The sequence below is a fragment of the Denticeps clupeoides genome, chromosome 5, assembly GCF_900700375.1.
Source record: "Denticeps clupeoides chromosome 5, fDenClu1.1, whole genome shotgun sequence".
Taxonomy (NCBI): domain Eukaryota; kingdom Metazoa; phylum Chordata; class Actinopteri; order Clupeiformes; family Denticipitidae; genus Denticeps; species Denticeps clupeoides.
The window spans coordinates 14,692,515-14,764,603 of record NC_041711.1 but is presented as its reverse complement, the minus strand read 5'-3'; the positions used below and the strand labels follow the sequence as shown (position 1 = coordinate 14,764,603).

At 43.6% G+C, this 72,089-nt stretch overlaps 2 protein-coding genes across 3 annotated transcripts; both read right to left on the bottom strand.

Moving 5' to 3' along the window:
* Positions 1-15,669: 15,669 nt before the first annotated feature.
* On the bottom strand, positions 15,670-18,961 carry LOC114791101 (uncharacterized). Its single transcript, XM_028981638.1, has 6 exons — positions 18,772-18,961; positions 17,958-18,053; positions 17,737-17,864; positions 17,258-17,419; positions 16,728-16,954; positions 15,670-16,090 (listed from the first exon to the last, which is right to left on the bottom strand). The coding sequence occupies exons 1-6, from the start codon at positions 18,836-18,838 to the stop codon at positions 15,985-15,987; spliced, it is 786 nt and encodes a 261-aa protein (XP_028837471.1). The 5' UTR covers positions 18,839-18,961; the 3' UTR covers positions 15,670-15,984.
* An 816-nt stretch (positions 18,962-19,777) lies between these two features.
* On the bottom strand, positions 19,778-69,747 carry filip1l (filamin A interacting protein 1-like). Of its 2 annotated transcripts, XM_028980602.1 has the most exons (6): positions 69,546-69,747; positions 54,960-55,284; positions 53,659-53,832; positions 53,164-53,342; positions 25,014-27,819; positions 19,778-20,482 (listed from the first exon to the last, which is right to left on the bottom strand). In XM_028980602.1, exons 2-6 carry the CDS (start codon positions 55,272-55,274, stop codon positions 20,306-20,308), a joined length of 3,651 nt encoding a protein of 1,216 aa, XP_028836435.1. In that variant the 5' UTR covers positions 55,275-55,284; positions 69,546-69,747; the 3' UTR covers positions 19,778-20,305. The 2 variants fall into 2 exon arrangements, with proteins under 2 accessions (XP_028836435.1, XP_028836436.1); XM_028980603.1 differs by lacking the exon at positions 19,778-20,482 and having other exon boundaries at positions 24,562-27,819.
* Between the last annotated feature and the right edge of the window lie 2,342 nt (positions 69,748-72,089).

Below are 72,089 nucleotides of genomic sequence, written 5' to 3'. Positions count from 1 at the left end.
TGATGGGTCTACATGTCACAGTCTGCCATTACCAGCTACCGCCGTCATTTACAACAAGACACAAGCCCCTGCCGTACACCCTGCACACCCCAGACACGGTAGAGCCACACCTCATTTACAACTAACCTGGAGAGATGGGGCCAGGACAACCATCTCCAGCTGAACGAGAGATGGTGGTGGACTTCAGCAAGAAACAGCAGTGCCCCAACTCCCCTCTCTCCATATGAGATGCTCCAGTGGACTACATCTCAACTAGACATGGGCCCGTGGACCATGCCGACCCCTGTCCACCATCTGAAGCTCCTACAATCAGACCTTGACCATGGAGCAATGACAATGGCCTACTGTGATGGCTACTTTTTCTTTCTTATCATGTGGACTGCTGGGCGTACGCATTGTTTATCAGGGGACGAGATGGCGGCGGGAGGCACTAAGAAGAAAAAGGCTTAGAGCATCCTGGCATCTCAAGAGAGGCCTCAAGAGATCAGAGCTGTTTTGGTGGCACAAGGCAAACATAACATAATAGGTGTAGGTGGTATTAAGGTTGTGGTTGCATAATAATGCAGAGACATAAAAGGTCTAAGAAGGCGGCACATCAAAACAACTATTCAGCAAAGTGCTCAAATGCACTACAAAACAGCAGCATAAATGAGCCTCAGACCATCTTCTAAAGAGAGAGAAAAAAATATTAAGTGTTATGGTGGTGCATGTTACAGTATTATGTATGTATTACAAACTCAACTGATTTGACTACAGAACAACAAAAAAGAAAATTGCTTAATGTATAGACAGTGTAGCTACATTTAAAATAATGTGCCCATTCTGTTCCATATTATCCCATTCGAGGTGAATGAACACTCAGTAAACACAAACGTCGAGTCGTTTTAGGGAACATTTTCTATTGGAAAAGCTTTTCTCTCGCTTCAGGCAAGACGAATGTTTTTCTTTGACCAGAAGGATTATCTGGAGAGGCCACAAAGAAACCTCACTGGATTCATTTCCTGGAACGAGAATACCTAGCCTCCTATCTTCTGACGGTCAACAATGCCAGGGAGAGAGAGAGTCCTGACAGATCAACAGGAGAAAAAAAAGATTTCATTTTGTCCTTCTGCTATCAATATGTACAGCTGGTCAGAAAAAAAGAAGAGGGGGGGGGGCATTAACTGCAGCATTAAAGAATTAAAGAAAAGTGCAAACGCTGCAATCGTCAGCTCTTCCTGTACTTATTTAGTCTAAAAAATCTGTATGGATGGTTGCCTCCATGCCATCATATTCAAATTCTTTGTTTGACAGTCATCTGAAAAATATGATTCATAAATGACGAGAAAAAAAAATTATGCAATATAATTATTAAGGTAGTTCTTCTTCCTTATTCATACAGAGAGCAGGACATGGTGAAATGCCACTGGCCATTTATTGAACTGAAATGAAAGGTCAGAGGTTAATCCGGGCAGCAGTGGGGATAAAGATTGCCGCAGCGCCGCGATGGGGGTCACCAGGAGGACGCAGCTCGTCGGCTTTAACAGGCGCAACTCGTCCATGTCACCGGGCCACTAATGACAGCCTCCCGTTTAGGGCAGATTAGGTTCAGCAGGTAAACACTGCGCAACATGCGGGGTGTTTAGACGTTTCTGACAAGCGTCTGTCCGCGTTTGTTAGGCTTGGTGCGGGCCTGTGGAGACCTTGCTCTACAGACTGCTACAATAACTTCTACATTTTGCCGGCTGCTTTTTTGGTCCACCTTTGCTCTGTTAGTTAAAGTGAATTCTTCATGGGAGAAGATTAAAGAAATAAAAGCGTGCTATACCTTGGCCCTCACTGGCCCCACAAGAGGGGTGGATGTACGAAGACGGGTGTGCAATAAAAGCCATATTTAACATCAACATATTAACAGTGACAGAAACGACTACGCAAATTAATAACACAACATTCCACAGCACCAAATGGCAAAAAAAATGGATTAAATGCAAGGGCAAGAGCTTTTCTATGACATGAAACACCATGGCTCTTCCTAGTCCCGGTTTACGACCCTCTATACAGAAAAACGACGTTTACCTTTTTTACATTGACAGCAGCCTTGTACAAGTCATTTACTATCACCTCGCTTCACCTCGTCTCTGTGCTGTTTCGTGATTGGTTTTGTTGTGTAAAGAATTGAAAGCTTGAAAACTATTTATCATTGCACAGCTGATATGTCAGATGGAGCGCACGTGTCATGATCCGGTCCGGCAGGGGTGACTCCGGGTTTGTCTCGTGTAATGTTCCCTGATCGTGTTCACCTGTTGTATAATTATAGAATTGTATAAAGCTATCCTGTTTGTGTCGGTTAGCTGTCGGGTAATTGTGTGGTGATGTTTAAACTGGGAGCGTCTAGGCATGACTGACATGATTGTTTTGCCGTCCTCTTTATTGAGATATGCAGAAACTAATTAGAAATTAATATTTTTCAAAAATTGCCCTTTCAAAAAATGCTTACATGCCTTTAGCACGTGCAGAAAATTCTGTCATCTTGACCTAGACATCATGACATTACATTTTTGAATGTTTACTTGAAAGAACTGACAGCTCCTCCGGCTGCCATTGCAGGCCAGGCACAGCTCGCTTCTGCTGTCTGAAGCTCTCCGTTTGGGAGGAAGTGCTGGAGAATGGTGTGTGCCTGTGGGGAGGAGGCGTCTTCGAGTGCTCAGATGGTAAAAGTGTTTACCCTCCTGCTTTCTGACAGGCACAGCAAAAGAATGGGTCATCTTCATGTTAGCTCAACAGCACTTCAGTTTGGAAGCCATATGGAGGTACTGGTGCAGAAGAAGTGCATCTTTGAAGATAAAATCCCATTTTATCTGAAGGATCCTGGGAAAAATGAGGAGCAATGGTGGTTTCTCAAATGACAGACAATATTTTCCAGTAGTGCTGGGGATGTGTTCACTACAGTTACAGTCACTACTTCACAAATGCAGAAATTGCATTTGTGCTGTGTAGAGAACGAAGGGAAACGAAGGAGAAAGGAATGAGATGGACGCTGCGCTACACCTGGGAGTGTGATGTATGGACAGGAGGGGGTTTATATCGTCCACAATGAGGAAGTAGTGTGTATGTGAGAGCTGTCAATCATGCCTACATGCTGCTTGCACCTTTTAAACCAATTTTAGAAACACTATTACTCTTCCTCTTCTGGGTGTTTAGAGATGGCCAGTCCCTCTGAACTTGATTATTTCATTGATGTTAATTGATTATTATTCTTGAGGCTCCTCTCATCAAAAAAGGAAGACGTGCATCCTTTTCAGTCCTGGCTCCTAAGTGGTGGATCCAACTTCCTGTTACAACGTCCCATTCCATATTCCATCAATGACTAAAAACACACCCATTTAATGAGTATTTTCAACAAAAAAAAATATTTCTCCACTGAACTTTTGTTTTTTAATATAAAGTTCTTTGCACTGTAATCGGGCTTTGGTGGAATGTAACTCAGCTATATGTAAAACGGCAGTTGTTGATTTAAGTTCAGCTATACAGGTACACTAAAGAAAAGTGAAAAACACTGCAAATTCTATTAAATAAAATAATTACTTTATAGAAATCTAACACCCTACATTTTACTATTGAAGTTTACAGCAGGTTTGATTACATTACATCAATGCTAAAATAGTAGGTGTGACAGATTACGTGCTTTTTTTACTTTTACAATGTATGAAGATCAGACATGGACTGCAACAGCACTGATGTACATCACTCTAAATGAGAGCATTTGCATTTTTTCAGCATTTATCAAACGCCCATAGCCAGAGCGACTTACAATCAGCATTTACAGGGACAGTCCCGCTGCAGACACTCACAGTTAAGTGTCCTGCTCAGGGACACAATGGTATTAAGTGGGGTTTGTGGTCTTCTGGTTCATAGGCGAGAGTGTGAAGACGCTAAATGCTTAAGGGATGGTAGCAGCCATCCCTAAATGCCGTAAATGTTAATTACACACTTACGCAAAAGGCCGGGTGTGCCGTTTGCCCCCCCCCTCTGAGGTACAGATCATTTGTTTAAATATAGTAATATATTGTAATTGTCTTATTTACTGTATGAATGTATGAATAAGATATGATGACATGCAGTCATGGTTAGCCCTGCTGAACTGTTTTTAAATTGGTCCCTAGTTAAAAAGCATAGTATGTGTGTTTCTGGCAAGCCCTCTCGGTCCATCTGCGGCTAGGGGAAATGTGGTGGCACTCGTGTCCTCGTCGGCCTGTCAGAGAGACCACTCCTGGGGAGGAGAGCGCATGTGCGCGTTGACCCCATCGCTGAAATCTTCATCGCACGGACTCCGTCGAGACGCGGCGTTCCATCTCGTCCGCTCGTTAGCTCTGACACGTTACGACTCAGCGTCTTGCGGCATAGCCTCATCAGCCCCGTCTCCAATCTGTCCCTCCGTCTCGGGCCGCCCTGTCCTGACACGCGCTGTCCAACCTCCTCGTGTCCCCTGAGTCATTATTTCACATGCCAGCGCCTGCACCGATGCTGCCTCGCCACTGACAGGGGAGGCTTGGCGTCGGCCCGCTGCTGTTTAGCTGCCAGAGAATCGCCCTACTTCTGCTTTTATAATCAGATGCCTGGCCTGGTTATAAATCTCTGGTGAAGAGAAGGTGATGATGGCGCAGAGTGCAGCACGTGCCTCTTCAATGTGAGTCTTGTTTATGCAGAGGCTCAGGGCTTTTTCCTCCGCTGCGTTCTCCTGTATTATTCAAATTCTCTCTGCCACCATGCAAATGAATCATTGCACTTCATCAAATTAGAGCTATGCTGAGAAAAAAAAAGATGAAATAGGCTAATAAACAACGCTGATTATCATTACAACAACCTCACGAGGAGAACGTACCCCGAAACAGCGAGACCTCTACAACATTTCATCACACATCACACGGGCGACGAATAATTAAGACGCGTGTCACCGTGCGACGGGCCGCCCAGCCATGGTGGGTCACATGTGCTGCGCTGTCAGGAGCGCGTTGTCTTAAGTGCTGCCTCCTCACGATCTGACTGGCTCACTGTAGCGGGAAAATGACAGCTGCCTTGCCGCCGAGCGCGCGGAGAACTGCCGCCCTTATGGAGATAAGTAAACTCGCAATATGTTTCTGACACCTGGGGGGTGGGGGTGGGGGGGCAGCTGAAGTCGAAGTGTTGCTGAGACTCCAACTAAACGCAAACAGCCCACGAATATGGGAGACGTGAAAAGCTCACAGTTTGCCGTCTTAGGTAACCATTTTGTTTTCCTTGTGTTCCATCTTTTGTTGTTGGGGGGGGGGAGGCGAAGTGCGCGTTTTCAACGATTAGAAAAAGACAAATGTGTTCTGAGCCTCGTAGCGAGAAATAAAACTGTGAGCCACACATAGTAAGTACAGATGTGAATGTTTAAAACGATTTATCATTACACAGCTGAGCATTAAGGGCCATCTCTTCCCTCTGCTATATAAGTTGTAGCACATGGGGGATGTTCATCAATGTCACATCACTTGCTTACTGATCTTACAGAAGTTTATTTGCACAAAGTTTAAACTGCGAGGAATTTATAGGCATGACTGACAGATTGACAGTTCCTCATTCTGGACGATTTAAATACTGTCCTGTCCATACGTCACACATCCAAGGTGTGGTGCAGCGGCCTTCTCCTCCCTTTCTCCTCCGTCTCCCTCCGTTCTCTACACTCCTAATTCCCCTTCTACGCAGGGTGTGTCACATACGTGACCAAGCCAGCTACAGCAACATGCAGATTATCAGCACTTTAATGCAAGAGGTCTGATGGGTGAACAAGTGATAGTGAGATTAGCAAACATACCCCGCAAAAAAAACGATTTTACAAAGGATTTTTCTAGCAAGGTTTTAATTTCTCATGAATGAATATTATCTGGTCCTAAATACATGTTTTTTTTATCTTCTTCGCAAACTTCCTTGGGCTCTGTCAAGATGAATGACTGACCATCGATGAGTAGCTTCCAAGTTCTTGCCACAAAATCAATATTGGACTGTGATCCAGGCTTTGATGAGGCAGATCAATGGCCTTTTATTTTGAGGGCCGTTCATTGTGGCTTTCACAGTCATTTTTAAATAATTGTCCCCCAGAAAAACATTAATCTTCCACAATGTTGCAGGTCTCTTACAGTAAAAGTGTTCTACTCATTAATTTTCCTCACAATGCTCAGTGCACTCTATTATTCTGGAGACACAGTGACAATTAACAGAGGCACTTTGCACAGCAAAGTCAGGTACACCTGAATGTGATATTATGGAATATAAAGTTATATGGCAAACAAATGTTATTTAAAAACTTGTTTGTTGTGAGATGAATTTTTAAGGGACCAAAAGTAATGGGACAATTGGATGCTCAGCTGTTCCATGGCTAGGTGAGTGTTATTTGGCTCAATAAAGTTAAAAAGATTAGAATTGTGGCAATCTGCCAATATTTATGGACCTGGTTGTAATTTGGCGTGAATCAATAGAAGGTGAGATTGAAATGTTTAAAGGGGTTGGCGTTACTCCGAAAATATCCTAATCAGACCTTTCAGTACCATATGGAAGCTCACAGAGGAAAAAGAATTCTGTTTGCTCTTTAATCACTGCTGGTGCTACACGACTTTTCCAGATTAGAAATAATCTTGACCCCTGCTTATTGCTTTTTATTTACATTTACATTTAAGGCATTTGGCTGACGCCCTTATCCAGAGCGACTTACAATGTGCTTTCATGTTACCATCGATGAAGTGATCAGTTCTGGTTCTTTAGGACCCCCAACTATGAATACAATCTTTTCATTCACTCTGTTTCTATACATAAATCAGACAATAAGAAGTTACAAGTTAATCTAAATATTCTCTAAAGAGGAAGTTCTTGAGCTGCCGTTTGAAAGTGCTCAGTGACTGAGCTGTTTTGACCTCGAGGGGAAGTTCATTCCACCACCGAGGGGCCAAGACAGAGAAGGGTCTAGATGAGTGTCTTCCTTTTACCTTCAGAGATGGAGGGACCAGGCGAGCAGTACTGGAGGTGCTTGAAGACATATTCAAGCTCTTGTTTTCATAGACATGCTGTACATTCCATTTAGTCACAGAATGTGATTATTGTGGCATGCATTTGCCACCTCCCATAATAAAGAAGTAATTGTGAGAATAAAATAATGCATGCAGCTTTCTGGCATGAGTCTGTGTGGCGTCTCCATTACTGCATTTGGCCCACACGCAGACGAGGCAGTAATGCTGCAGTGGGCTGCAGGAGATCGATAATGAGCGCGGACCCGAATGCGATGGCAGTTCGTCTGACAGTGGTGGCTGCCACCGGCGCCCCGACTACTACTACTCTGCCACGCTTGCGCAGTCATTGCGATTGCCAACACGTCCGCTGTTTTTGTTGGCCCGCGCCGCTCTCTCTGAGCTGCAGCGGGGTTCGGATTCCTGTTCTCCGTGCTGTGCTTGGTGTGTGTCAGCTGACTGTGTGATGTCTGATCAAGGCCTCCAAGTGCCAGCACGGTCCCCACACTGTTAAAACAGCACGTCTCGGGAGACGCTGCTATTTTTTGGGGGGATACCGAGACAATGTGGCAACAACTTTGCTATGGAAAGTTCATTTTGGAAACCAGAAGCACTGGATATCGAACATTGTGAGATGAAGAATGAAGCTGCAGAGCTGGCAAGAAATAGGCGCCCAATTTTTTGCTGGGGAAACAAAGTCCCAGTAAAGACATATTGAAACAGATGCAGAAATCACAAGTAATAAAAATGAAAAATAAAGTAAATTATGTATACATGTGAAAAACATGTCAAGTAAGCGAGCTGCAAGAAGTGATTTAATTTTAATTCAGCCTCTTTTGTCAGGGGTCACCAATCCTAGTCCTGGAGGGTCCTGGACATTTTTATGTTTACCTTCATTTAGAAGACCTGATTCTATCACCAAGTTCTTGAGTAGAATGAGGTGTGGTGGAACATGGAAAGATCTGAGCTGTGCAGGACTGGTGCCCTCCAAGACCAGGCTTGGTGACCCCTGCATTAGATGAGAGCTGTCTTCATCACAATTTATTCCCCAATGGCCACTGAAGTTAATCACCAAATATTTCAGACAAACACACAATTTTCTATGCCAAATGTAAGAGGCAAAATTGCTCACTAAGGCTATTATTTACGTAATAATTTCTGTATCATCTGAATCAGCCCTTAGGTGAACATTTTTTAAATAAAAAGTTGCCTGACTGAAAAATAACATTTAATTGAAGTAATTTGCATAACATTTTACTTACTGTTAGAGTCTGCAGGGTGTTTCATTTAAACAAAAGACCCCATTCCTGCCCCTTTAGTCTTAAAAACGAATCACTCGACTAATTGATTTTTATATATAGGACTGTCTGTCCTATTGCATGTATACATAACCAAGCTTATTTCAATATTTTATTGATCATTTGGGGTTAGACACGACTGACATGAGTTGCCGAACAAGAAGCCGTTAATTAACAACTAATTCCACTCTTGGCACACGTAGTTTTCAGTTTTCAGCCGCACCACGGACATAGATCACCAGGGGAACATTAGGAACGGCACCACCACCCCCACTCAGTGCATGGCTGACGCTAGCCACTGATGAAGAAAAAAAAAAAAAAGAGAAGGAAACTGCAGCAAATCACGGATGGATCGGGATGTCTCTGCGGTGTCCTCCCAGTGCCACTGACACAGATGGAATATCATCTGCCAGCGTCCCTCTTGACTCTTTTTTTTTTTTTGCTCCCTTTCCCTCTTTCCTTCTCTCCCTCCCTTTTGCCAACGAGCAGGCGCCCCTCTGCCAGAGGAATGTACCTCGCTGTGTTTATCTGACAGTTTATCCTTTTCCTCTGGGTGCTGCCTTCCATCTGCGGAGGCGACAGCTAGCCACCAAGGGGAGGTCCCACTCAGTGTCGCGATTCCGAAACCAGGCCTCGCCAAGAAAAACCCCCTCCGCCCACCAAATTTCTCACACCAAAACTTCACCTCCCACCTCCCGCAGCAACCCAGAAGAGCATTCTACTCATCATATAGCAACAGGAAAATGGCAGGGAAGGAACATCATTACTCCTCTGGGGAGAAGGAAGTAATGGAATCTCCTCACAAGAGCAATGTTGATGGATCTTTCATTTGGCGGAGAGAGTAAATAAGTGCGCCAGGCATTCGGTGTGGCAGGTACGATGGTAGTGTTGAGTGGCGAGGAGAAGGAAGGAAGGGGGTTTCAAAGAAAAGAGAGAAATAGAGAAAATAAACAAACCTTAAGAGTGCTGGAAAGAGCCGAGAAGATGCATCTCCTGGGGTGATCTCTCATCCGTACATGTCAGCCTGGCTTTATCTTTTTTTATCGCCATAGGACTCCCTGTGGCATCACAAAAGCTGCAAGAACTTCATAGTACAGATACATGGAAACACAAAAAAGCCGATTACAACGATTACCTCTTCTCAGGGACTCAGGTATATATATATATATATATATACACACACACACACACACACACACACGCGTTCCTGTGTGCAACACCTCAGGGATGATGGAGAATGGAGAGATGAACATTTGAAAATGGAGATGCCAGCTGAAAATCTACAATAACAGGCAGGTATAGTACAGGCCAAAAGTTTGTGTTTTCTTGTGTTTTCTTTATTTTCATGACCATTTTCATTGGTAAATGTGTTTATTCATAGTTTTGATGCCTTCAGAGAGAATCTACCAATGTAAATGGTCATGAAAATAAAGAAAACACATTGAATGAGAAGGTGTGTAAAACTTTTGGCCTGTACTGTATGTGCAACCAGGCAAATGTGGTGCAGCCAATTACAATTAGGTTCCCAATCTAAAGGTGACGGGCTCATATTTCCTCAGGGTGCAGTTGCGGGGTATCCGTGGAGACGGCCTGGCTGGTTAATGTGCCAATGCTGCCGATGTGTTAAACGACCATCTGTGTAGGGGTGAGATCTCCTCTGAAGACTGAAATGGCCAGAAGAAGACTGGTAGCATGTAGAGAAGAAGGAGTTCTGCACAGTCACTGTAAGACTGAACAATATTGGGCAGACGGATGAAGAATTAAAACATTAAAACCAACGTAGTGACTTAAAATAATGTAATTGCTCAGCATAGATTTTATAGTCTCCTGGACACAATTCTTCCAAAAAGATAATCCATTTGATGTCCTGACATCTGCCCAATGTGTCCCATAAGGGTTCAGCTGGTCTGAGAGCTAATGAATGAACCTCATACTCAATTACTCGTCATTTTCATACATTAAGCATTTATTGAGGCTTGAGGCCTGTGGATGGGAACATTATTCAGACACCACCCCCCTCAGGACAGAAATGTTTCATCACTGGAGAAAAGTGAGTGACCTGCGATTTGACATGATACAATGACTGTCTGATCACGATAATTCTGTCAATTCAGTATACAAAAGGACATCTGTGTATGACAATGTGTCCCATCCCACAAGCTTAGAAGTGTCATCATTCATTATCCAGTCATTAAGGAACATCTGAGCCCTACTGAGGTATGGATAGACTAAAAGTGATTTGGAATCAGGAGCACGGTTGTGACAGTTAAATATCTGTGTACTCACTAAGGCACTAGTCCTGTCACTCAGTGACACTGGGTGCAAGGCAGGCTCACCAAAGGGCATATATACACACCTACGGTCAGCTAGAGTCGCCAATCCACCAAGTGGATGACGAGGAAGCTGGAGTGTAATGCTTGATGCTTACACATCTTTACACTTCTTTGTTTTCGGTCCATTTACAATATAAGCTCACGACAGGATCTCCATCACAAGAATGGCCCTCAAGGGGAATTCACATTGCAATTTGCTTTTAATTCCATTAATCATGACCCCAGAAACTGAAAGTTCCCTCTGCCTCAGTTATTTCGGCCAGAGTCACTGGCATGCTGATAGAACACATTGCACACAAATGCAATCGTTTGTCAGCATTAAACCCATTAGAGTTAAAGGTTATGGCCTGTTTGTCACACATCTAAAGACCTAAATATCAACCTTAACCTGAACCAAGACCTGAACAAGGTCATATACAGAAGGTGCCACTCCCCATAACCACATGTTCCCCCAGTCTTGAGTGCAATTGCTCTTCAAGATGACAAAATCGGAGACTGCTGTTCAGGCGATAGCCTCATCAGCACTTTCTGGTTCAGTTTTTGTTCTGGTTCTCAAGGGTAATCTACCTTACCCTAATACAAATCAGACCCTTAATTCCCCTTTTCAATACTGAAGCTTGATTCAAATTAAGATCGGGATAGCAGAATTCAATTTGGGCATAACGTTTTGGTTCTGTTTTTCATGATGCCATTCCTACAGCGTGCTTGTAGCTGTTAAACTATCAAATGAGAGACTACTCAACTATTTCACCCACTGAATAATAGATTTGAGCGTCTCACAAAGAATCCAAGGTACGACTCCGCTGGGCTGAGGGGGAAAGGGGGTGCGGGGGTAAACATATTGTAGGCCTGGGGGAAATCACAAGCGTGTGTGCGTTCACTTTGCAAATGCCTTCTGAGAGGAATCGCTGCAGCACCTGACACTGCAACTGGCAGCTGGCTGGGGAAAGTTTCTGGAGAGCTTTTAAAAAGTTTGGCTGGTTTTAGCTGGGGATAAAAACGAGTTTCTCTTTAGTCAACTAAACGTGTCTAAAATTATCCATACTATGCACATCCCTGTTTTTCACTATGAGTCGCACAAGTTCACAATAACAACACTAATAATAACATGTATTCAATGCATTATTGACTATGTTTGCATTACTAGTGCTTACATTATACATTTAAGGGTAAAAACTGAGTTAGAAAATTGAGATAATCGTCTCAGTCAGCATTATTAATTGCCAAAATGAGCTGAATAAAATTGTGAATTATGGTTATTGGGGGAAATATACTATTCATGTCCTGTTAACACCTAATAAAATCTAAATAAAATCAGCCACAAGTAAGTACAGTAATAATACCATTATTCATCAATATTAACTAACACAGTGCATTACAGATGCAAATTCTGATTATGGTCTGTAATTAGCCTACTCATGCAAAAGGACCTTTGGTGGTACGACTGTTGCTGCCCCAATGAATTGTGGGATGGCATTGTCTTATTTCTCCAAGAAAGTGAAGTGAAAGTGAAGTGATTGTCACATGTGATACACAGTGAAATTTGTCCTCTGCATTTAACCCATCACCCTGAGTGAGCAGTGGGCAGCCATGACAGGCGCCCGGGGAGCAGTGTGTGGGGACGGTGCTTTGCTCAGTGGCACCTCAGTGGTACCTTGGCAGATCGGGATTCGAACCAGCAACCTTCTGATTACGGGGCCGCTTCCTTAACCGCTAGGCCACCACTGGCTGTGACCCCCAGTTGCAGGACAGCGGTATCAAAGAACTGTGACCTTGCCTGTGATGCTGCAGGCCAGAGTTGTTTTGCCAACTGAATACTGACACAGGTTTCATAATAGTATAATAATTTTCATACATTTCTTCGAGATCCTGGACTCAGCCAGACTTTGGTTCTTGATTAAAAGCAAATTCCCCTGGGCTCCACGCATGTTGTGAGGTGGCACCAGCATGCACCAATCGTGTTGAGGGTTTGCTCCTAACATGATCCCTGTGTGAAAACGTTTCATCTCTTGTGAGGGAGACGGGGGAACAGAGCGTGCGAGTGAGGACAACATTGTTTCTAAGATGGCTATTCTCTCAGCGAGAGGCAAATTGAGGACATGTATTCGCCACAAGCGCTCAGCAGTCAGGCATGAAAACAGCATCAGTGTTCCTGCTGCTAAGCTGCCCGGGAGCCAGTGCTGGAATGAGACGGTCTAATGACACAATATCCTGAGAGGCGTAGGTTGGCCCGGACGCAGACCCCAATTCCCCAATACCACTGGACATGGAGGCATCCCAAACGCGCGGTGCAGGACGAAACATTACAAAAAGACCTGGCCACTTTCTGCACATTTAACGTTTCATTTAGATTGTAGTACAACAAAAATTCTAAATTCATCAGATTCAAAAGCATCAGAATACCGCTTTGCCAAAAGCTTGCAGGGTATATAGGATCTGTTTCTGAATGCTGCTTCAGAGTGTGACATTTCTTGGGGAAAAAATCTAAGGCATCTGTATTGTTGCAAAATACGTTTTAATACGTTTTATTTGTACCGCACTTGGTACGTTTGGTACAAAGTGTTACAGAATATTACAGAATTAAAAGTCATGCAAGATGAAATAGTTACTTTGAAATGTTAAAAGCAAGTAAATCTAAAAGAAAATTAAGAATAAGTTCTCTGGAAATTAGCCATTTTTAGTCCTGTTATAAAACCATAAGAGGACTGTGTTTTCCTCAGACTTTGAGGGAAGGTGTTTCACAGAAAAGGAACAAAAACGCCCTGTCACCCATAAGCTCGGTCCGAGACGGTGGGAACAGGTTTGGGATTTATGGAACGGAGGGAAAACGTGTATTTAGAAATACTTTTTTTATCGCACAAAACTTCAGAATCCTTCCCATTCCTGCAGGAAGTAAACAGGAAATAAACTGTCGAGAAAAAAAAAAACCATACTGTGTGGCACAATAAGACAAATGAAAAAAACAAAAAAAACACGGCAGGCCTGAACTCTCATTTATTTTCCTATCTGGCCACCGGCACCACCGGTGTCACGCTGGCCATGCTGTTTTTATTTAACCCCTCCGAGCTGTGGCTTCAGCAGATGGTATATCAATGGCCCTCCACTCGCCAACTCTCCCTCTGCGGCCGTGATTTCAGCTAATGGACGAAGACAATAGTTTGATTCGGAAACACAACTCTTCCTCGGCCTGCTCCGTGGGTCAGGGAAGCCAGGTGCTCATGAATAAAGAGGGAATTAAAGATGCGTGAAGTTATTAATTAGAAGTTTTGAAAAGCTTACAAGGTTACAGAGTGTTTTGTTTTCGCGGCTGTCACCGCGTCCCCGTCTTGCTCTCCCCTCCGCAGGTGGCCGAGGCCAACTTTTCCTGTCCCCTGGCGTGGGCCAACGTTCACGAAATTCTAAGTGAATTTGGAGGTGAAAACGACAAACAAAAGCAAAGAGAACCCGGTTCATAGCCAGTCGCCTTTTCAAGAACGTTTTGGAATTTATCTTTGAAGAGCGGCAACACCATCTTTACGCCATTTTTACTTGCCGCTCATTTCACCGGTTCAGTGCTGTCTGTCTTAGTTGTCTACATGTTCTGCTCATATTAGATGTTGTTCTGGCGCTGCCCGTGTCCCAGCTTGTCCATGTCAGTCCCCGTAACTTCGTCTTCATTTTGCATCCACAGAACTGTATCAGTCTAAGGAAAGTCGGACAGCGAGGCAAAACTAAGCCGGAGAATAAGTTTTGTGGTCGCTGTCCAGAATGAAACGTTTCTGCTTTAAAGAAAGACGTCCAGTTGCCGTGACTCAACTTTCAGACAGAATGTCGTGTCGTTTCACTGTGTATGTACACCTGTATGTAGCGGAAATGACAATAAATCTCACCTGAACTTGTACAGGAACGTGTGATATTCACGCGTGGTGTAGAAGAGATGGGAAATATCTGTGTGTCCCCCTCCCCGTTTCATCGTTGTTGGCACCTGCCAAAAGGGGCGCCATGGCGCTGAGCGTCAGAGGGCGCTCTGCCAGATAATGAGCACTAAAGAAATGACAGCCTTCATGTCGCGGTAGAAGTTGCCAGGCTTCGATAACAACGCGCAGCGCTGTCGGCTCCAGACCACCCTCCGCCCGAGGAGCACTTAGCGGACAAGAGCCTGTTCACAGCCTTTAATGACTTTTATCATCTACTTCTGCGGCTATGTGTCGCTCATCTGCGAGCAGCGAAGGCGCAGCACATGCGCGTCAACAAGAGCGAAACGACTTTTTAAAAAAGAATAGTGGCAATTAGCATCGTTATTACACGTTTATTGTTAATGAAGCTGAGGGCTGTACACGCTGCACATCAGATCGTCGCTGATTTAGGCATCGCGATTAAACGCGACAGATTCTGGCGGCGGCTTCACCACAGTGACATCGCGACGCGGTCGGGGCCTAATGACGCGCTTACCACGATCCTTTTTTTTTTTTTTTTAACAGCCTAAATGGGGCACTGATTGCTAAGACGTTATTTGTCTTAGACATTTATTTTTTATAATACAAAATGAACTTCATTACAGTCGATAAAGTTCTCAAAACAACACACTAGTCACGTACCAAAGCATTTACAATTAAGAGCAGAAAACAGAAATGCCAAAGGCTTGGAATGGCGTAGCTTTAATTGACGTTGATTGCATTTCATTAAACCGTAATCTTCCAAGAGTGACGAGCAGATGCCATCACGTCGGGTTACGGGCTGTGAGCTCCACCTGGTGGCGGCTTCTGGAACACCACCGACAGAGCGCAAGGCATCCCGGGAAATCGCAGACAAGTCGAGGAAGCCCGTGCGTGACTACAACATGCTATAATACATTTACCATATAGTCAGTTTAAGCCGCATAAGCACTTGTAATAACACACAAACAGCTAAATATGGCTAATGTTACTGCTTTAATTAGGCCATGTCAAGTATTCAAGGTACAAAAAACAAAAAGTGCATAAACAAGACAAGACATACAAATATATATACATACACGCACACAGGACATTTTCTTCAAGTAAGGTGGAGGCTATCCTACAGATTCACACTTTTTAATGAAATCCACTGCTCATAAAACATATATATAAATATAGCATTCCTCTCAAAAGGAAGCACATTTTAAGATATTCATTTAAACACAATGGATGCATCGCTTTGCATTTCATATGCTGCTTCAGGCGTGCGCTTGCGTCACTTCATTTTGAGTTCATCCACATGGCTAAATGCAACTGAAGGCACCACAGGGCTTCACGCTGCATAGAAAGCACTACTCCAAGGGCCCTGCGTTCCCTTTCCACTGACATCAGGCTGCATTTGGTCATTCAGTACTAATTGTGGTGCCCTGCCCCAACATCAAACGGAGTCGTTCGGCGTGCAAGGCTTCACGTCCATGAGCAGCTGCTCCAGCTCTTCAATGCGGCGTGAAACGAGCAGACTCTGGCGCGGTGTCGTTTTTAACCTGTAGAGAAATGGAGAAAGTCTGATTAAACCACGCTCATAACCACAGTTTATGCTTCTATGTAATGTGCCGTGGTGATCTAAGCCGGCAGAGGCACTTTAGTGGTCACAGCCCCTGAACGCAGGATTTATATGCTAGACGAGTTTACAGCCTCACAAGTTGTGTCACTGGGTAGTTCAGTCCTGAATTCTAATGTACACGACCTATACAGTACTGTGCTAAAGTTTTAGGCAGTAGTGAAACTAATCAACACATTAAAAGTGTCCAGGAAGGGACTATCTAAAGGTGTAAAACACACAAATAATAACTTTATTATCTAGAAATCTGTCATGAACTGGGGATGGTCTCCAAACTAATGAATTATCCTCCTTCAAGCAAAAGTCTACAGGATGAGAACAAAAGGAAAAAAAGTCTCTTTCTCTATCCACATAACGTCAGTTTCATGAACTCTAATCACTTATTACCATTGTGTCCCTGAGGAAGAAACTTAAATCTGAGTGCGTCCAGGGGGACTGTCCCTGTATCTACTGATCACCCTGTAGCTGTGGATAAGGGAGTCTCTGTTAAACGTTAGATTAGCCAAGATGGAAGCAGTATTGCTTTGTGCATTTCGTATGGCTGCGAGTCAGTGTCCTACCTCTTCAGCAGCTCTTTGGCCCTGCTGGTTGTAGGTCTGTGATGTCTGATGGCGGAAGTGCAGTGTTTGGCCAGCGTGTGGAAGCAGTGCTCCCTGATTGCGTTGTGGCTGCTCGTCTCCCACTGGGGCAGCTCGCTGGCGTACCTCCACCCGACCAGCGTGTACTCCACCGCCGCTGCCCACTGCCCGCTCTCCAAAAGCAGCTGGCCGGCCTCCTGGCAGGAACGCTGGAGGGAACATAATCAAACGCTCAGCCGCAAACATTAGCATCTGCGTGAAGGGCAGCCACCGGCCGCGTTACAGACGGATCAGGTACGATGCACTCTCAGCGTTCAAGACACCGAGCAAACGCACTCGGAATCATCTGGAGCAAAACAAGCTTATAAAAGAGCAATTTATTTCATGCGCACACCTCACCGAGTAATGCAGAAGGTTACGTAAAGCAGGAACTGCGTGCACTAGCAACACTTTAAAAGAAAAGGAAGAGCGCGATGAGTCCTCTTTTCTGGAACGCAAGGCATTGCACTCACTTTAAAAGCTCGGAGGTGCGGGTAGGCCTTCCTGTAGCAGTGAGCATCTCTGTTGGAGCCGAGGCGGGAGTAAGGGATGGACCTGTAGACGTTGGCCTTCTTCTGAACCAAGTCCTCCAGCAAGACTTTCAAATTGGAGGCGGGACCTGCACGATCCTGCTTCTGCAATGGAAAGATGAGCAACACACCTGAAGCTATCGCTTTCAAAAGCACAGTGGTGCAGTGGCTGGCCTAGCAGGTTCGAATCTCAAACCGCCAAGGTCCCCTTGATCAAGGTGGCTGATGGGTTAAAAGCAGTGTTTCACGATGACAATCATTTTCACTTCATTTTCATTCACAAATATATTTTATGCATATACTGATATTTTTAACTAACATCCACTTTTTTCCCAGACTATTTATTTGTATATTGAACTTTTTAAATGATACAGTCTGCATATTCTCTATGCTATTATTATTTTGTACTGAGACATGCTCACCTGCTTCAGTAAAATGAGGGTGCTGAGGAGCTGCACGAGCTGCTGATTAGACAGGGACCTTTGGGATTTCTCCACCTCCTCGCCTCGCGAATCGCTTTCTTCCTCCCACTGCCTCCGAGCTGAAGGGACTGCAAATAATAATAATAAAAAAAAAAAGCCCAATGAGGGAAATTGGTTAAAAGCTGAAGCTCCGAGGTGAGGCGGTCCAGGGACACACTTACCGGATCTACTTGCCCGTCTGGATACGGGGCTTGGGCTGTATGTAGACGGTCCCGCACGAGGACTCAGAATGTCCAAGTAGGACCTCCTCACGTGACCTGAGAAACCGGAAGTGCATGTGAATGAGAAGTGATGGGGAAACACTGCAGCACAGCACATGGTGACACAACGAAATGTGTCCCCAGCCAACTTTTTTAGTGAAAAAAAAAATAATCATGTACGCTGGCATATTGTATGAAATGCAAAGGTATTAAAACGCATATATATCATTACAAGGAGAAATTTAGACACGTAAAGCATAAACTGCAACAATAAAAACAAAAGCTAAAATAGGTTTAGGAGGATCAGCGCGGAGAACTTAAATACCACAGATACTGGCATAAGCCGATACATTTCGGGACAAGCTTAGCAATTTCAGCTCAAACAATGGTCCGAGCTGCGGGTTACTGGCGGCCTGTAAAACCGCTCCGTCGGACGTTGATAAGAAAATAAAAAGCGAGTCTGCACAATCTCGCCAGGAGCCCTCACTGGCAATTAAACCGGTTTAAAGGGGCACGTCAGGCACTTAGTGGATTCTGGATGGTTTTAAAGGGGGTGAACTAGTGGCTAGCTGGCTAACGGTGGAGTTCGTCCAGCAGCACCCAGATACCAGCAAATCTTACCCAAACCAACTTAATCCTGGCAATTCTCCGACACTTGCTGCAAGTATTCGCCCCAGACCCCACGCGACAGACGGGTTCGCTCTCGACAGGGCGACCCGGGTGGAGGACGGGAAGGTTTTCTCCGCAGATGGAGGGAAACGCCGCAGCTGCTCACCTGCGATCTTCGGTTGCGGTTCGGGGATTTCGACCAGCACACGCCTGCCGTGACACGCGTCCGCCATCGTCGTGCGTTGCTAAGTTAAAATATATGATATAACGCGGTTAAAACGAAGCAGCTGGCCGCCAGAGACAAATCGGACGATCGACCCGGGACGCGCGCTCCGCGACAGCGCGCGCTGCGAGAATTTAGCGCGCGGGCGTGGTTTCGACTTTTCTCCGCGCCCGATTGGTCGCGCCACGCAGACGTGCTCAGATTATGATTGGCTGGAAGAAGTGTGACGCAGGCCAAACGTCAGCCATGCGCAGTTGCCGCGGAAATAGGGTACACGTTGTAAATGTTGTTCCCATGCTGATTTCACACCCCATAAATCAAGCAATCTGAGTAAAGCAGAGGAACATTATGTTGAATTATGTTATTATTTAAGCTGTATAACTATATAAAATATGAATTGTATAAAATAAGGGAGGGGATAAGAGAATGACTCTTAATGCATCAACAGTGATACCAGTGATGCATTACATATATTATCATTAAAATGTAAAAATTTGAATGTATAAGATGTGTAAGTTAGATATTTTACCTATTAGAGGTGTATTTTACCTATTAAATTAGATATTTAGACCTATTCTAAAAGGTCTCCTGATATTGTGGAAAAATAATATAAAAGTGTTTGTAAAATGCGCATTGCTCAGCTCTCATCTTGATATAAATGCTGGTAATTGACCGTGCCGCGATTTCACTCCAGTAGTATGGGATATTAAATAAATGGGTTTTAAATACGTTCACACAGAACCTGTTTAATAGTTTCCCCATGTGTCATTAAGTGCTCAAAAGTCCTTGTTGAGTATAAAACATTTTTATTAATTGAGTTAAGGTAGTGACTGTGATTCTTTACCTTTACAAAACATGAATGAAAGCAGGATAGCGAAAGACAATGGAAACATTTTTTTTCTAGAGTTTTATATACATTAATACCACTAAAGCCACTGAGGAGGAATTCAATCATGAGACATCTAGACTCTCCCTGTAAATGCTATATTTTATATGGCAATGTATCAAACACAACAAAACAAAGCACCTTGTTTTTGAATGTATATGAGAAATGCAAGTGGTCAATGAAGGTGGCGTGTTCCTCAGTTCTGCTCCACGAACACTCACGGCAGAAATTTTCACTCCAGTCTGCATTGTGTTCACTCTGCCATGGTCGCTGTTAAGCTACTCTGATACACGATCGAGCTGTGTGATTGGTCAAAAAATTATAAAGTGTGCGGTCATAGCTTCTGTTGGTACCTTGAGAAAATGTCCACTACCCAGACCTCAACAGCAGTTCGAACAAAGACAACGGTCGCCGGCTACTTCACATGATGTCTGCAACAGATTCATGGTCTCATAAAGTCCCATGTTGGAATGAAAACATTTTGAAGGGTAGGAGCAGCTTTCATTAGATCCGCTGGATTAAAAAGTGTCACCAGTGATTGACACATTGTTATGTTGTCTTAGAAGGAGAATGCATATCAGTGCAGGACATTTACGACTTTGATGTGTAATTAACCACATTTAGATTTTTCCCAGAGTTCAAAGGGGGCTGAGATGACATTGTGGTCTGTGTTGAATTGGCAGCATTGTTTGTCCCTTTAGATTTAACGCAGCCTTTGGGTTTGGGGATCCTTGTGGGACCAGGTCGGCGGAATGCTTCAAGAGGTAACTGTAAAAAACAAAGATTGTTAGGATGTCTTACACTCAGCATATCCGTTTAACATTGTACTGTTGACAAACTACAAAAGGAGGGGGACAAGTTTAAATGCTTTTATAGAATAATTTAGTCTGTAAAAACTATTCTGAGGTGCACTTTTTCTAATGCTTACATCTGGAACATAAGATTCAAGTTGGATAATACATCATTATTTTCTTGTGCAAAAACGTCCCGATTTAGTAGATGATGGTGATATCTACTAAACTAGTGTGTTGTTGCTGTTGCATGAGTGTAAGATGTTCAATATGTAATTGAATCTAGAATCTCGATTAACCCACAAGATGGAGCTGTGCTCTATGGTCAAGAGCATGAGTGACTGGGACAGAAAAAACATAAATATTGTCATATATTATAATATGTGTGTGTGTGTGTGTGTGTGCTTCCTCCAACATATATAACTTTTATTATATACAACACAGTGAAATCAAAAACCCTGTTTGTACATATATATATATATATAAAAATCCTGGCTGAGTCAGGCTGATGAGATACAGAATTTAGCTGTAATTCTAGAATCATTTGGATCACAAAGTCTTGGTGGTCTTGAAAACTACTTAAATTGCCTGGATTGTGGCTTTGTGTAGTTACATGCTATGCTGCTGATGCCTGTGTCTTTCACACTCAATTTTCATCACAAAGCAATTTTTCTGTGACCAGCAAATGTGATGGCATTTTAAATCACAGTGTAAAAAAAGCACAGCTGCTAGAAGCTTTTACAGAGTCTTGAGAGACAAGCTGGTAATTAATAGTCTGAAATGAATCTATTAATTATTTTCAGTTCCCACAGGTGATGTCAAGCCAGCAAAGCAAAGGGAAAGAAAACGTGTGCTGGTTCTTTCAACTGAAATACTCAGAAGACCAAACCGCAGTCGGCAAGGGACAGTGAAGTAAATTATGTGCTGTCGTTTCCAGAATGGGAATACTGGCTGTAAGTCATGAAACGGCTTGACGGTGGAACAAGAGCATGCTTCGTCCTGCACCATGTTCTGCACTCATTTCTGACAATATTGTACAGTGTAGAGAGAGCCAGGTTAGAGCAAATGGGACTGCACATGGCAGGAAAGAAAGCAAACAGGTGTCGCCCCCTGCTAACCCCTATCACTGCACTGCCAGACGCTGACGTCACCCCTCTTGCTTTTGCCACAGACCACCAATCACTTAAAGTCTTTGGGGTTCAGGAACTATGGGAGCATGGGAACTACGTCTAGCACTTTATTTTCAGCGTAAAACACCAGTAATACGTTTATTTATCCCCTGGGGGGGCTGAAAGGCAAAAAAGCATTGCGGCTTCTTTCATCACTCTTTTCCCTGTCCTCCCTCTGCACATCCGTTTCTGTTCCTTCCAGGACGTATAAGGACGTTAGATTTTGAGTGGTCGTTAAGCACAAGCTGAAATGTGCAATGCACCTATTCAACACAGGGGTGACAATGGATCTTGGTTGTGCCTTCGGCACGGTTAACATGCCAGAAAATCAGTGCAGGCCATGCCACGGGGCATGTACTATTTACTTATAATGACCTGTAATTAAAAATGTTCTCCCTCTGGCACAATAAAGCACCAAGGCCAGCACTTCCCACCACTGGCGTAGCTGCATGCTGGTGAAGCCGTTGCCGTGGCAACCAAACACTGTGCTTGTTTTGGGTCTGGAAGCCGTCGGGAGACACCGCTAACCCCAGGATACTTTTTTTTCCATTGGACTGGGCTGAGTTAGCACCATTACGGCACAAATATACTTGCTGTTAACTACGTCTGTGTCCTGCATCGGTTTTTGTGTACATACTCAAAAATGTATGGATTGGATATGGATGCAATACCTTCGTAATTTTATAGGGGCGGCTTTGCGAGATCTGCACTCAACAGATGAAGAAGGTATTCATTCATTAATTTAGTTTGCAGCCTCAACAACAACTCCTTATGATAAGGAGTACACACTACCGATTACGATGCACAGTACAGACGCAAGTATATCAGCACAAACTTTAACAATGCAACTGTGTATGGATACACATAAGTAGCTCACAACAAGTATATATTTGTTTTTTACATTTACATTTACGGCATTTGGCAGACGCCCATATCCAGAGCGACTTACAACGTGCTTAAGTTACCATCGATGAAGAGATCAATTCCGATTCATTAGGACCGCAACAATGAATACATCTATTTTATTCACTCTGTTGTAGTTTCTGTACACAAGTTCGACAACAAGAAAATTACAATTTAATCTAAATATTCTTTAAAGAGGAAGGTCTTGAGCTGTCGTTTGAAGGTGCTCAGTGACTGAGCTGTTCTGACCTCGAGGGGAAGTTCATTCCACCACCGAGGGGCCAAGACAGAGAAGAGTCTAGATGAATGTTTTCCTTTTACCTGGTTTACCCCGATGGGGGGACCAGGCGAGCAGTACTGGAGGCTCGGAGTATACGAGGTGCAGTGCGAGGTGTAATAAGGGCTGTGAGGTAGGGTGGTGCTACTCCATGTTTGGCTTTGTAGGCCAGCATCAGTATTTTGAACCTGATGTGTGCAGATACTGGGAGCCAGTGGAGGGAACGTAGCAGAGGGGTGGTGTGGGAGAATTTGGGAAGGTTGAAGATCAGTCGTGCTGCTGCATTTTGTATTAGTTGTAGAGGTCGGATGGTACATAGTGGTAGACCAGCTAGAAGGGCTACTTGTGTCTTGTAAACGCCTGTGAGGACTTGCCCCACTTCAGTCTTCTGACACGTCCTTCCGACACCAAACCAATACAAGTGTATTGTAGTTTCACTGATGTTAAGTGAAGACATGGCAGCATTTACCCATTGGAGTGATTATAGTGTTGCTACATGCTACATAATATAGGTTTAATCCCAGGCATTTAGTAATATAGCACCATATAGTGAATATGTCAAAAAAATAACTACAAAAATTCTATATCATCACACATTAGAATGATAGTATTAAGCTAAATTTGGAGTAAATACATCTATATGGTGTAATTATATTACTCAGTGTGGTTAAATATTTTTTACACATTTCATTGTTAATTTGGACACTAAATTGAGTAGAATTAACTCTGAAAAGTCAACACTGACCATAGAGAAAATATTTCTCTAATTTTGGACGAATTCTGGAAGAGAGTAAAAATCAACTCTTAAATCAACTCTGTAAACTGACACTAATTTTTTTCAAATTTGTATGTAACTGCATCTTTTGAGGTTGTGCAATGCGGTGGAAGACAATGTTGAGTTATTATTTAGTGTCAAATTTAACCAAAGGTGTTGCATTTAAATACATCTATTGGATTTCATGGATGTCCATTGTGGAAGACTTGATCCTAAAGTTGTGCTTCCTCCAACTTTTACAACATGCAACTTTAATGCTGAATAATTGATTGAATAAATCATTAATTCAACATCTGATATACTGTATGACAACTTTTGATGAGTATTTATGTGAGATTGTTTGTTCTTAAAACATTGTCCATTAAGGCAATGGATAAGACTGTCTTAAATTTCATATGCATGATGCAGATGTCCTGACAGTTATAATTATAAATTGTCCATTGTATCATGGAGGAAGACTACTACTCCACCATGGATATGCCATCTTCCAGTCACTGGATCTCTGTGTTTTGGATAGCAGGAGAAACTATGACATCACCCTATGAATTTTATTCAGCCAAGCAAACATATGTCAGATTTTTTTTCTTCTTCTCCCTCTTATAAACTCTGAATGTTAACACAGAGCTATTCTCAGAATCCTGCTTGTAAAAAAAATTGTTGGGTTACCATGATAACAAAGATTTTCCCCCAACCAAGTTCTCCAGAAGTTTTGTACAAAAATATAAATAAAAGGAATATAGCATTTGAAAAAAATGAATACTGTAATTAAAATATTCATATTTGTAAAAAAAACAAAGTTCATGACAAAATTAAAACATGCAATGTATAAACTGAAAGGTTTTTAAAATACATTTTACATGCTTTCTTGACTAACATAATAGAAATTATGAAATGATGTTTCAAACAATGAAGAAAGAACAAAATTGAACATCTTATTTTTACTGAATTTAATTGTTAGAAAAGAATATCCACCATAACAAAATGCAAGTTGTGTGGTATGTGTAATATTAACAAAATGATACATCAAGGAACAGTCTTGATACATGGTCATTTCCCATAAAAACAAATACAGTAAGTGCACACATCGATCAAGGCTAAGGTAAATGTCAGTACTAGTCATTTTCAAATGATTATCTTTTTCTCTGAGTTATACTGTAGGTCATGCACACACAGCCACGAGAAACCACATCACATACAAAACCAACAGGAACGAAAAATACAATACAAGTGTTATGGTAAGTCATTCAAAGATATTGTCAAGTATAGAGGATTAGGAGGGTCACTATTAAAACGGATGGAGTGGGTTGGGACTTTGGGTGGTTGGCACTACTTGCTAGGATGGATGGGCATTGGGTGAACTGGGTCATTCATAGACGTTACTTACTGTAATTTGTGATGGCCGAGGAATTGGGGTAGAGGCGGGCTTTATAGTGATGCTACTTGTTATTTTGTTGTTGCCTTTAATTGGAGTACCATTGGTTAAAACCGTAGTTCTTCCATCTTGCCCAGGTGAGAAGCAAGGGCTGATGGACCGTGATGTTGTGTTGATGGCTTGGATGTAGGGGCTCCCTAGGTGAATATGGATTTTGTTGTCCTCTGTGGTGATGACGCTGGAGCCTGAGCTGTTGGACCTTTGAAGCTGCCAGCTGTTCTGCCTCTCTGGTGTAACTCGGAAGACGGCATGACCTCCAGTTACCTCCACTGCCTCTGCAGACAGGGAACGGTCGGGAGCACCAGTGGTCACTGATACGATCTGAATGGGTGACATGGCTCTGACTGGGGTAGCTGATCCCGAGGAGTCTGAACTCATTGTTCGAGAGTATGTTGCCATGGTCAAAGGGGACATGGCTCGGTCTGGGCTGCATGGACTTTCAGAGGATAAGGAACCTTTGGCTTTGACCGGAGGGGAGATGGATGCATTCTGGATGATTGTGATTCTTTGTTTGGGTGGAGCCCCGCTTGTGGGGATAACAGCAGTACTGGTGAAGGACTGAGCATTTTCTGTGCTGGGGCTCGTGATCTCTAGCGTTGCTGTGTTGTGTCCATGGTCTGGTGTGACCTTGATGTGCAGTGGCTGCCCCGGACTGGGTGTCAGAACCAAATCGCCTTGCTGGATATGGTTGCCATTTTGACGAGGGACTGTTTTCCCATTAACTGGGTGAACATTTTCCTTGCTTTTGAGGAACGGGACTCTTGCTCGCTTCAAGTTGTTGTTTAGATTGTTGACGTTATTTATGAGAGATGGGTTGCATTTTGTGGTGCAAACCTCATTGAAGCTGGGGTCATCCTTAGGATCACTCTCTTCATACAGTTTTCCATTGACCACCGCACGTTCCAGTGGAGCTATACTATTATAATTCATGAGAAGGCTATCAGTCGGGTCCGTCTGTATCTCCTTGTTGGAAACCTGCAAGTCTGAAAAGCGTCTCCCATTCAAGCCTGGGCGCAAGCTTTTACTGAAGCGACGATACCGCTCCAGTTCTCGGGTGAGGTTCTCCATCTCTCTGGCCAACTCTTTGTTCCTTACTTCTTGTTGTGTGAGTTTTCTCTGCAGAGTTGAGTGATCTGTTTTCATGCGGCAGATGGAGTCCTCTGTGCCCATGTACTCGTGGATCTTCTCCTTTAAAGCCTCAACTTCTCTTGTCAGGTGACTTGACTTTGCTTCTTCTTCTTTCAAGCGCTTGTAGAGGATATGCTCCTGATTTGACTCCTCCTTTTCTGCCAGCTGATACTTGGAGAGCTCCTTCCTTGAAATATCTAACTCTTCCATCAAGGCCTTGGCCCGCTGCTGCTCATTGGAATATCTTTTCTCAAGCGTCTCAAACTCATCCTCAGTTTTGACCAAATCATCCTCAGCCACTTTCATTTCCTTTAGTTTCCTTCTCAGACGTTCCACTTCCTGTGTTAGATCTTTGATCTTGTTGTCCTCCTGTTGGAAGCGGTTTGGGTTTTTTGATTTGATGTGCTCCTCCTTTGCTCTGTTTCTCAAAAATTCTCTTTCTATAGTCTCTAGTGATTGCAGTCGCTTTTTCATCATGCTAACCTTTGATTGGAGGTCGTTGCTCTTTTCCTCTTCCTCTTTAAGCTTTGCCTTGAGTTCATCTCTGTCCCTGGTGGCAATGCACATTTTTTCCTCCAGCTCAGCTTTGGATTTCAGGGCTTTCTTGCTCTCCTCAATGAGTTTCTCAGTCACAGATGTGACTTTGTCTTGCTCTGCCTGCAGCTTCCCTGTGCTGTTCTGCAACTTGTCCTCCATCTTCCTCAGCTTCTCAGCCATGGTTTTCCGTTCATCCACCAGCATGACTGTCAGTGTTTTTAGCTTTGTGAGGTCCTCTTTCAGGGTGATCTCAGTTTTCTCCAGCTGACCCTCAATGGCCTCAAGTTCCTTAGTTCGCACCTTTAGAACATCTAACTCATTTGAAAGATTTTTTGTGACGGCCCGCTCTTTTTCAAGGTTGCACTTGAGTGAGGAACACTCTTGCTTGCTCTTTCCAAATGCATCCTCCAGCTTCTCCAGGTCCATTATCCTGTGATTGAGTTTGTCCACTTCAGCTTTTAGGCTGCGGCTCTGGCTGGATTCTCTCTCCAGCTTCCTGTTGAGGTCCCTGCACTGTTCCTCCATCTTGATGAGCTCCTCATCTTTCCCTTCCATCTCCAGCACCTTCTTCCTCAGCTCTTCAACTTCAGACATCAGACTGGAGTTGCCACATTCTCCTCGACTGATTTTGTCTCTCATCTCCTGCAGTTCTTCCTCTGCCCTGCGAAGGGTCTTATTGGTTTCCTCCAAATCATCCAGCTGTCGGCTGAGGGCGGACAGTTTTTGACGGAGATGTCTGTTCTGGGTGTCTTCATTGGTTAATTTAGCAGTCATGCTTTCCTGCTCCTGGTGGAATCTTGCAGCCTGTTCGCGGAGCTCGACCTCTAATCTGAACACTTTGCTCTCTTCCTCCTGGGCCTGGACTTGAGCGCAGCTGAGAGCTTCCTCGGCCTGAGAGGCAGTAGCACTGAGCTCCTGGACCTTGGCTGTTTGTTGGGTGAGTTGATCAGTGAGGCGCTGCTGCTCATCAACAACGAGCAGGGCAAAGGACTTGAGTTTAGTCAGCTCGTCCTTTAAACCAGATATTTTCCTGTCATTCTCCTGCTCTTTTCTCTCTTGGTAGGCCTTCTCTTGATCTATGAGCAGCTTCAGTCTGTGTAATAGAGCAAAGAGCAAAAAAAAACAGTGTTCAGTCTGAAATGCACCACCATACTTCATACAGTAAAATCCATTAAATGCGCATCCACCCACTCACTTAAAATAAAACTACTGTCAGGTGTAATGGATTTTTCGAACTGCCATGAGAAGTAGCCTCTCAGGAAATCTAATGTTTAGATGGAACAAGATCACTTTTCATCAAAAAAAGGAAAGATGTTGTTTAAGCGAGTTGCACACCTGGGTGTGTGAGAGCGTACATGCATTTCAGCCAGACGGGGGTGATCTGGGGGCACAGGCACAGGCATGGAAAAAAATCTCCTAATTAGGGGGTTCCTCAGCTTTATATTTAAAGGAATTCCCCCTTCTTTCAGGGGCAATTACAGCTTGGCTGGATTAACAAAACCTTGCAGTAAACTCCATGCAGCCCCTCACAGATGATGTCAGACATGAACAGTGGGCTTTTTCACTGTCAGAAGCTGTGTGTCTGTGTTCATAAATCCCTGTTTGTGTGTGTGAGAGAGCGTGTGGGTGTCACCTCTTTTGGCTACTGGAGGGATTTTGAGGTGGGGGGACCAGCACTTAAATGTTTTCCACATGTTCCGCATTTTTACAGGCTGATTTGATTGCAGCAAATGAAACAGAACCCATAATAGAGAAATATCTGTTATGAACCCGTTAACAGACGAGATGAGAGGCAGTGTTCATTTTCAGGATCATTAAAATGCGGGAACGTTTTTTATAAGGTCATTTGAATTTCACTTACACAACACTTTAATGTGTGGAACATGAAACATACACATGCCCTTACTGAACCCTGAGTTCATTAATCTTCTGCAGTTCTGCGGTTCAGAACACCCACAGAGGAAACCATGGCAAGTGTAATGGTAAAGGAATCCAAATAAAAAATGTCTTTTCCATTCCTGTGTTTACTGGAATTCTTATCTTCACCTATCATTATTTCCCTGGTATCATGCAACCACTGTTATATTGCAGTTTGTGTTTCTTATTTCCTTCTCTGTGTTTGTATAATCTACGCATTTTATGCCCACTTTTCCATCATTTTTCCGCACCTGAGACCAAGAACAGCTCCCAGATGCCATAACCGTCAGCACATATTAATCCGCTCACCAGCCATTTCAAAAGCTACTAACTGCATAAAATATTTTAGACTGCAGGCCTATTTTAGCAGAGCTGCTGCCACCAGGGACGAAGTGACGTGTATTTCTAAGATGCTAATCTGATAACTGAACCTCTTCGGGAAGCTAGTTGTGTTTCCCCCCTTACCTCTATCATCTTTCCTAAGCGCACTGGAACAACAGAGCCAGGAGCCTTGTAGAGAGAACTAGAGGTCAAACTCCAGGGATAATGGAACATTATCCATTAGATAAGGAAAGAGGGCGAATGGCTGCTTCACTTTTTGAAAGTAAACATTGTTGTGCAATTTCTGGCAGAACTGTGAACAATACTTCCAGTTCTTATGACCAATTAATATGTTTAGACAGCAATTAAAAAGCAAAACTATTAAGAAACTCTATCCATGAAAACTGTAGATGAAAGTAAAAAAGTGATTGTCAGACACAGCACAGCACATGGTGCACACAACATAATCTGTTGAAAATCACCCGGGGAGCAGTATTTGGGGACGGAGCACCTCAGGGGTTCGGGACTCGAACCAGCAACCTTCTGATTAGGGCTTTGTTTCCTTACCCGCTAGGCCAACCACTGCACCAGTGCATAAACTGAACCCAAGAACTTGTAATGTACACAGAACTACTATGTACACGGAATGAATATGTAACGTGTGTACTGGCTATAATTGTAGGGTAGACATTTTAGGTGGCAAGCGGTCAGTTCATGATCTATTTGAAGCAGAAAAATGCTGTTCACGAAAGCATCACCATAATTCATGACAAAGTACATACAGTGCATTACAGCTTGGATCTGTGCACCTAGAGACCAGTCAGGATGGCCATGTCCACCACTGAAAATACCTACTGTGTGCACATGTGTATCAGAACTGGAACAACATAAGAAGGTCTGATGAATCAAGTTTCCTTTTATATGACATGGACAGCAGTATGAGTGTTCCAAATGGAAACATTCGATTCTGCCTTCTTGTGGACTTTACTTGCCTGCCTTCAAGTATTGCAGACCAAGTCCAGTATTATTTTCATATGGCAGTGACCTCTTACAGCAGTATAATGCACTCTTGTTCGAGAATGGTTTAAGGAACCTGGCAAGTAGCTTATGGTGTTATCTCCAAGTTGTCTTTCAATTTCTTTCGTTTTTTTACTTTTCAGTTTTAGGCACACCAGCAACTTTAGTCTGTTCAAACCATTTTCACAGCCCTCAGAGCCAGGTCTAGAAGAATTATTATGTTTTGAACAGTTTGAAAGTTTTACTGATGGTTTGAGTTTTAGGAATGTCTCAGATCCAATGTCATGAGACCTGATGACGCATCTATCAGGTTGTCCAGTAGAGGGCAGTAAGGTCAATCTCAGATACCAATCCATAAAAAATTCACCTCATCAGTGAACAAAAAAGTAATTAGTTTCAAAGTGCTAAAGTCAATAAACAATGAAAAACCAGTTGTGTTGGACTGGCAGAATTATTTGAACTTTGTTTAAAAAAATAAAGCAAGATTAATGCATCATATTCAAGATTCATAATTTTTACACTTATTTAGATATAAATAAAAAGCATTTTGTTATTTTCCAATACCATGATGGAGAAAAAAGACATTAATGTTTGATTTTAAATTGCGTCATGCCGTAATTATATGACTTATGTTTTTTTTAAACTTCAGTTCTGTTGCAAATATTTCTGAAGCAATGTGATCTATTATCTTTTAAACAAGAAAGATAAATAAAACAGGGAAATGAAGAGCCTTCAAAAAAAGTTTAATTTAATTTGATTCTATCTCCCCAAAACTTGGTGTTCAGTATGATGCTTGATAATTATGTTAATAAAAAACATGCAGCCATAATAATATTAATAATACATTTTTTATTAATGGTGTTATAAAACAAAATGAACATTTTCACTGTAAAAATATGTAATTTTCTCTCTAGTAAAACCACATCGTCCAAAATGTTCTCATTATGATTACTTCTAATTTACTAAAATGATTTTGTAATTAATGTTTTGCTTTTTTTTGTGATATTTAGTAAAATGTCAAAATAGTCAAATTATTTTCTTTAAAATCAAGGCCACTGAATTATCCTAAAGCAAATAAAAGCTTTTTCCTTTCTTTTTTGATTAATCATTGACACAAGTGCAAAGTGCATGCAATAAGTAAACTGAACATTTCGGTCCGTTTAAAGAAAAAAAAAAGGCCCCAGCGAGCAATTCTCTGTATAACCCAGATGCCCGGCCAAGCCATGGCGCTGGCACTGCCTACGTTCGGATTTTGCGGGTCCTACCTGCTTGGCCCGTGCTCCCTGAGTCAGCGACCACAGCTTGTTCTGGCCATACCCTCAACCCTCGCAGCGTAGTGGAGATGTGGACATTCCAGCAGCTAAACCAAACAATAAGAGATGTGCACACAGCATGCTCCCAGCCTATGGGGCATGACATCATCGCCATGTCCTTTTATGGAACTTTATGTTGCACTGCCCCTTGCGGGGTGTGAGCTTTTTGAGTGCGAGTGTGTGCGCCCCTGAGGTGTGTGTGTGTGTTGTGTTTTGACACAGGAAGGAGCAGACAGTGCCGTGTGACAGGGGTAATGTGAGAAATATCGGTGCTCCCGGTCAGCGTGTTGGGAAGCCAGGGTGAGTTTGAGGAGAGAAAAGAGGCTTGGGTTACAACGTTTCCTTCTGGCTTTCGTCAGCATGGCTCATTAATTTGCTGGTGGAAGGGAAAGAATGCATTAACATGTCCGTGACACCGCCACGTGTGAGACGGCAGGGAGGGAACATCTGCAATGAGCATGAACGTGCTTCGCCGGCGACTTCCTCAGCAGCCCGGACCAGCACCGCTGGCGTGGTTCGGTGACTGATTATGTGTGAGCGCGTTGATAATCTGTTTCATGCCTGATCCTGACCACCCTCTCCGGGACCTTTTCAGTCCCTGCATCCGTCTCCAGGTGGCCAAGCAACATCCTGCCATTCCTCAACCCAACCCCGGGGAGTCCACTCGCATGATCCGAGCAGCCAGAAAAACACTACAGGAGATGACAGGAACAGGAAAAAAAAACAACTATTTATACATTTTGGAAAGTCCAGTGAACTTTTAAGCGAGGGACTGGGGAAAAGGGAGAAAAAAGAATGAAAGCTCCTGTCGAATTCTTTACTCGACCTCCCTGTTCCTCGCGCTCTCTGACAGAAACAGCCTGTTAGACTCTGGCACAACAATAGTCCTCACAGCACAGACCCCTTAAGTAACCATGACATCAATCATCTGCATTAACAGGAACCAGGATGGGGACAGAAGGCAACTTCCTCCCCACGACGGGCTGCGTGGAGAAACGTTGCAGATACACAAAGCCTGGAACTCTGGTTGCCAAGGCAGAAAATAGAGCCGTGCTCAGAAAGCCCAGTCGCAAGTGCCATTGAGGAAGTGGAACCCAGGTCATGTCCTCTATAAGAAACACTAAACGCTAATCGTAAATCGTTAATTCCGGAGCTAATTTAAAAGTCCCCTTGCTCCAAACACTTTCCTCCACTCCGACCAATACGCTCATTTCTGGCTTTTTTTTTCTATTACGGAAGGTCCGGCGTCCTTTTCAAATCCCTGTACTCTGGGTTTGATGTAAATCTAGAGCAGTCATAGAAATGGTGACTGGGGAGGTGAGAGATTGACTTGACCTCACAGGGTCCATCCAAAGGCCTGAGAATCAAACCCAGAGTACAGAGTACTGATTCGAGCCGAAACATGTAAGAATAATCCAGAAAATAACAGTCTTAATCCACACAACCAGGCTCAGGAAAAAAACTTTCTTTATTTCTCATTGCATCTATTATCATTAATAGTTTGTGGGGAGTTCTGGACCGCTACTTCAAATCTGAAAGGCCACAAAACCAGGAGGAACATCACTGAGGATCTCTGGTAAAACTCAACCTGAAAGAAGGAGCAAGAAGGTTGTTCACTTTCTTACAGCTGTTCAGTGTTTATTACAAATAGAGAAACGCCTGCAAGCGCAGCATTTGGCATGGCTTCCTTCCTTCATGATGTCAGATACAGCAGCTGCTGTTTATAAATGTGGATAAATTGAGCAAACGTAACTCAGTTGGTTTAATTAGACACAAGAACGCAAAATGAACGTTTTATCTTCACAAAAAAATGTTTTTCCATGATTTACGTTAATGTTTTTCAGTACATAAAATGATGCATTTACTTTGCATGGAGCTTGTTTTAATTCAAGAGCTCTGTTTTTGAATCATTTCAATGGACACCAAACCTGAACGTCCAACCAAGCAGGAGTTACAACTGGTAAAGTTGATGTGTTGAAGCAGATTCTTCAACACAGAGTCACTGCCAGAGTCTGGGCCGTGTGCGAGTCCCGGACAGAAAGAGCGTGTCAACCAGATGTTCCCGGTACTCTGGCTTTGTTGTATTATCATCACAGAAACACTCCAGGCTGCCACACGACTGCCACAGTCCCGGGAAGGCAGCTCAAATGCGAAGGAAGGACTTTTCTGAGCGTTAAAATGTGCTTTGTCAAACCCATTCATCTAAACAAACTCAGTGTAGGTGTGTGTGTGTGTGTGTGTGTGTGTGTGCGTCACACTCTTCTGACTGCAAATTGGGTTCTGACACACTTTACTTGCTCATTGTGTCTGAGTCATTTATATCGAAGTGAAGGCCAAATGTCTTTAAAACAAATGAAATGAATGAGATTGTCTGAAAAATGTATTTGTTTGAATTGATTCAATTTTTCTTCTTATACATGTAGACGTGTGACACAGAGGTATAAAACAAAACCGTTGAGTGTGTGTGTGTGTGAGTGCAGTGCCTTCTTTATTTCAATTCAGACTTCACACTCTGAAAATGCTGTGTGCATGTGTGCGTGTGTTTGTGTGTGTGTGTGTGTGTGTGTGTGTGAGAGTGTGCACATGTGACCCATGTTTGTGTGCCTGTGCTCTTGATTACCTGACAAGGATGACATCACTGCCCCCAAAATCAAAACCACATGTTCTGTACTCCTTCATACCCCCCTCCTTCCTCTCTTTTCCCTCTCTCTCCATCTCTGCCCGTCTTTCTCCAGATGATCTCACTGATGAAGATGCCGCAGGGCGCGTGCGGCTCACAGCGCTCGCTCTGATTGAGTGGGGCGGAGCCGCTCTAACTGCAGCAAGGTGTGTTTTTGAGCCCGTGACAGGCTGGCCAGCCCATAGCTGGGAGCACTTTATCTCAGACAGGTCTTCTGTGTCAGAATCACATGCAAAGGGCAATGCGGGGAATGCGGCTCCCAACGAGAAAAGAAGAGGATGTTTTCAAATGCGTTGCGCCGCTGTGTCCCACGCATCTTTTAGCTGAGCCCCTCCAGCGTGATGTGCCCAGCGTAGATTAAAGTGGTAAATATTTAGGGGGCTAGTTGGCGAACGTCCACCCCTCACTCTGTAATGGTGCGAGCAGCTGTCTTTCCTTTCGCTTCGGCGCTCCATTAAAGCTGCAGGGGGAACTAACCCTGAGCATTTGGCCCCATTCCACAACGCACACGTAATGCATTCACACACACACACACACACACACATACACGAAACTCAGCCTCTTTGAAATACTCACCTAATCAAACTCTGTCAAAAATAATGGACAGACATAACAAAAGTTCAAAGACGGCCACTTATGCAATCATCCATTTATACCCCTCGCCTTCATCCATCTAAAACTAAAGGTCTGTCGGAGCTCTTATACTGAGGAAGGTTGCAGGCTTGAGATACCACACAGCGGCACAGGACTCCACCACCGCGCCGATGCTGGTAATCCAACAAAAATACCAATATTTAAGAATTAACAGTTCTTTCAGTCCACAGAAGCCAATTACCTTCGCATGTGGACTCATTTCCACCAGGTACAAATCTCTGTCCCTTGAGCTCTAATGACGAACTGGCTGTGATTAAATCTCTTCCCGCCTTTCTCCCGCCCTCCCTGCGTTTCGCTCCTGGGGCTTTACTCTCCACACGTGTCTCTGTTTTCTGGCCTTGTTTCGCTCTCCCTGTTTTTGTTCATTTGTTTGCTCAGTAAACATTTTCTCAGCTTGAACCCGGGACCGCCGAGCTTCAGCTGAAGACCCCATATCCATACATCCAGCAGGGCCATGAAAGAAGTTATAAGGCGGTACCAGACCAGGTCTCCAAGACGCTCCATCAGCTTCTCACTCGAGTGGAGGGTGACTCCACATCCACTTCCGACAGATCAGTATGCAAGCAGGGAACACGTTGTGGCGGAGGTGTATGGGACACGGAAACCAGCATCCCTTCTAATAATAGAACCCTTTCCAGCAAACGTTGAGTAGAGACCTCCCCCGTCCTTTTTTTGGGAATATTTCTGTCATGAGGTTAGGTCGCAAGGGACGTGCTCTCGCTTTAACAGGGGACACAGGGTTGCAGTGTTTTCCCCCTTAGAACAAAAAGAATGAATACTGTCCATTATCAATCTGTTGACTCGCCGATCCCCCGGCGAGCACCAGCCGAGGGCATTCAGGTGAGCCAACAGCTTCCTTCCACCCGCCGCTCCGCCGGTTCACCGGGTTTGTGCCTTGTGGTTGATCTGGAGGAATCCAATGACTTCAGCTTCGGCTTCTCCACCAAGACGGTGTTTATTCCCACTGTTGCAAATATTTAGTCCTGACTGAATAAACAGGATTTGTGGAAACAAATACTCTGTCCTGATCGACTTGAGAATTGAAGCGCTTTATTGCAATCATCTCGGCTCGTGACGAAGGCGAGGAGGCTAAAGATTTCACAAAACGAAAAACAACTTTTAACTCAGCATGGCGTCTTGTACGTACCAACACACCTTTCTATACGACACACGCAGTTATTAAAAAAAAGTCATGGAAACTTTTGGTTTATATATATATATATATATATATATATATATATATATATATATACACACACACACACACACACACACATACACACACACACACATTCGGAAAGTATTCACAGCTCATCACTTTTTCCACATCTTAATTCCAAAATGCATTAAATAATTTTTACACACAACAGCCCATAACGACAGAGTGAAAAAAGTCTACGACTTTTTGACAAATGTATTAAAAAAAAACTGAGAACAAACCTGAGAAACCACAGCCCTCGCTCAATACTTTGTCGATGCACTTTTGGCAGCAATTACAGCCTATTTTTTGAGTATGATACCACAAGCTTGGCACCCGCTGTGAATACTTTCCGGATGCCCTGTATAGATTTAGAACACTACTGGACAACACGGTGTAGATGTCAAGATAAATCATATTTCTAAGCTTGTGTATCAGGGACTGCTTAATAATTTGCCGTTTTCTCCGTGTAAAAGTGCACAGAGGCAATGTGATGTAAGTATCACCTCCACGACATCAAAGCAGGTTCCTTGCAGCATCGCTAGTCTATTTACACAAAAGTGCAGGTAGATCTATGTTGTTCTGCATCGGAGTACTGAGAAAATTACGTAGTGTAGAGTCATGCCAGGTGAGGATCCGCCTGGTAGACAGTTGTGGTCTAGGAGACAGAAGGCTTCCGGCACCAAAGAGGCTGCACTAATCCAGGAAGATGAGGCGGAGGAGACATTAATCAAAGAGGGGAGACACTCACCCGACAGCTGGGCCGGATCTCTGTTCCTCTCAGCCCCGGCCGTGGGCTGCTGGAGTGGAAACGTCTGTGGCTCTGCAGCGTTTCCAGAGTAATGGGGCAAAACCTGACCCTCAAATGGCCTTTTTGGATGTTATTGCATGTGAGAATAGTCAATACGTTAATGTGTTGAGCTTGAATTGGTTGCATTGTGATCCCCTCTGACATCACCATGGACAGAGAAAAGTGGAGGAGATGGACACTGCACCCCAAATAGTCCAGAATGAGGAAGTAACTTCCAACATTCAGATTCATCCGCTGTGTTTCAGAAAACAGCGTGCTTTCTTCTATTTATTAACGTTTTGCAAATCCAGAAGATATTATGGATGTCGAGGAGGGACAGAAAAAAAGCATATATATTGTAAATCTTCGATACATTGAACATGTCATTTTTATTGTAGAATTACACGCTACAGAATCAGCATTATTGTAATCACACATGAAAGTGAAGTGATTGTCATTAAAAAATGTTGCTTTTAACCCATTACCCTTGGTGAGCAGTGGACAGCCACAACCAGGGAGCAGTGTGTGGGGACGTTACTTTTGCTCAGTGGCACCTCTGTGGCACCTTGACGGATCGGGATTCGAACCGTCAGCCTTCTGATCACGGGGCCGCTTCCTTAACCGCAAGGCCACCACTGCCCCAGGGGGAAAATCAAATGCTCCACAAATTGTGGAGGAGACGCGATGCACCTACAGTGCAGTGCAGACACCACGTAACTGCAACACTCGGGGGGACGTCCCTGCGGTCTCCCGTTCCAGGCACACACTGTCCTCACCAGCTCCCCATGCCAGATCGGCTCGTCTGTAATTGCTACAGGGCTTCGCAAGACACTTTGAAATCTAAAATGCGGGCGAAATCCTCGGTGACACATCTTCCTAAAGAACCCCCAGGCTTCAAAGTGGATGCGCGTGTACACAAACACTCTGGAGGGGTAATTATTTTCATCTGCTCCCGTTGCCTGTCCATGACAATTACACACTTTCAGAGAGGAACACACACACACACGCTCACACCTGAATTATGAGACTTGCGGAGACTAGATGTACGCTTAGCATTTAGTCGATAGAAATAATATTCTTTTGAGAAATGATTTCCCCTTACCTGTAATTTAACTGTGGACGTAACTGGACGTAAAAGAAAAAGATTACACTACCAGTTGAAAGTTTGGTCCCACCTACTCTATGGTGAATATGATGGAGGCTATTTTGAAGAAAGGAAGAAAGAAACACCTCTTGTTACAGTCATCATGATAGGTCGTTTTGTGCTATGCTTATAATGACTAAACATTTTCCAACTGTACAGAAGCGCAAAAACAAAAGAATCTGCTTGAACTGTTGCTTTAATTGTTTTTACTACAACCCCAAATCAGAAAAAAGTGATATAACTGTGTGGGCTCAGGACTACTTCAGGAAGTCACTCTCAAGCACTACAGTATGTAGTTACATTAGGAAATGCCAGCTAAAACTGTACTGTGCCAAAAGGAAGCCCTACATAATTACTGTCCAGAAGCGCCGTCGACTTCTCTGGGCTCGGAGGCATCTGGGATGGTCCATTGTGCAGTGGAAACATGTACTGTGGTCAGACGAATCGTTATTTCACATCTTTTTTGGAAGAAATGGACGCCGTGTGCTGCGGGCCAAAGAGGAAAAGGACCAAGTGAAGCCCAAAAGCCAGGGTCTGTCATGGTATGGGGTTGCCTCACTTGCACTTCTGCGATGGCACCATCAATGCTGAGTATATCTCAGTTTTGGAGGAACAAATGCTGCCATGAAGACAACGTCTCGTTTTTTCCAGGGACGCCATGCTTATTTCAACAAGAAAATTGCAAACCACATCCTGCGCACATAAGAAAGACATGGCTCCGTAAGAAGAGGGTGCGGATGCTTGACTGGCCTGCCTGCAGCCCTGATTGTCTCCTATAGAGAATGTTTAATGCATTTTCAAACGAAAAATAAAATGTACCAAAGCACAGCAATTTTTAACTCATTATGGTGTCTTGTGTATCAGGGACAGCAGTCCCTTGTGTATCAGGGACTGCTTTATAATTTGCCATTTTCTCCATATGAAAGTGCACAGAGGCAATGTGATGTGAGTATCACCTCCACGACATCAAAGCATTTTCAAACGAAAAATGCGTCAAGAAAGGTCCCCGTACTGTTGCGCACCTAAAACATTGTTTGCAGGACAAATGGGACAAACTAACACCTGCAACACTTAGTCACTTGATTTCTTCAATGCCTTTTAAGTGTTTTTAAAAGACAGGGGAACTGTACAAAGTGGTAAATGCTGTACTGTCCCAACTTTTTTTGGAATGTGTTGCAAGCCTGAATGGCAAGAGTGGATATTTATTTACAAATCAAATGATGTTAACTAGAAAAAAAAACTTATTTTGTAAATTATTTTGTGTTCATACTGTGAAATGAAATTAAAGTTACACATTTTCCTGTCCCAACTTTTTCTGATTTGGGGTTGTACATTTTTACAATTTTCACAGTGACACAAGTGACTTTTTTTGGCCCCAACAGCTTCTGCATGTTCAGGGTAAAATACTTTATTCACATCCTTTGCCAGTGCAAAGTGCTGATCAAGAGCTTTGATATGTATGTTTCAGTTTTGGACAAAATATTACCTTTCCTACTATCCCACATGGTTCCTCAACATGAATTATTTTCATGACACCATATTTTCAACTGTGGCATGTTAAAATATCGCTCCAAACTATGTACACGCACTCTTTCTGCACGTATTCTGACCTTCTCTTATTTGATGAGGACGAGCCCCCATCTCCCACGCTTGTCCACTAAGCAGGAGTTAATGTGCCGTTTATGAAGAGCGGGTTGTAATTCGGGTCTGAAATGATGGGCCTGCCGAGCTCTGCTCTCCAATCTGAACTGCTCAACTGCCACTTGCGTGCCGAATGGCAGATTGCGGAGAGTGATGTCATGGCATCTGTTTGAAGTGCTGGATTTGAAGCGCTTGGCTCTGTGGCCCTCCATGACGTTGTTATCCGAGGCTCTGCAAGGCTTGTTGTGTAACGCAGGTGAAAGCGAGCCTCAACTGACAATAATCTCGATCCTTACCTTATCAGTAATGAGATGAATATGAAAATTGGCTGGGCCACGGGGACAAAGGTCACAACTTGAGTGAACAGAGAGCTGAGAATGGGTGTGGTGCCCAAGAGCCTTATCATCCAACCCCACAGTCATCAGCATTTCCACAGGCGAGTCCTACAGACAGCGGATAAAGCCAGGAGGCTTTCGCCATGGAGGATCGTGAAGAGTCACGTTTATGTTGCTGCAGCCGGTGTTTAGGCTGGGTCGGGTCTGAGGTCACCCTTGTGTTGGGATGAGCCGGCTGCATCCTGGATGAGTTTCACACTATTGTGTTAGTTTCCTGTGCTGGGCTGCACAGGCTCTGGCTATTTTAATAGCCGTTATCTTCCTCCTCCGCTCCTCACCTCGAAAAACGAGCCTCGCCCCTGTCAGCTGGGCGAGAGGAAAGGGAGCGGCTCGAGGGAACCGGCGGGGTTTTGCGGGGTTTGACGAGCCCCTTGGTCCTGCAGTCATGGCCCGTGTGCCAGAGCCTTTGACTGATGTCATCGTCTGCACTGATAGTGCTCGCACCTTCGCGATACAGGACCAGCAGATGGTCTGCATCAGTACAGCACACCGGGGAGCAGCGTGTGAACACGTATGCTTGTGTCGGAGTGTTTCCAAGCTCTTTTTGACTGAAGAAGACCTCAGGGACAATAAAGAGCAACAGAGAGTGATATTGTAACCATAAACACTGTAAAGGGGTGGAATGATTTATGGTGCCAGGTATAAACTAACTGTAGTAAAAAGTCTTATAATTTAAAAATTTCGAACAAAATAGCCATGATCCTAACTATTTAAAGAACTATAGGACTTATCTTAAATTTGACACACAAAAAAACATTCCCAGAACTATGTTTAAATGCCCTTCACACCAGTTACAAGAGGTACAAGAGGGCAGAATTTACAAGGAATGATGTAGCAGCAACAAAGAGCCCAGACTGGGACATTATTTGGTACTATTTAGGGCAATCATAAAATAAAGGTAATTTAGAGATCCTTGAGATCATTATATACTTTTTTAGTGTATTAGCTCATGCCTGGACTGAATTAGAGTTGAAAACACGGACAGCACAATTATTTTCTTTTCTGTTTCCTCTCTTTATTCTCATTCCTGTCCATCACCCAGGTGATGAAACATCCCCCATATTTCTGTACAATAATACCCCGAAAGAATTACAGAAATGCTGGGGTTTATTTATAATGTGGATGTTGACAGTGAAGGAGTCTCCAATGAATGGTTTCATAGAACACAATGTACTGCCAGGGCAGCTTTCATTATGAAATGGCCGTTTGCCCCTCTCTTCTCCATCTACTGCCCTACACTCCATCTATACAGAACCAGAGGAGAGCAGGTCATGGCTGTGACTGATCAAGTTGCAACCTTAGGGGAGTGTAAGTGTTTGTGTATGACCCCTGAGGTTGACAGGATGAGATGCTGGAAGGGAGACACACACCCATACAAACAGTATCGGCTCATTAGGTCTAAGCAGGTCAAGGCTCCTCACTCCAAACAGCTATTTATTGTGTCAGAAACGTAGGTGAGGCAAATATAAATGTTCTTCAATTGTGTGAAGAAAACTCAAACTCATAAACTCACAGTTAAAAAAAAACTGATAAAAGCTGAAATTGAACAGCTAGAACAATTTGCACTGTACTTATTAGTACTGTATTTATTTTAATGCGAGAAAGGAAAAAAGCCTTGCAAAAACTATTTAATAATAGATAGATATAGATACAAAAAGTTGTTAGAGGCATGACTTGCATGGTTTGTAAGCAATTTTCTGGTCAGAGGTTGGGCAAAACACTTTACTAAAAAAATTCCTCACAAAATAGTCATTATTATTTTTGGTGCCAGACATTGTTGATAAAGGATTAGTGTCGAATGCTGGCATGTCTTCGCTTTGACATTGATACTTCCCAGCGTACCCTTTTAGCTCAGCAACTACAGGGCTGATCCAGCCGAGCCGAGCCGAGAAGATCAGATCACTGCTTCCTACGCCCTATGCACCATAAATGGGGCCATAAGAAGCACCTTTCTTTACCTTACATCGACCCCAGTAACCATCTAGAGATATCAGTCTGGCACCATCTGACCTTCTGTAGTCGTCGGCAGGGAAAATGCGCACAAAGTATAAAATCTTTACAGGGAGGGGGTGATGGTAGGGGAGGAGGGGTGGCTTCCACAACACCAGGTTCAGTTTCATCACTGTAATCTGGAGGTGCAGTCAGTAGGTGATACCTAATACCACACGGCTCCCTATGGCCCCATCTTCTCATTTTTCGTCCTGTAATGTTACCAGTCATGCTGTAGTGGATGTCAGCTCTTGCACTTCTGGAAGATGCAGGCGTTGCACGGGTACAAAGACATTAGCAAGTGACCGTGAAATGGTCGTGTAGCTGGTGTGACTGTGTACAGTTTCCCCTACTTTATCTCACTCACACAGACATTCACACAGTGTTCACTAGGGTAGCCAAAAATGGATAGGCAGATAGTATTTGATGTTATAAATGAGTATCGATTACATTTTTCATTTGCACTGATATGACCAGTGATGCTGCTGATGTAAAAAATGTGTTAAATGTAAACCTGACAGTGCAGATTATCCTTAGCTGTTTAGCTATTAACAGTTAATCGATAGCTGTCTGGTATGTTATCATTACAGAAGTGGCAAAAAATGGCTTATAATAAATTATACCCCTGACTGCTAATTTAATAGTATAACACAACTATCTGTGTTATATTTCCTCAAAAAATTGTTCTTCTTTAGACAATCTACTAATATTTTTGTTTTTGCTTGGACTACATGTAGATATGTTAAAATATTTACCATGCCATAGTTAGCTACAAATATTGAGTTGTCTTATGTTCAAATCTGTAATAAACAATTGTTTATATTGTTCTAAAAAATACATATTATTAAAATTATTATGATCACACACACACATGAAAAAAAAAATGGATACATTAGATACAATTGTATGTTTGATCAATACCTGTCACCCATTGGTTTATATAGTGGATCTTTTGTGAGACTCCAGTCAACCATTTATGCCCCTGTGGCCATCACTCAGGTAATTGATATACTCCAATTAGGTCTGCGACTGCCTGCATCTTCGACTGAGTGCTGCCTAGACCCATGGATTTGGATTTTTCAATTCCTGCCAGACTTGTTCATGCGATTTGAATTACATTCTTGTGATGCTCTCCAAGAAACATGGTGGGCTTGTGAAAACTCTTACAGTTTGATTTAGCTCACTTGCAGGCAGTCCACACAGCTATGCTCAAGAGCATAGACCCCCCAGACTTAGAGTCCATTTCATGTTGTTTTAAGCAGTTATAGTCCCGAAGCCTTTGTAAATCGTAAGAAAGCAGTGGACAGGCATAGAGTACATTGCTTAGTTCTTCGGTCAGTATCCTTCCATTAATCACAGCAGAACTCTCGCTCCCCGTGGGGTCAGATTCTGCAATGTCTTCACTGTTTACAACAGAGACCAGCGGCCCTTTCAACAGACTCTGATGACTCTGAGTTATCTCTTGCCAAACATTGTTGCCGGGCTGGTTCTTTTAAATCCTTCCATGTCTGACAATCCCGTATGTCCGTCCACAGTCCACAGCTTGCATGGACAAAACCTCAAAGTAGTACACATCTATAATGCATAATACACAAAATGCATAATAATGCATAATACACAAAAATTGTCATGAAACAAAGAGTTGCAAAGAAAAAGTGGACCCATTCTGATTCCCTCGCTGGGGCTGCGTCATCTGCATTTCGTCAAGGAAAAGTAAATTGAAATGTTCTCTCATAAATTGAGTAATTAATGGTTCCCACCTTGAAATGTGTCTTTGTCTAGCACGATGCACAAGTTACAAGGTCTGTTTTTTACTTTATATGCCACTCGTTAAAAGTGAGTTGTTACAAAAGCAAAGATCCACAGTGCGTTCTGGTCTATATTTTGCTGAATGATTGACTTTGAATTGGCAATTGAATGTTGTTCCGATTTTAAACCAATGCCCTACCAGCATGCGTGTGTTTACATGGAGATAGTTTCATGCAATTTCAATTCATCAGTAGTTTTTTTCTTTTCTGGAGCAATGGCCACCCAGAAATAACTTCACCCTTCGTCTTTTAACAGCCTCTTTCACCGAACTCCATTATACCTTCCACTGGGGGCCAGACCTGTAGCTCAAGTGGCTACAAAGCAAAAACAGGGGTATTTGTGGCGTCCCCATGTTTTTCTTAATGAAGCAGACCCTTTGCTTAATATACAGCTTTTCCAGGGTTTATTTGATATGCGGCGGATGACTTTACTTGCCACCATATGCCAAGATCCATTTTAAATTACGTTTCACTAACAGGGTCCTTCAGTTACTCCATCATCAGGCTGACGTTGCTTGCCAACAGTGTCAAGAGAGCGCAGCCACATTCATCTTTAGTGTTTGCACAGTTCGCCCTGAGTCGCTGAGGGTGTTGCATTCAGACTGATAAGAGACTCTGGCAAGGAGCTCCACGCCACTTCCCCCTCTAATTCACCCACAATCTTGACACATTTTATTAGAGGGTCCATGTGCCATGGCATTGTTCTGTTAAAGTCCAAGTTCACATTGTCATTTCCTTCCAGTATTAAAAAAATAGTCACATTTCTCGTGCCCTGTTTAGCCAAATCATAATTGTGAATAATCAAGTAAAGTGAAAGAGGGAACCAACCTGAAAGCCTCACAAAGCCTATAAGCCTTTCCTAAACAGGTCTTTTTTTAGTTGTTCTCCTTCCCTGTAATTCAATTTGTTCCACTGCTCCCTTCAGACTTGGCTACACTCCTCTAATATCTCCAGGCGAAGAGGGAAAGTGAAACATGCATATATTGACTAAAATCATTTATCTTCCACATCCAGAGACTCATACTGTCAGACTTCCTGACTGCTGAGGCATTAGGAGCATTAATTTGCAGCACATCGCCCCATAAAAGGATCACAATGTTGGTTGGATCCACCTCAACGAGGAATTATCTTGCATTCGTGTAATGGACACTGGCTACGGGAGTATTTATTGCCAGTCATGCTCGGCTAGACATGCTCTCAGGCTCCACCCAGATCAGCAAGGCCGTCGCTGTGAATTGTGGGTTGTCAGAGGGCGGCCATGTTTGTTCATCCCAGCTTGAGCTCAATCCTCCAGCTCCTCTCGCCACACCAGTTTTAATCATACTTTTCCCATAGTCCTCAGCCACGAGTGTGGTTTTGGCTGGACATGGTCTGGCCAGAAATCCATTCTACTCCCTTTTTTCACTTTCAAGTTGAACCACACATGAAAAATGACATAAGGTGGACCGCACTGGGCTCTAGCGCATAGAAAACTATGCTTTTGAAGGGAAATTACACCCTGACAAAAATTCAGGGCATGCTGGACTCCACATATACCAGCCGAGCACTTACGATAGATACTTATTAGCTGGTCTAAAATACTTCGATGCAAACCGATGTGTGCAGCATGCATGAGAATGCCAAGGATCTGCGGTCGAACTTGTACACAACAGAGCATGTACACAACAGAGCAACTGATGAACTCACTGCCAGCTGTCTTATCTTCCGTATCCCTTCTTTCCTGCATTTTGTTGGGGCATTTGTCTCTGCACACCATCTGCAGGCTTTCTTGGTGTCGCCATAGAGTCTGATAACCAGGGCCGATCTCTGTTTAATCCCAGGGTATTCCTTACAAGGCATTTGCTTGTAAAAAATAGCCCGATGGAGAATGCACGCTGTGGTTGTAGTGGCTAATTGCTGCATTCTCTCAGAGACACGTCATCTCATTACACCATCCACTGATGGGGCCCGGTCATAAACAGTCGTTCTTGGTTTTCTTTCGTTGTCAATGGATCCATCTGAGCTTTTGTTTGTATGTTCACGCCAAATATACTACTTTCTTGCCAACATCTAACCATACGTTTATTTTTTACACATTGCATATGTTTTATAGTCGTGACATTTTTACTATGACAAGCTGTGCACTGATCCATAGAGGACTGATTATTCTTATGTGTAATGAATTGATGTCCAAAAAACGAGAACAAAGCCACTGTTGAAGTCATTGCAGCCGCCGGCCACAAATAACTCACAAAGTAACAACATAAAAGAAGGAGTTCGGATCAAAGTTGCTCTGTTATCGTTCCTTTTTCCGATTCTTCTGTGCTGGGCGTCTTTCTCATGGTGGGACAACTGGGACAGTTTCCTCACTATCTGGCAGGCCACGTCGGGTTAAGTCACGTTGAGGAACTTACTCACTTTTTCCTATGGCTTTTAATGCTACAGCCCTGTGAAAGAAGGGCGGAGTGTAGAGAGAGACAGATGGAGAGAGGTCGTATAGCGTTCTGAATGAGATGACGAGGATGAGCGTAGAACCAAGAAAATAACACCGCAAAGACAGTGTCATTACGCTGTCTGAAACGCTTTTGCCAAAATGGAAGTTGTTTATCAAACTGTCACTGTTTAGAAATAAAGCATATGTGTCGATATTTTCAGCATATGATGTCACACTGGGCATTGGGAATCGAGATTACACATTCTGCACAAAAATGAAAACTCCGTATAAGGAGATGTTTGCCTTCTTTCCACAGACCCGCCACAACAAGAAAAAAAGTCGAAAGAAGTTTAGATACTAAGAACTAGCATGAGTTTTGCTTGCAATAATCAAGGTAAAACAACAGCATGAAGTTTCCTCATGCACATTTCATGACCTTACAGGAAAAAGAAAAATAGCAGCACCAGACCTACAAAAATGCACCAAAGCGGACTTTGTTTGAGGGCCCAGGGCAGCTGCCTCTATGTCATCTGTGTGCTCAGAAGGAGCCGGTGAATGTGCCGTCCCCGTGTGATTCACGAGCTCACCACGCACTCCTGTGGTCAGGCTTCAGCGTAAATGGCACGTTTTTTTTTTTGTCATACTGCTGGAGTACATCTAACCTCTAAACCATGGACTCATTCGCCATCGATGCCATGTGCTGTCCAATGTAGCGCAGATAGAAAGAACACAGATATCTCGTCACCAACAGCAGAGCTGTGTGTGGCCTGGGAGAGCCAGGGCCAGCCAGTCATCCCACATACTGAAACAATGTCCCACGTTTTCAAGAAACAAAAATGTTCTTCCCCTGTTAAAAAGCAAGTGGGTGACCGACGCCACAATTTATGTAAACAAGAGTACAGGGTTGTGCCACAAGTGCATTTCCTAAGACTGCAGATAGAGTAAAAGCTATCTGGTAATGTCTTGACAATATCAATATGCTTTACTACTTATGATAAGTTACTGGCTACAGTAACTTTATGATGATATGATTATATTTTCAAGACTCTCTGTTATCTGTTACTCAGTTATAGAACCCATTGGCCATAAACAATCACCAGGGTCACAGCTTGAAAAGTCTCATCCGGGGTTCGCCTAACCAATGTCACCACCTAGATTATCAAAAAAAGATTTCTTGAGCCACTTTCCCTAATTTTGGACTTTCTGTGATTCTGTGTCGAATGTTCAAATCCTTGACCTGAAAGTTAACCTAGTCGACGTGTCTCTGCAAAACACCAATGTTCTCCCAATAACATGTCACCCCCTTTTTCACAATGCAGACATTGCTATTCTGTGTTCTTATCCCAGGAATGTGTGAAGGTGTGAAGGTGTGAAGGTGAGGCAAGTCCCAAGTGACCAGGTGTGATAGCACAGTAGCTGCAGACATCATCACAGAGTCAAAAACTCCATTTGTCATCAGAGAGTGAATTTATGAAGACAGATCCCTGCCCTCATGACAGAGTTTACGTAACAAGCATCTCGGGGATGCTGAGAGAGGAGCTACGGGCAACATGGAGGTCGTGCTGCCGCTTGCCTCACATCACTCGTTACGACAGACAGCTTCCCAAACTGCAAGAGGCTGCATCCTGTCACCCCAGGATTTACGTCAAAGAGCTGCTCCGATGAAATGATTTGTTGGACAGCAGGCATAGTTCAAATTTGCAGGCAAAAATACGATTTCCAGTCGGAATGAGGACAAGTCTCTGAAACAGGAGGATAAAATTTGGTTACAGACCTAAATGAAGACATAGGCAAGGTTCCTATGTATTTATCTGGAATGCTAGTCTGCATGTTGGTGTTGGTAGTGGATGTGGGTGACGTTCGCTGAGATCTCCTGTGTACAAGGGGCTTCAGGAGGGTAGAGAAAGGAGGGAAACGTAAGAGATGGACACTGCATTACACCTGGACATGTAACGTATTGACAGGAGGGGGTTAAATCATCCAGAATGAGTACGTAGGGTGCGTGAGAGCAGTTAAGCATACCTACATGGTCTTCCATTTTTAAGCTATAAACTCATTAAAGTTAATCTGGGCATCAGACACAATTACACACCAACAAAAAGGGCTGGGCAGATACTTTCTCCTCCCCAACATACAGATAACTAGCAGCAGTCCAATCTTTTTAAGGCATCAGCCTAAATGTTTCATGTGAGTTAGGGCCTAATTGGAGAAGTGGAGCAGAAATTGGTACATTTTTAAGTGATTATGAATTCAGATTTATAAAGTAAGGCAGTGTGTGTGTGTGTGTGTGGGAGGGGGGGTGCTTGGCCTACAGAGCAGGGGTCAAACCATTCATCTCTCTCCTATGTCCATGCTGCTGGATGTCCTGCTGTGCACACAAGATGAAGTCATGATGCAAGATGCTGCGCCGTTGTGAAACAACAAAAAGCTCTCAAACGAGTTTCTCTCACTTCAGTTTTTTGATTCAGAGGAGTTGACTGTTCATGCTGTCTAGATTGTAGGAAGATTCCCTGTTGCTTTTTCATGTAATGCAACATTCATCAAAAACACACACTGTCCTTTTGTTTCTGCTATATTAATGCCATTAGATATGTGCAATGTGTAATGTCCATCTGCACCAAGACCTGACAGGACATTCTCCAGCCATAGTGTTCGGTTGAGCTCACTCGAAACGTCCAGGAATGTGGGGGGACGGAGGGCGGGACTGAGGTGGAGAGGCGGGGATGGAGGTTGGAAAAAGGTGGCTGTAAAACTTAACTGTTAGTCCCTGAAAAAGAACCGAACAGTCTCCATGTAACATGTGTGCGAGTGGCGGAGTTTTTTCAACCACATCTGGGGAGAGTTAGAGAAAGGCGGTGCGGCGGGGGTGGGCTTTCTTACCCCGCTCAGGCGATGAGGTCATCAGTCCTGGATGCTACTTGGATGACCAATTAATCAGAGAGGGGTGCTTGACCTCCCCCAGTTTTACATGCTTTTTGGGCCTTCCAAGGAGGGGTCACCCAACTGTCGAGGTCGACGGGAGAGAACAGTGTGTATGTGTTTGTGTGGCGGTCTCTTTGTAAGTGTGTGTGTTTGTAGAAGGAGAAATGTGAGAGAGAGTGAGATCCGGTGTCCGCTCCCATGGTCCTGAAGCTATGTAATCTCAGCCACGGCGTTCCATGGCCCTGAAAGGAAATGATTACATTGTGCTACAATGCGTCGTACAACAATGGAATAACGAGCGTGAAATTAAAAACCGGTGTGCCACGGCCCTCTTCAAACACGCAAAGTCTCGACAGACCCACTCTCTGTAATATGACAGGCAGTTGCTGCTACTCTCCGTAGACAGGCGATAAGTGGCCGACCCGCAATGTGCCTCCCTGAATTGCCGTGGACCAATTTCTGAGATAGTTTTCCCAATTGACTATGCAGGGAATGGTAGCAGGAACTATGCTGCCTGACTTGTGGCCCACTGCTATGACAAATGAGATTTGATTTGTCAAATTTTTATTAGTCAATCCATTTGACATTCTTTCAACAATTAGAGAATTTCTTGTCATGAAGTCCACTCTGAGCAAACCCAAAACCCAGCAAGCACCTTGGACAACAAAAAAAAAAACTATTGATTTAGAGTCTATACTACACTGCACATACTGTATAAATGTTTATATTTGAACCACATGGTTTGTGTAGAAAGGATCATATATTTGCAGAAAGCAATTTTGTGACAAATGTACTATATTGTCCAGTAATGTCATTGTAAAGTATTAACCTTTAAAAATATCTGTCCAAAAAAACGTGTATCTACAGTTTTTGGTTTGGAAGTCTATAATAGTAAAGTCAACATGTAGTACCTTCAACCCTGCATCAAAAATAGTCAAAAAAACTAAATGCAAATTGGCAGTTAAGGGTGGACATCAAATATTGCATTGACTTTGTTAATCTGGCTCCCGTAATTATTAGCAGTGTACTTAAACTCATCTGATGTTACCTGGACATACAGAGGCATGGCACAACAGAAGTGACAGGAATGAACAGTTTCTAATTCATTAACACAGGTAGAGTACTATTGCAGTTACATGTAAATTTTGTATGTAAATGGTACCAATGTTAGAGAAGGAGAGAGGGACAGAGAAAAAAAAGAGCAAAAAGCCAAACTCCAAAGATGAACCTCAGAGAAGCAGAGGAAAATAGAGGCCAAAACCCCCCAGCAGCTCAGAGCCACCTGAATGAGGTCTAAGCGCTTCCTTTATACTGGACATGTGGCTCCCAAGAGGGTTGCCACAGACCAATCATATTGTCCTATGTCCAGAAAGAACCCCTTATTTCAGGTATGCAGGTATACAGTGGTTTTCACAAGACTCTCCCGCCTTGGCACTTCAGGTCGTTTGCTGGCCTTTTGGTTCCGTGAGGCCGCAGCTTGAGAATAAAGTGATAGTCTTCATTAACATGGACCTGGAATCTCCCATCTTATACAGACATTTCACAAACCAGGCGCCACAGAGTGAAAAAAGAAAACAACAACAGCTTTTTTCTCCCTTTTAATTTGAAAACGCAGCAATGTTGCAATGTAAATACATTCTACTTCCAACTGCAGTGAAATGCAATACGGAAATTATAGCTCTCCTGTTCTGAGGGCCGTGGCGCTGGTCAAAATCTGCAAGTGTTCTAGCACGCCAAAAACAAAACTTCACCGGTTTCCACGGTGACCTAGCGTCTCGGCGAACACGCAGCCGTGATTGATGCCGACCTCCGCCATTGTGTTTCTCCATTCCCCTTGTAAATCTTCCGCTTTCTTTTTTCTCCTCACACGGTAATTAACGTGACCCTTTGGACGGCGGGGATGTTTTTCATGGCAGTCACTCCTTCCTGTCACAGTCGGTGATTGAGGCCAGCGCATGGAGGGCGAACCAGCCAAGCCAAATACACCATGCAACCCTGATAATTTGCTCATCACAGATATGCTGCTTTCAAGGGCCTGCAGCCAGGCCATGTTTTGCGGAGACGGCGGGAATGATCCAAGTCAGAACTCCTGACCGAGGACAGAGGAGTTATGACAAACATCTCCTGCTTCTCTTGACGCTGCCCTGCCTCACTGCAAGATGTTTGCTTTGATATCGGCTCCAGCAGGAACTCCAGAACTTTTAAAACCCCTGTCAGGTTTGCTCGTTCTCCAAACATTTCACAGAGCTGAAGTGTTTGGCATTACCATATAAAGATATTACTGAAGCACAGAACATGTGCCATTTTGCCTTATGTGTATGTGCGTTTGAAGTAGATTCATTAGAGCCAAGTCATCAAATTACAGTCCAACATTTAGAGCAGTCTTGCTGCTCCAAGTTCCTTAATGCTCTCTTTGGCAACCAACATTTTTGAGTTATCGCAAAATTAATGTTTTTAACAAATAACTTTATACATTGACAAATACGTGCCACTGTGTGACACATGTTCTTTTTTTGCATTGTGCTGTACATCACCCTTAGTCATGATTCAAAGCAAACATCAGAAGCCTGCATTGGTACCAACATCAGGTGAAGAAAATTGGGAATATGGTAAAGTTTCCAGAACAGGACAGAGCAGGATGTTCAAACTACATCACAGTCCTCTCTGGAAAAAAATTTAAATAAATCAGAGGTTTGATTGAAAAGCAGAACAATCAGCCACAACATTAAAACATTTGTCAGGTTAAGTGGAAAGTGACTGGGTGGAAAGTGAACAGTCGGGTCCTATGGGGGAAAATGGAAAGCATCTAAGTGACCCTGAGAAGGGTCTGGGTCAGAACATCTCCTAAACTGGTCCTGCATTCATGTGGTTGCTACTTTGACATGGTTGTTGCAGATCATTTACATTCCCAATGCCATTCCCCAATGGCAGTGTCCTTTTTCAGCCTGATAATGAGCCCTGCCAGGATTAAATTAATGCAGAAATGACAGAATGCTTTAACCTCCCATCTTACATGACCTAGAGGGTCCCTTGCTAATGTTTTGGTGCCAGGACACATTAAAAAATCTTATGGACTCAAAATGTCAATGTGTCAGAGCTAGATTTTTTTGTACAATGGAGACCTACACAGCATAAGGCAGCCTGTTTTAATGTTGTGGCTAATCTGAAGGCCAAGAAATGAGCAGCATGTTTTCCACCGGGCCCACAGTGCAGCATCATATATAGCTTGGATATTTTTACACCAGGCCAGAGGGGACAGAAGGTCTGAGGGAGAACCACATTTAGACCCTAAGGTATTTTAGGTTTTTACATGCCACAATGGACATTTTGTTACACGTGTCAAATAATCTGGATAACTTGGCCTCTATTGTGCTGCTTACGGTTGGATAACTCACACCCTGCATGCAATTTTAACTGTGCTTGATTGAAAATGCCAAAAGTGGTGTTAAATGTTCATTTCCAAGGACATCTATTCTGATGACAAAATAGGAGAGTCCAAAGGGCTTTGTGTGGGTCAGGAAAAAGATGGCATATTTACGCTGCATATCAAGATGAATGGACAACAAGACTAATTCATTTTATCTAATCTCAATACTTTAGTGAATAGAAAAGTGGTCACTGCGTTCGTCTTCCTAACCTCCGTGACATCTGAGGATTTGCTCAGATGTAATGGCCATTTTGGACGGTGCAATTTTTCACGGCTGAAATCCCACAAGGCACCGAGTAATCCTCTGGACGGAAGCTGGCCAGGCCTGCAGTCTTTGTGTCAAAATGATCCTCAACAGGAATGGACAAGCGAACCACTTAATGTCTGGCTACTCGCTCTCTCTCACAGGGAACAGGAAATGTTCCCATATACACACTGTAACACAGTAACCCCATTAAAATTCAACCAGGGACATACCGATGAATCTACTAGGGTATTTTTGTGATGAAGCATAGCACACCACATGGACTTATCACGATGAGTCACTAGATTAGCCACTTTTTCATTCAGCATTCATCACTATACTCTATCTAGCTCAACATTAAGCCTTTAGTTTTGTCCAGGAGTGTTGGCTTACTGCAAAGTGCCAGACGTGCTTCTCAAGAGCCAACTGCATTGTTCAACCAGGACAAGAACGTGCAAGCTAAGCTCTGAGGTCAACATGTTCTCGTGTTCAAAAAACAGTCTTGCATGATTTAATTGTTCAGTGTGTGGTCAGTGTGTGCAGTCAAGCCTTTGCAAACCTGACCTTTCCCTCTCCTGCTCCAGCAGATTGGTGAACTCGTCGCTCTTCTTCATGAAGTCGCTGTGGTTCCTCTTCTCATCGTCTAGCTTGCAGATGGTCTGCTTGTGTGACTGCTCCACCAGCAGCAGCTGCTCCAGCATTCGCCGGTGCGTCTCCCTCTGCTTCTCCACCAGCTTGTCCAGCTAGGACAGGGCAGGAGTTTAAGCTGAGGTGCACAAAATTGCTTTTACATTTACTTTCTTTCACATTTTGCCACAAGCAAGCTTCTTCTCCTTGTGCCCCAAAGTGTGTCCTTGCTTTGGCCTAGTCCTTCTTTATGACTAGTGTTAATAAAACAAGCTAAGCATTTTCAATTCAACATTGGCCTGTTCTTTTTTTAAAATTTGGAAAATTATAGTATTAAGATGGAAGTATTTACTGCAAGCAAATCCTGAACATTCTCAGCAATGGTTATTCAGACATTCTGTAATTAAATCTAAATCATGGACTTCTCCTGACCTCAGCCATGGGCTTCTCATAGATGTCCTCCTGCCAGCCGTTGTCTTTGCCCTGAATTGCATCTCTCTGCAGGGCCTGAAGCACCTTCTGCGGTGTGACAAAGCCATACTTGGCCTCCAGAAGAGCCAGGTCAATCTTATCTGCCTTAAGCACTGTGATAACTTCGTCTCTGGCCTGCAACAAGTGAAATAAAGCGTTAGAGGCCTGTCCAGCACTAGCTGCTAATAACTGTTCATACACTTCAATGAAAACCTGCAACCGTCATTTGGTTAGCTCACGCTTCTTTATCTGCCCATGGGCTTTCAGTGTCACAGTATAATGGTGAGACTCGTAGCCGAAAGGGCTGTGGGTTCGAGGTCCCCTTCACCAAGGTAAAGCCCACACAAACTGCTCCCCGGGCACCTTTCTTGGCTGTCCACTGTTCACTAATGATGATGGGTTAAATGCAGGGGTGGGAAAGCAATCCCTTTCATTTGAATAAAATGTGCAGCTTGAGATGTTTAAATATTGTCAAAGCCATTAAAGTGTGTCCTACTCCTCTCCCACATGTCCAGCCCTCTTTTCCACCCCTCATTCCTCTCCCTTCGGCTATCGGCTTCAGTCATGCCACATCAGGTGTCCACTGGAGAGAGTGATGTTCCACTTCCTTGGCCAAGGTCATCCGGCCTCGGCTGTCTGTGGGATGGATTAGCGTTACTCTCTTGTAGCTTTCGTAGACTTTCACACAAGGTTAGCCTATGCAGCCGTCTTTATTTTCATTTTCCCTTCTTCTCCCCTCTCTTTTACAGCGGCTCCGTTTACAGGTCCCCCTTCATCGTCACCCGGCGCCTCTGCTGTAAAAAAACGCATCAATGCATCGCATTCCGTCAGCCAATCACTGACTTCCTCCACTCCCTGGGAGCACATCAGGCCCACAGTCTCCGATGTGTGCGTAAAAGCTGATACTGTGGATACAGACTGTGGTAAAGTTTAGATTCCGAACGGTTTATTTTTACACCAGGGGATGTTTGAGGCGATTCACTCACTGCAGCATGGCAACTTGAGTGTGAGTGATTGTTTTTGTCATTGTGAAACACTGCAGCACAGCACACGGCAACACAACAAAATGTGACCTCTGCATTTAACCCATTTCCTCGTGATGGAGCAGGGTGTGGGGACGGTACCTTGCTTAAGGGGACCTCAGTGGCACCTTGGCGGCACCTTCACCACTTCTGATTACGAGTCCTCTTCCTTACCCGTTAGGCCATGATTTCTATTCGTATTGCAAATTTCTAACGACTTTTGGTCCCACTGAGACTCACCTGCAGTTCTCCCTCCAACATGCTGAGGAGGAAGAGGAGGTCATCACGAGAGAGGTCCCTGCCTTTCGCCGCTGATGCTGACCGGGCCCTGGGCTCGTTGTCCCCACCATGTCGACTGTGCCCAGTTCTGCTCCCGCCGCTCTTCTGGTTCCTGTGGATGGTGCCCATGTTGTCAGGAGGCTCCCAGTGTTGTGGGCGACCCGCACCCCTGCTGGACGCCTGCTCCTCTCTTTCAGTGGCTCTCCTTCGTGACCGGCCATGGTGCGAGGGCTTCACATCGACCAGATCCTCCACGCTGTTGCTACGGGAACGCATGACTGTTTATCTGTGAAAAGGTTAACAGAGTTGGAGGTTACGACCGTGAGTGTGTGAAAGGGGGACATCTGGAACTGTGTGAGGAATAACCGGGCCAGCAGGTGTCGGATAAGGAGCACAAAGCTTCGTTTTAATCTTTGACTCACAGGGCTGATAAAGCCAGGAGCCCTGAGCAGCGCCCTGCTCCAGTCAGACTTTGTTAAAGTTTTATACGACAGCCTGAAAAAAGCAAACTCACACCCTAACAGAGGAAGCAGAAAACGGAAAACCTGTTTGGACTTATTGAGCTGTATTTGATCAGTAATTAAGTCAATACGCTTAGAGCCCTCAAAAGGCATGATGTCATCGCAACCATATCAACAAGCTGCTCCGAGGTGATGCGTGGGAGGCGGTGAGCGTCTATATGCACAAGCACAGGCCCGCAGATGATCGAGCCATGATGTCATCTCACTGCTCAGGAATCCTGCTGCAAGTCTTCTCTGAGGTCATGAAGCTCCGGGGCAGAGGCCCAGGGGCCATGGCTGTTCTATCGGCTCAGAGAAGGGAACTAGGCGGCACCCCGGCCCTCCAGTAACTGTCTCACACCTCCCAGACCATAAACAAGCACTGTTCCACTGAACAATGCAGTCACCATGATGTCATGATAAAAGTGGTCATTGCACACAGTTCGTCTTCCAGTGAAACAGACGAAGGCCACCTCTGGGATCTCTGACAACATGTGGTTGAGCAAGAGCCTGAAAGTTCAAACTGGGATACTGGGAAACCAAGTCCCTGTGTATATGAGTGCATGTGAATTTACATGGGGTGATTCACCAGAATTTTCTATGCATGGAAAATATTTATTATAACTAAAGAAAGTTTTGATAAGTAAAGTTCTACATGCACTTTTGACCAATATTTCTTTCCAAACACATATTTTCACTGGTGCACTCTGATGAAAATACATGTTATATCTTCCAGTTTTGGTATAGATTGCAGTGTGTGGATTGCAATTTGCTTTCCAAATCCTGTATCATTATAATGATGTTGTTGCTGCTAATAACTATAAGAATCGCCACATAGGACTTATTTAAACTAAGTAGTTTAACACATTTTTTCACTTCATTTGATTCCAGTTGCTTTCTGTCCATGAGTTCTTCATCTTCCATTTTTTCAGGCAATTATGAAACACAGTTAATTTCAGTATTAGAGTAATCTGTTAAGGATCTGTTAAAGCCCAACTAGATGTCTAGTAGACATTATTGCTGTGGATTTAAGACAAATGCTTGCAGAAGAGTTTATGCTAGACAGAAACAGAGTAATGCAGTAAGGCCTGGTCGGTCTCCATGAGCTCAATTGCAGAGCCAGCAGCAGTTGATGCCACTGCACTGGCCACTGCTGCTTCAATTTTTATATATTTTTTCATTGCCAGTTTTGGGCCTTCTGAGTAAAAATGCCACAGTTTATTCCAGCTTTTTCCAACGTTCAGCCAAAGCAAGGAACATTTATCTGGTTCCACCTTAGCTGAACCTTGTTCGTTTGCCACTTACAGACCTGTAAACAGCACTTTATTGATGTTTCAAGATATGAAAGAAGCACAGCGGTTGACGGGTTTGGCAAAAAGCCTGGCAGATGTATTTCTGAAAATATTTGTTGTGGCTTTATTTATTTATTTCAGTTCAGAAACCCTCAGGGGAGAATAAAAACATAGTTTTTTGGCTGTCGAGCAGGCTGTACTCTCATAGTTTCACCGTTAGCACATTCACTTCAAACCCGACAGCTTGGCAAGCAAAATCCAAGCATCTAATTGGTTACCATATGAGGTCAGAAGCTTTAGCCGGTCCTTGGCTAGTTCTAATAATAATGATGTTTATAGAGGTATTTGTGCCACCATGTGGCCCTGGAGGAATTTCACCACTGTACAATGATGTGAAGAACATTGATCATTGAACATTAATAAAGACAAGCACAGATTCATCTGAATACATATCAGAACCTGTGTAAAAATCACTGAGAACAGAACAGCCAATATCCTCACTTGTGTATCTGACTACATTAATGAGATTCAGATTTTCAGAATTAAAATCAGTTAAACGGTCAGTGGGCATTGCTGATTTTAATGCTAGTGGTTATTATGGTTATTTTGACAGCTCATTGCGAAAAGTATAAAGCATAAACCGGTTTACAGCATTTTTGTACTTTATGTACTTAGCCTTCACAAACATCTGACATAAGAAGAGAAGCGGTGATTTATGGCTGTAAACTCTAATTTAGCAACAGGCTGGTGAATACAATCACAAACAGTAATCTTCAGTTCCATGACATAATTACAGAGGTTGCTTTTGTGCAACCCACAGCTTTTAGAGGGACATGACTGCAGGACTGTGTTGAGTAAATGTCTGCTGGAAGGTGGTAGGCAGCCACATGGAGCATGACACACTAGCCTGGAAGCATAAAGGAAGATAATGTCACAACCAGGCCTGAGACTGCAAAAGGTCGCAACCCATCTGGTGTGGCCTTCAGAAAAAATTCTCCTGATTTTGTGGGCCTTTAGCGCCCAGCACCCTGAGAGGATTACTCGCCGTGGCTGCTCCATCTCACATTTTATAGAGCTTATGTACAGGTAATGGCCACCAGGGCTATTGTTCTCAGATGTGCGACTCTTGGTTGGCTTTGCCGGCATGTGGAACCCGTAAATGTGTACATTGCCTTAATGGGTCTGTTTGCAGAGTTATATGTGGATCGCAGGGAAGCAGAGGATGCATGCATGATTTGGATTCACGAGGCAATGCTGTACCCCACCCCGGACCCCAGACCAGTCTGGTGGCTTTTGATGAGGTCAAAGGGCTGGCAGGTCCATTCTCCAGCCTTGACTGAATGGAACAAACGCACCTGACCTTCAAAGATCTTCTCCATCTTCGAGTTTTCTGCACTGTCTACCCCTCTTTTCCATAATAACGCTTCTTTATTCCTTGTGTAGGATGAGAATGTTAGTTCTAAACAGTTTGAAACTTCAAAAACTTTCATGTGAGAAACACCACTGTCAATTTGAAGAAGAACCCTGTTATGCTTATTACTGGCCGTAAATGACTTCACTTCACTTCACTTTAAATGTATACTGTGTGCATTGGCAGCACTATTATTGTAACATTAATAAGAACATCTGTCAAAAGCAGAAACTCTTCATTAAAAGTTAATTTCCAAAAATGCGATGAAAAGAAAGAAAGTGCTTTGTGCTTTGACCCACATGAAAGTATGATGAGATTGTTTGGACAAGGTTCTGCTTGTTAGAGTAACAAAGGCTGGAATCTAAAAAGAAAATCCCCAGAGAAATGGGATCTATTCTGGATGAGGTCAGACTTGTGACCCTAGCTAATTTAAATGAGCTCGTGGTGCATCGCCGCTCTCGGCTCAGCGCGCTGACGCAGGGGGGATTTATGAGTGCTAATGTGATTGTGTGCTCGGTGACGCCCGCCGTGAACCCGTGGGGTAACATGCAAAGTGAGCGCAGCTGCTGTGTTAATTTTGACGTCCCGAGCAAGAGTAGCTGCCAAACGGCCTGGACGACTTACGAAAAACGATGACTGTCTCTGTTCAGGCTGGATTTGGAACTTTCTCAGCAGCCAGCGGCCTTCAGCCAGTTCAAAGTGATAGTAACACAATTAAAAACGTTACACAATGTCCATGAGACTACATCCTTGGCAGGATCAATGAGCACATTATAATAGTTCACAACGTAATTTTCAGAATTATATCTTAAAATGATGGCTAACTATATCTTATTGAAATAATTAAATGAATAAAAAAAATTATGGGAGGTACTACTGTACATGTTGTACAATGGCGGTATTAGTAGAGGCTGAAACTTTATCTCATTCTTACTAGAAGGGATCACTTGCCCAAGTCTGGAAGGACAAAATCCCATTTACTGATGTCAGACCATCTCTCAAGCATTTCTACAGTTCAGCAGAAAGGTTCAAAATAAACATTTCAGCACATTTCAACACTCCTTTAACATACATCCACTGTCCAACCATCACTGTTGCAGAGCCCTTTCACGGACCACCAGAATCCTGAATTTGGAATAACCTCCACAACATCATATGTGATATTTTATACAGAAACATAAAATCCTTTTTTTTTTAATTGCTAGATCTCCAGCACTACTTTAGCGTCCCTTAGCAGTTTTTCATGACCTGCTGTGGACTGAATAAATATCTTTAGAACAATTATTGTTTATGATGTATATTTTATGCTTATTTTTCAGGGTGGGTTGATTCAGGCCCTTGACTTATTGGAAGCCCATGGACCCGTACGCCTGTTCTTACATCCCACTTGTACCGTGGGACCTTAACTCAGGCTGAAACTGAATGCCCAGGGCGATCTGCTGGTAAATGAGAAACCACAAGCCAGTAACTGGAAAATCTAAATCTATTAAATCTATTCTAGCAGGTGTTAAAACACACACACACACACACACACACACACACACACACACACACACACACATGTACAAAGAGGCATAGGCTTATGTACAATATAAAACAATTACATAAAACACATGAGCACACTAGAATCCAGGTTTGCAGCTCTTGCAGCGCTTGCAGTCTCAAGGTCACCAGCTCTCAGTGGGAGGGACAGGGCTCATAAACACAGGGGTCAGGGTGCAGTTGTGCTTTCAGGGACACACCACTTCCTGCTGTGTGTGCAGATTTACACAGACTCACAGATGCCTGTTGCTAGTTTTCAGTCACATATGTGTACTAACATTTAGTCTTCTGATGCAAGTTACACACACACACTGTCCCCTCAACAGTTAAATTTCACATTCCAGGAGTATTACGTATGGCGGAGAGCTGCAGAAATGATTAAGGGAGAGGAGGGGAGAGAAGGAGCCAGAAAAAAAAGTGGAGGTGGAGAGAGAAAGAGAGAGAGAGAGATGAGCAGCATGGAGAACGAAGGACATTAAATTCTGGTTTGTTCTGCTAATCCTCACATGAACCTCAGCGTGTAGAGGAATAATATATTCCTCATCTCTCACTGGTCTTTTTTATTTTTATTATTATTGCTCAAATTCATACCTCAAGAGACTCAAGGGAGGTTCTCCAAAAACTGCCTATGAGACATAACTTTAAACCATAGAAAATAGAAAATAAACTATTAACTATAAAAAAAAAAGCAATGCAGCCTTTAATGAAACTAATAATGTAAATCTAGTCGTCCTGAGTTAGTAATATTTGAGATATTTGGAGATTTAGATGAATGAGCATAAAATTTGAAGTACCTTATTATTGGGCAGAAATGAGGTGTTATGACAATAAAAGTATTCTTACCTTTTGTTTTGCTCACATTGTTGCAACTGAGTATCTAAAGAAGTCTGATCATTGCTTTTCCTTTAATATTTACATCCTGGACATCACTTGCTCTTGTATGTATGAACAGTTGAATTTGTAAGTGCCGCAGCACATAAAGGATAGACAGAATCAAATAACCTCTCCGGTTCCCACCTTCCGCTCTGGGACTGGATAACATAGCAGGCCTGGATAAACACACAAATCCGTCATTCTACTGCGTAACTGTAGAGCCATTTGCTTTGTGATTTATGGGAACTATCAGTTCTTTAATATTGAGTTTTTCTCCCCGTCTGCAGCGCCTGAGGTGAAAGATTTTCCTTCTCATTTAAAAGCTCTGCTCTTAACGTACTGTTGTCAGTATATCACACGGACAGGTTCATACCTTCTGCAGAACTAGGGGTACCATGCATACGTTGGAACCAATACAAACACAGATTCACACAGCAACATGCACCGCAAAGCTGGCAACGTCCCATAAAGGCGCAAAAGACCGCCGAAACGCAGAAACATAACTCAATCATGGCCTTAAACTGCAAAAGTGCAACCATTTCAGCACATTTACTGCTCAAGAACCAGCAACGAACCATGACACATTATGGTTTCTCACATACGAGAGCAGGGCTAACACCCTCCTGTCAGACGGGGTACCGTCCGATTGCTTGTACTGTACTTTTATCACTTTCTTCAAAAATCTCACACCATTCCTTGGCTATGTGCATTCCATACTAAAGTCTTGGGGTCATCGCCGTGACCTCGGACTGGGTTCTAAGCTGCTTTTTCATCCCACGTAATTTGCAGGGCATACTGCAGCTGCCCTAAACCACTCTATGAGGCCTTTACCCTTAGTGCTCATTTCCAGAAAGCAATGCTGACAAACGACCATGAAATCACCATGGTAATGGAGTCATCCTGTGTTGTTCTCAGAGTTCAGATGAGACGTGGCCAGCAGTTTGTAAATCAGTCACATGTTTCCCTGTTTTATTGTGGTGGCTCTTATGGGACCTGCAGAAGCAGAATTAGGAGATGATAAGAGTGATAAATTTCATAAAAAATGTTGATCAATGCTCTTGTTTGACATGAACAGTCCATAAACCAGTGAGTTAAATGTAAAATCCTGTTATTGTGAAGAGTCACTTGCTATAAAGCCTGTCTGAAATCACCAGGAACAATTCACATTATTACCCAATGCACATACACAGATGTTGGAAGCGAGCATAAGGGGTCCATACGAAAGAGAGAGGAAAAAGTAAAAAAAAATCGTGAAAAGTAAAAAAATCCCAGTGAGTGCGAGAATCAGCAAAATCACAAAACGAGCCAAAGCAAATTCATAAATCAGCTATGAAACCCAGAGCCTCTCGAGTAGCGAACCGGCAACAAAACAGACAATGGGCTGCTTCCTGAGCTCGTTTTAAAGACGTGATGATATCTGCACCAAGGGCAGGTCGTCCTGGGATGATATCCAGGCCCAGGTTGGACCAGAATCCTGGCAGCTGGTCAGCATCTCCTTTCTTAAATTGGGTTGCTGTTCCCATGGGGACGAACCACAACAGCCAACCACACGAGGAACTGATTCAGAGGACAAAGTCCTCTTCAATTTCATAAACCGATGAATGCGTTACGTAATTTTATCCTCCTGCCTGTGTGCCTGTGAGACGATTTGTTTGAGTGTGTGTGTCACTGGTGTGTGTGTTATCTTTAGTAACACACGCAGGTATCCCGTATGGAGGCGGGGCCTCACAAAAACACTTTTTCTCAAGCAAGTAGATGGCATCAGGCGGTAGAAAACACAGAAGCAAGTCCGCCGAGGGCACCGAGATGCTGTCGTTATTGACTAGAGAAAAGCAGAACAAGCATGAGGGGGAAATCCCCCTTTCTTTCACTGGATGGAGGGCAACGGCATCAGGTGACGCTGGTGGGCTGGGTGTGAATACCTGCAATGTCACCACCACCAGCAGGAATGAGACAGATGGGCAAGGTACCAGAGGTACGGGCCGCGTCCCTTATCGTGCGATCTGATCGCACACCAATTTGCACAGCGAGCACAGTGTGTGTGTTTGTGTGACAAATCGGCATTTTAAACACACACCCACGCGCACTCAGTACTCCCTTGCTGTAACCAGAGAGACGTCTCCTGTGTCTGGACACTTTCAGGGCGATCCAGCGTATCTCGTGCTATTCCTGGAAATCCGTCTAAATGGCATCCTCAAAACAGCTTCGAGCGCAGATCCCTGAACTGTATCACATGACGCACAACATCTAATGAGATACGTGACACGACCAGGCCGTGTAGGTACATTTCTACAGAACAATGCAGCACAATCGTTTTTTTGTTTTTCTTGTTATCTAGCATGTTTCTAGGAAAATGCTGCTGATGCACGGCTTTAGTGGTAATTAGCCAAATAGGTGAAAAATGTCAATGCTAAAATAAACATAGCATTTAAAAAGTACTTTGTGCATATCAGCTTGCAAAGTTTTTCTTATCACGAATGAAGTTTCTTAAGTGAGTCCCAGATAAAGTCCTTGCAGGAGTCTGGTCAAAAGCCAATTCCCTGCATTCAAAACTCAGAACTCAGCCGTCAGTGCATACTAGAATAATCTATTCATGTTTTCATGGCCTGTACAGCATGTTCTAGAGCAGTTTTAGAATTTAAACAACAGATGGCAGCACTGCGTAAGTGATGGAAACAAGTGTGCTGTAGCGTTCACCAGTACATGTGCATAACCACACACACACACACACACACAAACACAAGCATGAATGACCCCTGTGTCATTGCAGTCCAGGCCAGAGTGAGGCCAGTAAGTCCAGGCCAGCGTGCTGCACCGGTGGAAACCGGTCTTTGTCCTTCCCATGGCTGTATGCATGTGTGTGCAACTAATGAGGCGCTTACTTCTCCAACACATCATCACTGAAATCATTTTCTTCATTTTCTTCATTGCCCTCTTTTTTCTCTCTTTTTCTAGGCCAAAAACCTTCAGACTTTCAGGAATAAATCGCCTGTGAGATTTCCTCTGAACTGTGTGTGTGCACACAAAGGGCTAAATAGTCGATTCACACGTTATGCATATGTAATCTATGCCTGAGTGTGGATACGGGGGCAGCGACAGAAGCCTGGCAGGAGCGGTTGAAGGGGTCATGGGGGGCAAGCGGCCAGCAGCCCAGTGTGTTGCGATGGCCCTGGGCTGTTCCAATGCATGAAGCCCAGCGATTTCAGTTTTCATCACCATCCCGCCGAATCTCTCTATTTCTCTCCCTGGACGCATCACCTTGCAAGAGCAGCTGCCTCCCGTCTGCTAATTCAAGCCTCTCATGTCCGCACATTGTGTGGAGCCTCATATTCCCTTTCTGTAAGGCAGGGGCTCCTAACCTTTTGTAAATCTCTTCAAGCTAAAGGATTTACCTCAAATTCTTTCTGAAATGGTCTAACTACAACATAATCACATCAGTTATTTATTTTCTGCCACTATGTGGCACTAAGGATGAAAACAGAGTGTCCTGCTGCGAATGGAATGGACCATTACCATTGATGAATCATGTTGCTCATAAACATGTATTAGACAGAACATCCTGAAAAAGTTGTGAGTATTTTATCAAAGTAAATTGCATCGTCACCCTGTCCGCTCTCATCAATCTAGCTGTCCAATGTGCTATATGGGTCTGGGATGTTCACACAAACAGACACAAGCGCACACATGCCTTCAGACCCCTTCTGCTCTGTGCACTGTGTCTCCCTCTGTCTGCCCTTATTAAGCCTGGCTGCACTGTCCCACTCTTCCCATCGTTGCATTCCAGTGTTGTGTTTATGTGGCCAGTCCTCAGTTCGGATGATCACCCTGTAATCCATGCCCGTCGCATCCCCGGTGCTATTATTAGGGTCACTCGATCTGGCCAGGAGCTCTGGAGCAAAGGGCGATAGACTGCCACCCTGCAGCCCGTGGGTGCTAATGTTATACCTACCTGCTGCTGATCGGCACAATCTCACTACTGACAAAAACATCCATTAAAAAGCTACAATGTTGGCCCAGAATAGAAGACAAGATGCCAAATATTTGTTTTGAAAATTATGGCAATAAGGTAGACTCAGGTTGCACTGATGACCGGCTCGCATAAAATGCTTCTCACAAAAAAATTGCATATGGCGCCATCTGCAGGTATTCCTTTCATTTCATTTATTTTTTTTTGAGGATAAAAAGTATTGTATTCAGGTAAATGCAGTATTAAGAAACCATATAAAGGAAGAAATGTAAGGCTCTTAAGAGGCTGATGCACCACTTGAAACATTTTCACCGAAAAGAGGAAAGGATGCAGAACATTCAGATTTAGATTTTGTATGAAACTCACATCCTTGTCAGACTAAGAAAGCTTGCCAGTCCTGAAATGTCCCCTTTTGACGAAAAAGCCTGAAGTTCAAAAGGAGATTTGACTTCAGGGTCATGGGTGCATGGCTTTCGTAATTCCCAGATTTAAGCTGTGTTACGTATGCACATCTGAGCATCACATGAGCTAGAGTCAGATGCATAATTCATGAACGGCATCATCCATTAGCTTTTAGTGTGGGCTTTAATCAAAATAATTGCTTAGCTGCCAAGCAATAAAGAGCTCCACTGAGTAAATTTATCTCCTTGCCTTGAGGTAATTAGCTATGTAAGTGGAACCCAGAGAGAGGAACCTGGCTATCCTGTTCTGTTCTGTCTCTCTCTCTCTCTCTCTCTCTCTCTGTTTGTCTGTCTGTTTTCACAATTCAATAATCGGTCTGCCCCATCTGCCTCTACATATGACCCTCTTCCTATCCCAGTGCCTGGAACAGCCCTTAGAAGAACCCAGATATTCCATAACCTTCCATGGTGCTTTCTGACCATGGGGCTTTTGACCTGCCTACTTTTTTTAATGGTTAAATTCTGTTAAAAACATTTTTTTAAGAGAAATGGCCTGAATTCATGGAGTCAGTGGTCTTTGATGGTCAGCATTAAATCAATAGACATTGACTAATCCTGTCTGTGGAGAAACATTGATCTTTAAAAGCATTTAGGCACATTGATGTGTAATGCTTTCCAATTTCCCCTGGACATCTGATCCCTGATAAAAAAAGCACCATTGTTATTTCCCTTGTTGTTTCATTCTTCATTGTTATTTCCGTTGTTGTTTCATTCTTTTTTCAATATCCTCAGGTATGGTGTTGACACTTTGCAGGCTACCAAGGGACACATAGACAGTAGCAAACCACAGTAATAAACTTTTCTTACCACAGCAAAAGCATTAATAATATATAAACACACATCAATAAAGCAGCTCCCAGCACCCTATGAGTCAGATGTGTGTTGACAGTTTAGTCAGGTTTCCGGTGTATTTTTGCTGCAGCGTAAAAATCGATAGAGCCTTGCTGCCTCAGCAGTGGGACACCGGCGGGCTACGTCCTCCCTCGGCGGCTCAGCACCGTGTACTACACCGCGCCCGCTGTGAATGGCCCTGCTCCGGGCCTCACGCCAGGCCGCTGCTGCGCCAGTCTGCTTCTCCACTTAGCCCGCCACTGCTCGTGCGTTAGGGAGTGGGGGCTCGCCGTGCGCAGCCGCGGGCAGAAAATAGCCTGATAATTGCCCCCATCATTTTGGGAATGCCAGAGGGGAACAAGGGCAAGGTAACATGGGTAAATGCCGCTTGTCATTTTTAGGGACATCCATGGTGACCAACGATGGCAGAGAGGACAGTGGGGTGGATGTATTATTTTAGCCCAATGCAGAGGTCATGTGAAATTATGATACATTGCAATGCAGCATTACTGCCTTCACCCACTATCCCTGTATCCCATGTACTGTACTTTTTCAATCTGGAATACTGACAAATGGAATCGTCCACATTTGTAATGTACGATGTGCTTTCAACATCCCACCCCCACTGGGCAGAGCTTCTTTTCTTACTCACTCCTTTGCTCATTTGAGCCATTAACCAGGGGTAGAGTAGGGGGTCTATTTATCTGTCCCCAAAGGAACAAGCTACAAAAGTAGCCCTGGGGATAATTACTGGCCCAGAAGGAGACAAAATGTGGCCTTACGGTACAAATAATGTTAAGATGTATCCTTAAAGATACAGTAAGGTACTTCTTTAAAAATAATGTTTATAAACATATGAACATGTTATGCTCCCATTACAAAGTTGAGGTCAGTAAAATAAGAGGCGCACTCCAGGATTGCAACACTCTGAGTGTGAAGGCAGCATGTTCCAGCCCCCCTGACAGGTCCGCTCATACCACACTGACACACTACAGCTTGGATTCCGCCCGGCTGGCATGTCCCACATGGAAATTAAAGAGAGTTTGGCTTTCATCTGCTGCAGACTGTTTAACGTTTCACAGACTTGAGGCCCATCAATCTCTATGTGTGTGTGTATATGTGTGTGTGTGTGTGTGTGTGTGTGTGTGTGTGTGTGTCAGTGTCTGGCCTCTTTGATTCCTGATCGCGAGAAGGTGCGTGACACAGGTGTTGGTATGTGCCCAAATTTGCTGGAATGCACGTCTGTTTCGGGGTACGCGTTGTTCCGACCCATCGGGGACAGAACTCTTCGGCCCAGATGTTCCATAGATTCCCACTGGCATGTCCTATTTATGTTAGGTGGATGTAGCCATGTGCTAATACTTGGAGGAGATAAAAATACTCAGAAATAATAAGTGTGTAAGTATAAGTGCTTCCACAGTCGGCCAGCTGGTGGGGGACCTGGGATGAACGTTGGAACTTCTGATTGGGTAAAAATAGAGTTCTTTTTCCAGAGGCTCACTCAGTGGCATTCTGTGGCGAAACAGGATCCCAGATCTAAAACGGAGCTTCGCTGCTCCACAGGGAATGCCATATGCATCCAGCATGCCCTTGATAGCCCCGTTTGGACTCTTGTAATGCATGGCCACACCATCGTTCCCACCCATCTGTGTTTTGAAGAAATAGTGTAGTGCCCAGGGTCCTGAGGCGATGAACCCTTGATGTGTTCTCAGAATAAGATATACATAGTGCTGATGAAGGCTGGAATCTGCTGTCATACAAAATCTATTCAACAGCAGGTCCTGAGGATTGGTTTTTGAGGAACTGTCTGAAACCCATGGCTCAATATCGCCTGCTTACAGTCGGTCAGAATCTACACATCATCCACAACTGTCTATTCACAATTTCACATCGCATGATGTTCAGGATTCTTGTAATGCTTCTCAAGGAAATGTTTCCTTAATCCCATTTGGAGCAAGTGGTGCCTGTGTCTGTCAACAAATCCGGTAGGATTTAAACACTGTTCCACTTCCCCCAAACTGTCAGTCACACAAAGTCATGCCAACATTCAGCTGGAAACACAGATAATAGTTTAGGGCCCCACACAGGACCACCAAGATCAGGTGGGTCACACCTCAACCATTAATCTGCAGTTATCTGGACACTATATATTCAAAATTATATTATATATATAATATATATTCATAAATAAAAAATAAAATAAAGATTAAAGCAGAATGAGCATATCCACCAGTGAAGTTTGTGTCTTTGCTAGCATTACTGAATAAAGGATAATCAAGCGACCATAAGGGACTGTCTACAAACTGCAAGGTGTACAAAACAAGTAATTCTAGTTAATCTATTAGTCTCTTCAATCATAACACATGGCACATAAACTAAGTCTCAAATGCTCAGATTAATATGTCTCACATGTAATGCATACAAGGATTATTTTTTAGAAATATTGACTGAGAGCATTTTTGTTTTGCACATGAACAAAATATATGAATCTCTCATGTGATTAGGTGGTGGCAAACCAGCACAATCCCTCATATGGAGCCAGGCCTGGTTTGGATCAATGTAAAGCCCTGCACTTCCCCAAAATGGATTGAATTATTCAGCGTACTGAACCACGTAGGAGCTACAGTCATTACCGTTCTGAATTTTTCAGAACAATGTGACGCCACCAGAATCCTTAACAAACGGTGTGGGATTCCAATGCTGTGTGGGCTTAATGGTTGGTTGGTCTGGATTCAGAAGCTGATTAACCCCATGCTTACACAGCCAAGATTTGGGATCTGTCTGGTGTCTGGTGCACAGTCGTGGCACATGATCAACAAGATGTAGGAAACTGTAACTGGAATCCATCCTAGGAAGTCTATGCCAGCCCTGGTTAATTAAATCTACTTCTTTTTGACATTCAACTTTATCTATGTTGATGTCCATAAACACACTGTTAAATCCATCACACATATATGCTTTTCCTGGGTGCTCCATTGCTTTTCCTGGGTGCTCCACTTGGAATGAGCAAGCCCCCCCATTTCGACTATGATACCTTCTGACGGTGAAAGTGGGAACTGGCTGGCTTGTTTGTGGTGGCATCTGAGCCACATGAACAGAATAACCCAATTGCTGCCAAACGGTGACAGTGACAGCCTGCCACCCTCTCGTCTGCCTCTCTCTCCAGGATGTAGGCTTCAAATGTCGTCCCTTGACCCATGTGCGGGGACTGGTGTATCACGTTCATGCAGGGATATCAGATGCCCAGTCGCCCAAACATGCTGGGGCTCAGAAGTTCCATGTGGCCACCACACTGGCAGCCTTTCAACAGCCATACAGTATAGGATCACTTGCTAGCTGCCGTCTACTTTATTTGTATGAAACTTGATTTGCACAGGTAGTAGTGGTAGATTCTGTAATCTGCAGCAAGCTTGAAAGCACATGTCACAAGGCTTCTAATCCACTCTGGCATCCAAATTCACCACTGACCACCAGCATTCCAGACAATGGACAGATATACAGACAAGGATAAAGCATGCTACGTAAAATGACCTTAGTAACGGTTCTCATGAGCCAAACAGAAAAAAAACGAGAGCCTTGCAAACAGAAACAGAGAGTGCTGGAGGGTGAAATGAACATGCCTCACTGCGGAGAGAGTTGTGGAGCACAAGGCGCGGGCTTTGGTGCTTACCTCTCAGAGTGACCGCGTGTCCCCTCCCGGTGCAGACGCGTGGCTGTCAGGCTCCAGGCCACTCTGGGAGGGAACGTTATCCACCCAAGGGGTTTCCCTGATAACCCCCCAACTTCTCCTTCTTCCTTTTTGCCCTTCTTCCTTCTTTTTTTGTTCCTCGTCTCTTCCCTTCTGCTTGGTGCACGGTGTCCTCACTTTGCCTTTGGTCAATTCAGGTGCACTGAGAGCGAGGAGGAGAGGACAGAAGGAGGAGTAGAAGGAGGAGTTAAGTCAAGTGGGTGGTCTTACTGACAGAGTCAGAGAGAGATAAAGGGAGTAGAAGAATGCAAAATGGTACTGTAGTTATTCAATTGTTACCTTTTATATTTTACTCATGTAAATCCATGTTTTTCTAGCATCACTTTTCTTCTATTTACTGTTGAGCTGAAAGCCAGAACAAGATGTATATTCATTGACCTGACTTCAAACAAAACAAAATATCATATTTTAATCGAGAACACTTAAGACATAGATGGAAATTATGGCGCATATGTTTTTAACCCCCATGTGTTTAAGCTTTGTAGAGTCACAGCTATCAGCCCCAGTGCTATATATAAACCTAGCCCTTCACCACCCACCTCCAATGGTCCAGCCAGATGGCCATGGCGAGACTGCACTCTCAGGACTTCAGAATGGACACTGACAAAAAAATAAAGGCATGGATAGACAGGCAGAGGACACAACTGCCCATGAATATGATTTTGAATTGGTCCAGTAAAATACACATTCAAAAGAAATTCATCGTTCAATTGAATGCTTTTTTGTAGACTTAATGTTTGTTAATTGTTAATAGAAACATATGGTTTGTCCAATTACTCAGTAAGCACTCGGTCAAGCACCTTGCAATTGGTACATAATACCAATTTAATACAGTCATGAGATATGTACACTGCCCTAATGCTACATCTGACAAAATGTTTCTCTGTGAGTTTCTCTGTGAATCTGTGCATTTATTCTCTATTCTTGATCTATTCTTGATCTATATATCTTTGCAAGATATATAGATCAAGAATAGATCAAGAATAGAGAATAATGCAAGATATATAGATTTTTGCACATTTTTTGCACATTTTTTTTTAGGATTTTCTGTGTTATTTTTAGGCCCTTTAAAAGTAAGTAGTAAAGCAGAAATAAAAATCACTTGGGGTGGATGTAGGGCATATAAACATTCAGTATGGGCTCGAGAACACTCATCTTCTGCAGATGCTTAGTCAGTATGATTTTGTAAGGCTCTTGTGTCCACTTTCAGAATATCTGCAATACAGGCTGTTGGGATTTCCCCCGTGTGTGTGTGTGTGTGTGTGTGTTTTGCATTTAAGTGCTGCAGAGCTTTAGCCAGGCTCTCCAGGACTGGTGGAGCATGTGCATGTGGATGTGAGAGAGGGAAATAGACCGGCTGAGCAAGGTGAAAGAGCATTTTGTGTTGCCAGTGCTTGTGTGTGCATTCACATGTGAGGGGACATGTTTGCAATGACAACCCTTGACTCTCACGCAGCGAGTCAAGGCTCTCTGTGTGGCTGGTTGCGTGGTGCCTGGAGAACAACAGAGACACCTGTTGTCCTTCTCAGAGGAGATGGCCTGCACCTCCATTGGGGTTTCCACTGAAAAGGCACAATCGCTGAATGTCCAAAAACAGCAACAAACATGCTATCTTTCACACTAAAATTTTTTATTGGAAACAAGCTTGGTTAGTTGTTGACAATCAGTGACAATCAGGGATTGGCTTGCCAAGCTTTTCCTGTACTCCCAGGTGCCATCTGTTCCATGCTGTCTTTGACGTATGTTGGACCAAATTCATGTCATACAGGTCTCATGAGCTCAAAAAGGATCTCTGAACAATAATCAATCCGTAATTGAAGAAAAGCACTTACATCATCAACATTATTTAAAATGCGTAAACTTGTTTTTCAAGACCATGAGTGACGCTAAATTTGTCCCTTTTGTGGGTGTTGACCCTGCAACCATGTCCAGAGATTTTCTTTCCTTGTTCCCCAAGGCTACAGCTGAAATCAGCTAAAATGTTTGATTTTAATAAGCTCGACACTGATTGATGTTACACAATGTGTTCTAGGTACCAACATCCTCCCCCTTTTAAAACCCGAAACAATCATTTGGATATTCAGTTTAATAGACCAGTAGACTGACCACCAAAACATTATTAAGGATGCCCTGGAGTCACTAAAAGATGTCTGAAAGATATCTATTGGTTTATGGTACCAAGATGTCAGCAGCAACTAGTGCTATTTGCAAAGTGGGATCAGATTTGTCCTGAGGAATCTGGAGGATAAGACAACACCTTGGACTCTTGAACAAGGCCACATTATTCTGCTGATAGGGCCATCTATGCAAGGCCACCGCAGGCCACCTAGGCAATTAATAAGCCATGACCAGTTCTGAAGGTCTAACTCAGTAATATCACTGTTGTGGCTGAGCATGTGCCTCCAAACTCCAGCATGTGCAAACTGTAGACTACATGCATTCAAAACTAAATTAACCCAGACTGAC

Bases quoted from the DNA above. Each gene is read 5' to 3' on its own strand.
- LOC114791101 (XM_028981638.1), bottom strand. From the start codon at position 18,838: ATGGCGGACGCGTGTCACGGCAGGCGTGTGCTGGTCGAAATCCCCGAA. The intron at 17,865-17,957 runs GTAAGTGTGTCC...TATTATTTGCAG, and splicing joins CAGACGGGCAAGTAGATCCG to TCCCTTCAGCTCGGAGGCAG. The intron at 16,091-16,727 runs GTAGGACACTGA...ATTTCTCTACAG, and splicing joins GCCAAAGAGCTGCTGAAGAG to GTTAAAAACGACACCGCGCC.
- filip1l (XM_028980602.1), bottom strand. From the start codon at position 55,274: ATGCGTTCCCGTAGCAACAGCGTGGAGGATCTGGTCGATGTGAAGCCC. The intron at 53,833-54,959 runs GTGAGTCTCAGT...CACTTGTTGCAG, and splicing joins TGTTGGAGGGAGAACTGCAG to GCCAGAGACGAAGTTATCAC. The intron at 20,483-25,013 runs GTAAGTAACGTC...TGTTTTTTACAG, and splicing joins CTCGGCCATCACAAATTACA to TTACCTCTTGAAGCATTCCG.